Source organism: Anser anser (assembly GCF_964211835.1).
Source record: "Anser anser genome assembly, chromosome: W".
In the NCBI taxonomy this organism is placed as follows: domain Eukaryota; kingdom Metazoa; phylum Chordata; class Aves; order Anseriformes; family Anatidae; genus Anser; species Anser anser.
This window is the reverse complement of record NC_139731.1, coordinates 12255508-12325697: the sequence shown is the minus strand read 5'-3', so window position 1 is coordinate 12325697 and position 70190 is coordinate 12255508. Positions and strand designations below refer to the sequence as shown.

General features: G+C 49.9%; 2 protein-coding genes and 1 long non-coding RNA gene across 4 annotated transcripts in view; 1 reads left to right on the top strand and 2 right to left on the bottom strand.

Moving 5' to 3' along the window:
• The window catches only part of LOC310888757 (ubiquitin-conjugating enzyme E2 R2-like), an 83190-nt gene extending 81801 nt beyond the window's left edge, over positions 1-1389 (bottom strand). Inside the window, exon 1 of the mRNA XM_083815819.1 lies at positions 1156-1389. Within this exon, the coding sequence (XP_083671945.1) occupies positions 1156-1332 (177 nt within the window). The 5' untranslated portion in view covers positions 1333-1389. The remainder of the gene's footprint in view (positions 1-1155) is intronic.
• Positions 1390-18997: 17608 nt separating this feature from the next.
• LOC310888579 lies at positions 18998-29031 on the bottom strand. Of its 2 annotated transcripts, none has more exons than XR_014575946.1 (2): positions 27918-29031; positions 18998-21602 (listed from the first exon to the last, which is right to left on the bottom strand). It is a non-coding gene; the product is annotated as an uncharacterized lncRNA (long non-coding RNA). The 2 variants fall into 2 exon arrangements; XR_014575947.1 differs by having other exon boundaries at positions 18998-21599.
• A 305-nt stretch (positions 29032-29336) lies between these two features.
• On the top strand, positions 29337-68530 carry LOC310888614 (nucleolar protein 6-like). The gene is given in 28 exon segments (XM_083815489.1): positions 29337-30800; positions 30803-30939; positions 31530-31698; positions 32024-32049; positions 32053-32158; positions 32282-32314; positions 32317-32438; positions 32596-32674; positions 32677-32709; positions 33036-33094; positions 33221-33322; positions 33839-33954; positions 34317-34482; positions 34861-34983; positions 35419-35567; positions 36287-36362; positions 40054-40197; positions 43452-43592; positions 43895-44012; positions 44221-44375; positions 44612-44769; positions 46453-46464; positions 46466-46577; positions 46724-46774; positions 46776-46814; positions 51070-51267; positions 59292-59387; positions 59988-68530. Coding segments are annotated over 28 exon segments (2859 nt in total). The 5' UTR covers positions 29337-30772; the 3' UTR covers positions 60099-68530.
• Positions 68531-70190: the final 1660 nt, after the last annotated feature.

Here is a 70190-nt window from a genome sequence, read left to right as displayed (position 1 = left end):
TTCCTGACAAAGTAATAATGGATGTGAGTCTAAGAACATACATATCACACGTACATGAGTAAGCCAGCCAACTCATTACAAAAGGAAAGCCCCGTGCCAAAACCTTCCTTTCCTTCCAAACCATGAGACCAAACTGAACGTGACTCAAACCCATTATTCCCCAAGCTACAGGTTATTTTGGTTTTGTGGGACAGAGTGCTTAAACCTTGGTCCTGAGAGGCACCAAAGATGTACATTAGCCAAGCAAAGAGGTCCTCTGAGCTTTTGTTTGGTTTGACAAAAGCCAAAGGGCTGACTGGCAGGAAAGGGAAGACATCAGAGGTACCACTAACTCAGTAACTCCTGGGAGATACAAGCCAGGAGTAACGTAGTTTTGCCAGAGCACAAGTGGCCACGAAGCACAGAGAGAGATGCCCAGCACAACGCATCTTTTGCTTCACCAAAGCTTTTGTTTATTTTAAGGAAAACATGCCAGCCTTCTTTAAGTCTTGTTCCTTTCAGGTGAGGAGGTGACAGACTTCTTGCTTTCTGTATTTACAAGTGGGAAAATAACAACCACAGAAGTTTTCTTTGGACTAACAGGAAGACAGAGAGCAAGAAAGTGGAAGCAATTATCTACCTTTGCCCGCAAAGCATTACCATAGCCCTTTGAGGGCCATCTTCTTAAGTTTGGGGAGGGAAGGGAGGACAACCAGGGGGACAAAACCCCCCACAACCCAATGCACAGCACTACAGCATCACCAAATTCTAACAAGAAGCGCAGCCGCAGCCTGGCAGGCCAGCACCCCCAGCTACCCTCCAACCAAGGCTCCCCCCACGACCTCACAGGGTGACCATGGCCGGGATGGGGAGGGCCTCACCTCACCACGGAGCCTCTGCTTTAACTAAAACTACAGGGAAGGAGTGAAAAAAAAAAAAAAGGCAGAAAATAAAGGAAGAAAAGGCCGGTAGGCCGCGGCTTCACCCCCAAGCCTCATCCCAACCCCTCGGGGGCGAGGCCCCCGGCCCGAAGGGCTCCCAGCGGCCGCCGGGGTCACGGCCCGGCCCCCCCTAGACCCGGCAGGGGGAGGCCAGGACCTGCCGGCGGCAACAAAGAGGCCGGCGGCAGCGTCGGAGGCCCTGCGGGCGGGCCGAGGCGCGAGGCAGACAGCGTACCTTGAAGTACCCCCCCTCGTAGAGGGTGTTGGGCGGCCCGAAGATCGCCACCTCCCAGTTGTAGAGGTCGGACTCGTCGACCAGGGTGATGCGGAAGCCCTCGACCGGCTCCTCCTGCAGCGACTTCAGCTCCAGCATCAGCGCCTTCTGCGAGCTGCTCATCTGCTGCTGGGCCATGGCGCGGCCCCCGCCGCTGCCGGCCCCCGCCGCTGCCGGCCCCCGCCCCGCCCCGCCCCGCCCCGCCCCACACTACCGGCCACTACTCCTTCCGCCACTTCCTTTTGTGACGGCGCCCGCTCGCCACTGACCTCAGCGCGCCGCGACACACCCCACGCCCCCGGGACACGCCCCGCCCACCGGGTCACGCCCATTCACCCTGTAGCCACGCCCGCCCCTCTTGTAGCCACGCCCTTTCCCTGTGTAGACACTGTAGACACTGGCTTCCGCGGAGACACGCTCGCTCCATGTGTGACCACGCCCACCCCCTTTGTAGCCCCGCCCCCACCCAGTGGAACCACGCCCCAGCCCCGTGGAGATACGCCCCCACCAGAGTTCTTAAAGAAACAGCACCCCCTCCTTTCACCACTGCCCCCCTAGTTATGCCCACCATGTTCTTAGTGGTGGCTTCTGGAGGGTGGAGGACGCAGCCATGTCAGTGTGGTGTTGGGGAAGGATCAGCCACAGCAATGTGTTCCCTGTTCCTGGTGGGCAAATGGTGCTGGGTGACGGCAAGAGCACCACCGGGATAGGGGCAGGGTGGGTGGCCACCATCCTGGCATGGCTTCTCCCTGACGTCCCGGTCCATGGTCCCCCATGGAGCTGCTGCACTGCAGGGCAAGGGTGTAGAGGCTGATGGTCCGGAGGCCATTTTCCTATGGAGGCTGTTGGGCACAGAGGCTGGTGGTCCAAACACAGAGGTGTTATGGGAAATGGCAAGCATCCCATAGCGATCCCCAAACACCCAACGGTGACATCGAAACAGACAGTGCTCCCATAGGCATCAGCGCTGTTTTCACATAGCTCCACAGATGCATGAGGTACCACAGCCAGAAAATGCTTGGGTTCCTTCCTCCCATCCACCCGAGGAGGAAAGAAGCCTCCAGAGTCAAGGCGGTGCCCACCACAGCTCCACACACAGGGCTGTGAACACAAAAGCAAGGTTAAGACCTCAGACGGTGCCTGCGAGCTCATATTCCTTAGCAAGTCTGTATGGAATCAAAGAACAAAGTGATGATCCAGAAGGAGGACAAACAGCACAGCACAACTGCAGATGGCACAAGTCTGGGTCTCGCTTCTGGAAGCGTTAATGCACACACCTGCCTGTCAGCATATGGGGCCACTCAGCTACTTGCAGCATGCCTGGCACAGACGCACGTGTGAGCTGGAAGTCTTTCCTCGGCCAAGACGGGAGAAATAATGAGGAGGTAACACGGCACCGACATGGAAAAGTCGATGCGTATTACCTGATACGGAATTAAAGGGGTTCTAACGGGGATCATTTTAACAGCTAAATGCTATGATGAGTTCTGAATTATTTGTAATGTCCCCCAAAATGTCAGAGTTACTAAAAGGATATTTCTGCTCTCTGTGTACTTACGGTCAAATAAAAATTGTGGATGAATGAAAGTAAAAATCATATAACACCTTGATGTAAATCTATGGCATTGGATTACATGGAGTCTAGGGATGAAATGGTAAAGGACCTTGAGATGCTGCAATAGAGAGAGATTGAGGAGTGTTTACTTTAGAGATGAGATTAATTAAAAAGATCAAAGCAGTCATAGGCACCAAGAACAACAGGGCACTGTCCAGAAAGTGGGAACCGATAATGGGGAATGGTTACTTCACTGGACCGTGGGACTCAGTGCTGCAGGACGTTACTCTGTCCAGGACTAGGTCCTTAATCCATTTCTGCTAGGCATTGCTTTCATCATTCTGCACATGGCAGGGCTACTTCACCTTGCAGTGGCCCAAGCTCCTTGGACAAACAACCTGGAGAAGCTGTGCCTGACCATCCCTCCACTCCTGTGTAGCTTCACCCCTCTCCCTTTCCTCCACCACCACTCACTGCTTTTCCACCCTGAGGACAGCCCTAGGGGTAACCATTAGACCTGTAATCCACCTTTTCCAGACCCATGGACTTTCCTGAATGCATGGGATAGCTGTCACGGATCCAGCAGTGATCTGGGGCAGCCTGTGCTGCAGGTGGACACTGAAGTCCCCTCCTGGTACTGGGAGCCATGTCTCACTCCCCAGACCGTGGCCCTGGGAGGAGGCAGCATGCTTGCCCCATGCACCAGCTGCTACCAGGACAAATTTGCCATTGTTCCTGCGGCAAGCACAGCTTTCTCCCTTCCCTCCTCCTGCCACTACTCCCCTCATACTCCTCCAGCTCTTCCAGCTCTCCCCAAGGAGGCCCCCATCACCTTCTCCAGAAATGCTCTGTAGCTGGCACTGGTGCCTGGTCCTGAGCCTGTAGCTGTAAAACACTCTGGGGTTTGGCAGCTTGACATGCCAGGGGTACAGGCCCTTGCAACATCCCATCTCACCCCAGAAACTGTCCCTGCCAGGACTGGCACAGTTTTGCAGAAAACTGTTTAATTCTGCTCTCACGCCTTCAGCCCGTGGGCTGGACATCTGGATCATGAACACTTCCACATTGCTTGCGTGGCTGAGAAGCTGCTTGTTGGAGGAGCTCTGCAGAGGTTGGGTTGTGTTGTGCTGGGGATATTTTCTGCCAGGAGCTCGGTCCCATATTATTCTTATTTACATCTTGGATTGCTGGATTTAACATTTTGACGATATGGGATCAGGCTGACTGGCAGGACATGTGGGCCAGGAGCCGAGTGCTCCCTTGGTGGCAGGTGCTTCCATCACTGCTGGCTTTGGCCACCCTTCTTAGTGCCTCAACATCCGGGCCACATCTGGAAGGGCTGCAGGCACGGTGCTCTCAGCAGTGAGAGAAAGCTCTTCAGCTCTGCCTGTCATGTCCCATCCATCTGCAACGAGTCTCTGGCTTCATCCCACTTCTTCCCAACCCAACAGCCCCACTCTAACTGCTTCATTACATCTCCCTGCACCCCAAACCCTATCAGCCTCATTCATGCCTCCGTCCCCACCTCCCAAATGACCAGGTTTAATGTTATGGACACTACCGTTCCCAAACGCCTCAGCACACACTTCCAGCTGCCCCTCCACATGCCCTGCTTTCATTGCGGATGAGTCCAGGGAAGCACCCAACCCAGAGGGCCACGCTGTGCCCTTTCCCACTGATGTTACACAACAAGGATTTTCCTGCACTGCTCCGTTAACGCCATGTCCCAGCTTCTGAAGAAACATGGTTTTGCCCAGAGGACAATAAAGGGTTGAACCAAACAGCCAGAACCAAACCCTTTTGGGATTGTGCTTGCCCCTATTCCTGTGGTAATTGAAGGAGCTTTCCTTGCAGCCAGCCTCCAACACAGGCTGAAGCAGCCCAGTGGTGGGAAGGATGGGAGAAACAGAGCTTGTCACCATTCAGGACTTATCTCCACCTACTGCCTGTCTCAAATGTTAATGAAAGAGGTAATCATGCAAGAAAGTAAAGAAAACCCTGGTGTATTCAATAAGGCAGGCTGAAAATTTTCCATCAGGCCTGCTTTTAGAGGGAATACTGATCTTTTTCTCCCAAACCTTTTTTTTTCTCTTTCACAAAAGCATCCACTTTTCACAGAAAATAGAAACCATTGAAGAAACAGCATTGGGAAGCCCGGGCACTGCTCTCCCACAGACAGGCACTGCACGCCTGCACGTGGGGCTCTCTGTGTGGTGTGCTCTGCCACAAACCCTGTGCTTGTTCTCTCTCCATCTCAGTTTTTTGAAGGAACAGCTTTGCTCTTTGGCCTTGGAAAAGGTGAAATAGGGTCTGGTGTAGGGAAGTGTGGCTCCAGGAAGGAAGCCTCAGCAGCAAAGGAGAAGGCTACACGTGCCATTAAGCCAGCTCCCAGATGAAGAGCTGGTCTCTGTAAACTGGACCTCAGATGCCACTGGTACCTTATGTAAATCTGAGATGAAAACTTCTCTTTAAGCCCTTTCTGCTTTGTTCTCATCATCTATTTTTAATATCTCTCTTCCTCTTCTCTTTCCTCCTTCCTGAGCACCTCATTCATGAACGACGACAAACTGAGAGTTAACTCCTCTGCTTAGCAACAGCAGAAGTCTGCCACGGGAGCTTTGGGAATGCGAATACTGCCTCGGTGTCACACTGGAGGGTTACTGCCCCGTGAGCTGGCAGAGAGAGGGGACAAGAGGTGGGAAGAGAAACTCAGAATCAGTGCAGAACACCTGGAGGTCCACCTTGTTGCCTTCCTGCACCAAGGCAGTATCAGCTTGTCCTAAGCAGTCCCAGGCATGTTTCTCCAAGCAGTTCTTCCATATTTGCTCAACCTGCTCCTTCAAACTCCCTGAACTGGAGATCAGCTTGCTTCTAGGTCAGCGTACCTCTGGGCTCACCTCACCTCCCAGTTCGCATTCCTTCTTGTCGCTTTTAGGTCTCCCCCACCCCAACTTATATCGTGTTTCTTCTAATCTAGGCCACTGTAGGTACAAAGAAGACAGCGAGGGGACTAGATTATTTCCTCCATCTCTTCCTGAAGTGCTGTCAGCTGGTGCAGGTCTCCAGCCGTGCTTCACAGACTGGTTTCTCTGTCAAGGAGAAATCAGTCACGGAGGAATATGGGCATTTCTTCTGTTGTTTGCACCTGAAACCTTGGTCCCAGACCAGAGGGCAGCCCAGCATCATGGTGATGGAGCTCAAGACAGGCAGCAAGGCCCCACTGCCAAACAAATATTTCCCTATAAGCTCCCCAAGCATTTAGTGAGGGGAATCAACGTGCAATCATCACCTACATAGGGACTGGGTTTGGAGAGCAGGTCCAAGTGCTCAGGGGAAGTGACTGTGAATCTCTGAGGATAAAAGTCTGTCCACAATTCACCTTTTGGCTCTGTTTCACCTAAAAATGGGGCAAGCGGATCCTCAGGCAGAACTCATCACAGAGATGAAGAGATACTTTCAATAGGCAGTCAGCAGCACCTGGGTTAACAGGAGCCTCATGCATCAAAGTATCCACCAGCAGGGAAATGCAAAGTTCGAAAGATTCAGAACAAAGCAAAAGAAAAACTGAAGGGAAAAGAAGGCCTTCGGTATTTTTTTAACCTATTTGATTTGCCCTTTCTCCTGCTTGTTTAAATTTGAATGGAATAAAGTTGTCTTTTTTCCTTTTTTTTTTCCCTTTCTACTCTAGTTTGTTCTTTTAAAATGGATGAAGTCCATCACAGGGGTTTGATAAAAGAGTGCCATGAAAATGCCTGCTGCTGCTCTCATTCAGCTGATGAATAAATTATAAGCACATTACAATGCTATTTCAGCTGTGATTCCCGGGCCCGGGGGGGTGTGTGTGTGTGTGACGGCTGTGACCTTATGCCTGTCAGATGGTAGTTTGCATTTCCAAAGAGTTTGTGTAACCCACTGTTCGGGTCATCTTACACCTCCTGTTCTGGGCTCAGTGCACAGAGATAACTGAGTCTGTTGGACCTGCTGGCTGTGGAGACAGTCCTCCAGCTGTGGTGGCACGTGTTGTGGTCCACAGAGGTTCCTGATCTGATTTCTGCCCTCCCAGCAGCCATATCAGAGAATCATAGAATATCCCGAGTTGGAAGGGACCCATAAGGATCATCAAGTCCAACTCCTGGCACCGCACAGGTCTACCCAAAAGTTTAGACCATGTGACTAAGTGCACAGTCCCATCGCTTCTTAAATTCAGACAGGCTTGGTGCAGTGACTACTTCCCTGGGGAGCCTGTTCCAGTGGGCGACCACCCTCTCGGTGAAGAACCTCGTCCTGATGTCCAGCCTAAACCTCCCCTGCCTCAGCTTGACTCCATTCCCGCGGGTCCTGTCACTGGTGATTAAAGAGAATAGGTCACCTGCCTCTCCACTCCCCCTCGCGAGGAAGTTGTAGACTGTGATGAGGTCTCCCCTCAGCCTCCTCTTCTCCAGGCTGAACAGGCCCAGTGACCTCAGCCGCTCCTCATATGTCTTCCCTTCTGGGCCCTTCACCATCTTCGTCGCCCTCCTCTGGACACTCTCCAACAGTTTAATGTCCTTTTTGTACTGTGGTGCCCAGAACTGCACACAGTACTCGAGGTGAGGCCGCACCAGCGCAGAGGAGAGCGGGACAATCACTTCCCTCGACCGACTAGCAATGCCGTGCTTGATGCACCCCAGGATACGGTTGGCCCTCCTGGCTGCCAGGGCACACTGCTGGCTCATATTCAACTTGCTGTCAACCACAACCCCCAGATCCCTCTCTGCGGGGCTGCTCTCCAGCGTCTCGTCACCCAGTCTGTATGTATAGCCAGGGTTGCCCCGTCCCAGGTGCAGGACCCGGCACTTGCTTTTGTTAAACTTCATGTGGTTGGTGTTTGCCCAGCTCTCCAATCTGTCCAGATCTCTCTGCAAGGCCTTTCCACCCTCAGCCGAGTCCACAACTCCTCCAAGTTTGGTGTCGTCGGCAAATTTGCTCAATACACCTTCTAGTCCTACATCCAAATCGTTTATAAAAACATTGAAGAGGACTGGCCCTAAAATGGAGCCTTGAGGGACCCCACTAGTGACCATCCGCCAGCCTGATGTGGCCCCATTTACCACAACCCTTTGAGCCCTGCTCGTCAGCCACTTGCTCACCCATCGTATGATGTTTTTGTTTAGCTGTATGCTGAACATGAGGAATGTGATGGTTTACTGATGGGAATGTAACTGAGGTGTCCATGTAGTTCAGTTTCTGTGCTGGGGACTGGCCTTTTAGGTTCCTTGAGGAAGGACTGACCTTTCCTTGAGGGCAGGTGGCCATCAGGCTGTACCTCCTGGCTATCCCTGTCCCTGGGGATGAGTGATCTGGGCTGGGCTGGGAGAGGAGGGAGAGGGGCTGGAACTCATGGGGCAGCTGCTTGGTAGGCTCCTGGGTCTGTCAGACCCCACTTCCACCTTCAGAGCAGCATCAGTCCCATGCCTGTGCCACAGCACAGCAATGCACCCGGTAACCCAGAAATTATGGAAAGGTGTGGGCAGGGTCAGCTCTCTGAGCAGAATGGCATGTCAGGGTCCAGTGCTGACTTCCCTCCAATTAATGACCTCTGGTTTTCTTTGAAGATACCATGGCTTTTGCTTGGCCATCCACTCTCTCATCCACTTGGCCACCTGGAGAACTTGAAGCAGATGGCAGCTGCAGAAGCAGGAGGTGAGAGGGGTGGGTGTGAAGGCACAGAGGGGAAGATGGGGTCATCTTCTGCCAATAGCTCCATGAAAATGCAATGCCAGTCAGGCTTAGCTGAAGATGCACGGTTCAGGTCCTGCCCAGGACTTTTTGGCCTTTTCATGACCATTGTCACAACAAATATGAACAGATTCAGAAGAAGGAAAGCAAACTGCAGCATAAGCACCAAGCCCCAGGTGCAAGCAACAGGCTTGGGTGGCCAAATGTCTGAGAGACTCCCTTGGGCAAGAAGGTCCAGAGACGGATCAGGAGGTGTTCCCCTAGGGAGTCCACCTCCAAATTCCTAAAATGAGATGTTCTTCTAAAAAATGTTTGCAGGGCTCATGTGGCAGATGCAATATCTCACTCGTCTGCATCCATGAGCAGGCTGTGAGCTCTGGAAAACACTGTGGGGGGTGTGAAGCCCTGCTCAGAAGCATTGGGTTGGATAAAGAGGAAGATCATTGCAATGGCCCTGCACACTTCTCACATTTCTCTGTGCGTCCATGCATGGCTGGGAGGAGGCTGAACGTTCCCGCAAGAGCCTGAATCACCACCAAGGTAATTAATGCAAATTTCCCAAACAGGTGAACAAGTCTGGAGAAGCCTCGCTGCCTGGCCTGAACGCACTGAACGGTGCAGTCATCTTCACCCCAGGGCTTGCAGTCCCTTGGAAATTTAGGAAGAGCTTCTAAGGGGTCTGGAAAAGAAATCGACCAGAAAACCACCGGTCTGATCTCACATGGCCTAAACCCTCCAGTGTTGTCCACTTGGGAGAGCAGTGCTCATGTACCCTCCTGGAGATGGGAGGGCCATGAAGGGATGGGAGCCTCATCACAAGCATGTAAGGACAAGGGCTCAGGAGGCAACAGCTGGAGGTTGAACCCTTGGCCCCACCAGCTCCCCTGCATCCCATGTGCCCTACAAACACCTGTCGCTGGTGGCTGTAGGGGATATGGGGTGTCTGTCCCGCATTTTCCACCAGCACCTTGGGCTCTTGCAGACCTTGCGGACACCCCTGTTATATCCCTGCCCTGTTTGTCTGGCTGTGGCTGGGGGGCTGAGCCCTACAAGAGGGTCCCTGGGGGACTGTGTGTGGAGCAGAAGGTGGCTGTGCCCTGTAGGTGATTTGCTACCTCATTCCCCATCTACAGCTGCCCCCAGGGGCAGGTAAATCTCCTCCAGACTCGCTTTCTTGCCAGGGCATTTTCATGAATTACCACCGTGGTTCTCCATCCTGCAGGAAACTCTTTGGCTGCACCAACTCCAAGCTGTCAGTGCATGACGGGTTTTGCACATCCCATGTCTGTGGCCCACCTAGCACCTCTCAGCATCCTTGGGGTCCTCTGCCTGGCCTGCAGGATGGGTTCTTCTCCTTCTGTGAACCTCTGCTGTGGATTCAAGGGCTGGCAGAGTGTGGAGGGAACCAGTGCCAGGCTGCATGCCCAATCTGGGTGCACCAGGGCTGGTCCCCTCCACATAAGCACCCTCCTTTTAAAGGTGGAGAAGGCTCCGATGCTGCCAAAACCATCAGCTGAATGGCAGGCTGAGGATTTTATCTCAGACAGCTTTATTTTATCTTTGCATGGGTGTCCCGAGGGTGCGGAGGAGGGAGCCAACTCAAGCCTTTGCATCCAGACCCTCATTTCCGCAGCCCAGCTGCTACAAGCCCCAACGCCCTTGTTCTTGCCTCTGACGGAGGCTGGGAAGCAGGTGAGAGAGGCCGATGTGTTCCCTCACGCCGCAGGGGAGGCGTTCAGCTGGCTGAGCTGGCTGCAGCCCAGCCCTGGCTGGTCTGCGCTGTCCTTGTCTCCGAGAGCATTGAGGGGCCTTTCCTTGCTCTCACCCTGGGGAAAATAAAACACCTCTGAATGTACTTGCTGGCTGGTGGGAGGGACCCAAAAAAAGGCAAGCGTTAGCTGTTTCCCTCTTGGATGAGAGGAGCGAGGGGGGCAAGCAGCGGTGCGTGGAGCGAAGGTTGGCAAACTGAGTGGGGAGAAACTGCATCGGGCAGGGGCTGCAAAGCAGGAACCACGTGGAGCGGTGAGCATCTCACAAGGACCAAATCCCTCCTGTTGTGAAGAAGCAGCAAAAACACTGCAAAGGGCACACAACTTGGGTAAAACCTTTTCTCCATCGCAAATGTGCTCTTCTCTTGGCATCCATCTTTAATAGAGTTCCCTCTCTTTTTTTTTTTCTTCTTTCTAAGTGCAATGCTGGTGAGCATTGCCAGGGCACTCAGTTCCTTCCCTTGGCAGCACAACACGTGCTCAGCTTCAGAAAAGCAGAGATTTCCCTAGAGTGAGACGTATTTTCATTTACCTGATCAATTATGAGCAATAGAAATTAGAAGGGAGAGTTTGGTAACATCGTGCCTTGCTTGTCCTCTAACGGGATAAAGCTGTTTCTTCCAGAGCCATCTCCAGCTGAGCTTGACGTGGTTATAAGGCATTTTGCTCTTTTTGTCTTCATATACGTGAAAATATTGTCCCATTCATTCTCCTGTTTGCTTCTGCCGCCTATCCTCCATTTCATTTACCCTCATCAACATCATGTCTTTCCTATATGTATAAAATATGTATACATACATGCTTCTCTCATATCCACTTGCTGGCTAAAAATTCGTGGTAGCTGTCAAAGAGTGATACAAGAGCACAATGAAAATACCTTCCTATTTCTCTTAATATTCTGATGATTAATAAATAATAGTAATAAAAAAAACCAGAGTAATACTTTATCTAGGGTTCTCTGAGCCCAAGATACAGGAATAAATATCACCTGTGACACTCCCAGCACTTCTCATTCTCAGAGATGTTTCCAGAGGTTCAGCAATGCAGAAGCCAACGAGAGGCTTCTCATGGATTGGCTGCTTCCTGGGTGCCAGGCTGGCAATGTGGGCAGCAGCATTTTATTGACATTGGAGGTGGCTACAGACAGAGACCAGAAACCTTGAGGCTTTCTGCCAGAGTCTGGGGCAGCCCTAGGTGGGCTATAGCTGCTTGGGCACATATTTATTGCTCTGAACACTTCCTTTTCTTTCCTGTGAGGGTGCTCAACCACTGCAAGGCTGATGCCCTGTGCCTCTCACTGGGCAAGAGGCATTTGGATAATGCCTTCATCTGCAGGCTTCGACGTCTGCTTAGCCCTCAAGTGTTCAGGCACTTGCACTCAATTGTCTTGGTAGGTCCCTGCCAACTGAACTATTCTATTTGATTTGATTCGATTCTATCATGTTCTGCATCACAGGAATGAGAGGGGAGATTTGGAAATTCCCACCGACAGGTCTTGTGCTGGTCTCCTTCTGCTCTCACCTTATCTCATGGCCTTCAGGCTCAGTGTGTCTGCAGCTGGTGCTCTATCAAGGCCCTGCACCGAGCGATTTCCCCCCATCGCCCTATCTCCGGAGCCTGCCCGAGCGGCTCCCATGGGCGCTATCTCCTCTCCCCACCCGCTGGGTGCCTCTGGGAGATGCTTGCACAGTTCTGCAGCCAGATCATGTCCTGGGCTGCCCTGTGATCCTGGCCCTACTGCTGGGGCTTTGCTGGTGCAAAAGTACATCCCTCATCCCTCTCTTTGCTCTTCCAGCTCTTCACCCCTTACAGAGCATCTCTCTGTGTGCCCTGTTTATTTGGAAAGGCTTCCCTTGGTCATCCCCATGGGCTCTGTGCCCCATCCAGCCGTGCTGGACTGAGCTCCAGGGCCAGATTCATGCAAGTGAATAACAAACTTATCAGGACCGACGTGGTGTTTGAGTATTGGGCAACTGGGACCGCTTCACTGCCTGCAGTTATCTGATCCCGGCTCCTCTTACAGTACAGAGAGGCATTTGCAATGGCAAGCGGGGAGAGAAGGGAATCACAACCAGCCCCAAAACAATCACCTTCCTTTTCTTGTCTATAGAAATGGTCCATCAAGCCCAGTACCACTCTTCATGAAAGTCCACCCTTGGACAACCACGGAAGGATGTCAGAAGATGCGATACTTCCCCAGAATAGTTCCCTGTCCTCCGACAATTTTCTGTGACTCAGAGTCCCTGAGTCAGAGGTGTCTTTGTATGTAATAGTCTTCAGCAGATTTTTCTCCCATTAATTTATTTGGTTATTTTTGAAGTTGAGTAAATTTTAAGCATTTGCAACATCCTGTGGCACACAGCTTCCCAGTCTAATGGCCTGTTTGGGTGCAAAATCATTTCCTTTGGTTTGTTTTGATCCTGCCACCTGGTAGTTTTTTTGATGCCCTTATCCTCACGTTGGAGGAGATGATGACCAGTCCTTTTCTACCCAAGTGCTTTCCGCCCTTCATTATTTTACAGGCTCTACCATAACGTTTCCCATGCACATTTTTGGGGGACAGGAGAGTCCCATCCCGCGCAGCTGTCCCTTCTATGGATGCTGAGACCTTAAGCTGTTATGATCACCTGAAGACGACTTCCCTTTGGTCCTCATCCCTTTCATGACAAGCACCACAAGTCTCAGGTGCACCTCCAAAAATTGTCTAAAAGACAAAACAAAAGAAAATGCCCCAAAATGAGATGTCACCACCAAGGTGACTTCAAATTCTCCCCTGTCTGTATTTTCTCCCTTGGGTGCTACTGCTGTCCTAACCTAGACTGCAGGACTGGGGGAACCCATCTCTTTGTGTTTGCTTGCACACAGAGGGGACACAAAAAACCCTTGAGTGACAGCAGAGCACACAGAACAGTGGCACTTTGTGTCCTGGGGGCTTTAGGGTTTCTGTGGGGAACCTGAGCGAGAGCCCAGGACAAGAGCCTCCACACCCACAGGACTTTTGCCAGCTGTTTCTGCAGAGGCAGAGCTTTCATGCCTGGTCTCTGCTAGCACCCTCTTGTGTGGACTCTCCAGTGGCTAGTAATGAGTTTGGTCCGACTTTGGTCTTTCTCCTCCCAGTTAAGCTGCCTGATCCCACAAAGCATCTCCGAAATGCCAGCATCTGGGGGTGAAGCTGCCCCCATTGGTTCAAAGCTAGGAGTGAGGAGGGATCTGGCAGCGACAGGCAGCGTGGTTGCATCATCTCTGTTTCTGTGGGAAGCGAGAGCAGAATGGGAACTGTGAGGGAGCTGCCTGACCGCCCGTGCCAGCCCCGGATCAGCTCTCCTGCACCCTGGTAAACCCTGACACTGCTCTGCCTCAGTTTCCCCATCGGGTGAGCAAAGAGAATGGACCCCAGTGGTCTTGAAGGGTCATTGGGAGCTGGGACAAAGACAAAAAGAGCCAGAGCGGTTAAATCTGAGCTAGGCATGCCTTCCGCTATGCAAGTCATCATCATCACCCTCACCCTGCCAATGTTTTCCCTTCTTGCCCAGGTGATCCCTTTGCCCTGGCACCGTTCGCTCCATCTCAGCCCCGTTTGCCCTTCCCGGCTCTGTGACAGCCAGCGCCACATGAAGTGAGGGAAGGATGGAGGGATGGAGGGGGCACCAGGTGCCTTGGCACTGGGAGGTTTAAGCCATGGATAAATAAATGCCACATTTACATGTTCCTGGCTCTCTCCACTACATTTAGTCTCAGGAGCTGCCTTGGAGATTGATTTTTTTTTTTTTAATGGAGCAATATTCTGCTGGAGGGGGGAGATTGCCGAGGGCTGTTTTCATGGGATCGTGGCAAACAAACCATCACTGATAATGCATTGCACTAATGCGAGAGGTCCGAGCTTCACAGGTCCTTCCCTTCCCTTGGTGTCCCTGGTGTGATTTTTGGAGGCTGCAGGTTGTTTCTTAAGATCAGAAAAAAAAAAAAAAAGAAAGGAAAGGAAAGGAAAGGAAAGGAAAGGAAAGGAAAGGAAAGGAAAGGAAAGGAAAGGAAAGGAAAGGAAAGGAAAGGAAAGGAAAGGAAAGGAAAGGAAAGGAAAGGAAAGGAAAGGAAAGGAAAGGAAAGGAAAGGAAAGGAAAGGAAAGGAAAGAAAAGAAAAGAAAAGAAAAGAGAAGAAAAGAAAAGAAAAGAAAAGAAAAGAAAAGAAAAGAAAAGAAAAGAAAAGAAAAGAAAAGAAAAGAAAAGAAAAGAAAAGAAAAGAAAAGAAAAGAAAAGAAAAGAAAAAAGAAAAGAAAAGGGTTCTCCTCCCTGTTGCTATGTGTAAAGCCCACAGCAACAGCAGGGAAATCAGGCAGACTCACTCTTTAGCCTGTCACAAAAAGCAAGCCAAAAGCAAGCAGAAAATAAAAACAAGGACGCAAAATCATCTACGCAAAAAGCAAACCGGCAATTTAAAAGGAGGCAGACGCTGCTAGTGTGCTATGAAACGTGTGAGCTTCCCATCAGCTCTCTGTACAATTCAGGTCACCCAAGTTTTGCAATAAAGCTGTCAGAGCTGCTGGCTTCGAGCAGTCACAACCAGTACATATGGATTATTTAAGTCCTCTCTGATTTTATGACCTTTTAGGGGATTTTTTTTGTTTGTAAGTGGAGCATGTAACACACTCTCCCAGAGCACAACCCACTCGGGAGGGCTCTGGATGTTGTGGGATCCTGGACCCTGGTGCTGGGGACCTTGTACAGCTCCAGCACTGCTGATGCTGAGATTTGCAAAGCGTGTGCTCCAGCAGAGCGGGCAGGTGAGGCTTCACGAAGCAGGTCACCATCCTGCCATGCCACGTGTGACCGCTGGTGCTGGTGAGATGCAGCAGGGGACCAGCACCCCATCCTCCCTATAGGGACCTGAGCCCTTCAGCCTGTCATTTGAAGGGGACCCGGGGTTGGGCACTTGAAACGACTTTAGAAAAGCACTTGAAATTACTTTAGAAGAAAAGAGGCCTGTTTAATCCTACAGTGAACTGCAGCTTCTGCTGCACTGAGACAGACCCCAAGACCCCACCTCTCCCCAGGAGAGGAAGCAAGGTCCTTGGGTGGCCAGACCATGGCTTTCTGTGGCCATGGCATGGCCAAGGGGTTCAGGGGCTGGATGCAAAGCTCTGGTGGGGAGTGCCCTGGGCAGGAGCTGGCTTTGCCTGTGGGAAGCGTGGGACATCTGCGGGTGATGCTGCCCCCAGGTCCCAGCCCATCCAGTGTTGGCGGGGGCCCCATCCCCTTTCTTGGTGTCACCTCTATGTACCTGCATACTGGTGGCAGGAAAACATGAGCACTTGGGTCCCCTTGAAAGAAAAACTTAGGAACCATGGCCACAAATGACCTTTTTGTTTTGCAAAGCATAAAGGGATGGTAGGCAACACCAGCCCCCTTTTATCTCCTGCAAATCCCCCTTTTTGGACACCAGAGATCCCTGGTGTGGTTCAGTGCTGCCACTGCCCTCCTCGCACCCCAGGGGAAAGTCACCGTGAGAGGACAGCCCTGCTCCACCAGCACAGGTGAACCCAGTGAGAAACAGGCGGAAACAGACATAACCCAAATAGGCAGGGGGGAAAACTCAGCCCCAGTTATTGGTCCCACCAGCACTGTTATTCCACGGGAGATATTTCTGGTACCTCCTGCTTATCCTGGCGTGTGGCAGGAGGCTGTGTGCCCCTGTGCAATTTCTATCTGGGTAGAACAAAGAGATGGGCTGTGGTTGCCCTGGGAAGGGCTGGCGGCCACAGACCTTCTGGGATTTGGGGTAGGACACAGCGTCAGGTATTTGGGTGACTTGGCTGAGAACAGGTGATGATAGCCAGGGGCTGTGTCATGGCTTCTTTAGTGCAATTTAGCTGTTTTTAAGGAAGTATGCATGTTGTTTGGGGGAGTTCTGTCATTTGTAAGATGCCATGCTGACTACGGCGTCCGGACAGCTGGTGGCGATGAAGGATTTCCCCAGGGGCATGCTGATGCTAGCTCTCCATCCACCTGCACCTCCTAGGAAAGCATCAGCTCAGGGACACCACACCAAGGAAACTGCCAGGCTCCAGGGGATGGAGCCAGGGAACGGATCCCTCCCATTCCTGGGTGTGGGGCCGGGGCATGGCCAGACACAGGATCCTGTGGCTTTTTGGGCAAGTGGGAGGTGGTGGTGGAAGGCGAGCAGTGCCTGTGAGGGCGGGCACAGGGAGTGGCATGCTGTGAAGTAATTTTTGATGATTATTATTAGTATTAGCATTTAAGAATGGGGCCTAATTAATGACTTGCTAGGTGCTGAAATACTTTGTTAAATAGCCTCTTGCAGGAAAGGCGTCACCGGCACTGCTGCAGGGCTGGCCGGGTCACCCCGGGACAGCACGTATGTACGTATACGTAAGTGTATACGTGTGCGTGTGTGTATGTATGTGCATGTGTAGGTGTGTGCCTCCAAAGGGAGGCTGTTTTGGGGCGGGTGTTACAAGGGGATGCTGAGGTGCTTTCACCAGTGACACCCGTGGGCATCCCGGTCACCCACCCAGAGCTGCTGCTCGCTCCCTGGTGGCAGTCCCTCGTCCCCTGTCGCTCTCAAGCAGCACAGGGATGTGACCTTGTGGGCAGTGATGATCAAACGAGTTTTACCAGCCTTCCTAAAAATCCCGAGCAGGGCTGTAATTACCCTCAACCTGAATCAGAGGGGGCCCGACCCCACAGGTATGCCCATAGCAGCTAGAGATGTCAGGCAGTGAATCATGGCACAGTGGGGTCAGGACACAGTGAACTGGAAATTTGGGAGAGGAACTGAGCTGGACCAGGGGACCCTGGCGTTTCAGGGCACTGGTGGAGATGGAACTGCTCTGCTTCCCTGAGAGCCTGAGCCGGATGCAGCAAAGGCAGGTGGATAATCAGGCGCCCAAGTGAATATACACACGGGTGAGAGCATGCTCGAGTAAGTGTTGCTCGGGTTAGTGTGTGCTCAGGTGAGCACAATGGGCTGAGTGGCACCCATATGTGCGGCACCCATGCGGGTGAGCACTCGAAGAGCTGGAAATAGAAATAAAATTATCCGAATCCCAAATCTGTGACCTCCCACTAGGGGATGCACATGGGATGGGCCTTTAAATACCCTGACAACCTGAATCTAGCTGGACCTGAGGTTTGGAGCTGTTTCTGCAAAGGCACCATCTTAAAGGGAATATTTCTCCTGCTCCAGTAACCCACTTGTAGGCTTCAACCAGCTGCCCTTGCTTACCCCAGCCTTGCAGGAGTTTCCCTATGCAACCTGGGCTCTGCAGTTTTGTCTTGTGCACTCTGCAGGTTACATGCGGGATGCCCACCCTGACAAATTGTGAAGTAGTGCTCCCCTGGCTGCTCTGAGCTTGTCCTACCCGGGAGCACACTGGCAATGCTGCCTGTGGCCTGGCTCCTTTGGGAAACAAAGCTATTTTCTGGGTGTGTTGAAAACTTCAGGCATAGTATTTTTGCAGTAACTCAGTTTGGTCAGAAATCCTCGTGCCAGAAGCCATGCACAGCTCCTGCTGAACCACCTGAGGCATCACTTGGTAGGACAGGGCTGTTACACCCAACCATGGAGAGCCCGTCCATGTGGACAGAGCAAACCATCTCTGCTGTCTGCCAGGCAGATCAGAGGGGGGCCCTAGATCACTCCTCGGCCTTGTTTTTGGGGCTGTTTGGGGACCAAGCTGCTTGGGTGCAAATGTTACGGTGCCTCTGATTCGTGGAAGAACTCTATAACTCAAAGCAAATGAGTCATAAAGTAGGTATGTGGTTTATTTCGGCGCCGGGCGCATGCGGGATAGCTCCCAAAGGCATGCGCACCTTGCTTTGGTTATATGCAGTAAAGAGTTACATATGCATGAAGTTTCCCAATACGCCTATGCATATGCATAACCTATCCCCGCTTTGTATTAAAATTAGCTCCAATAAGTCATTTCCATAAACTCCTCCCATCTGCGCCTGCGCAGTGCCTTCTGGTGGTGGTCATTGGGGGGTCATGGGGATGAAGTCCAATAACTCCTCTTCATCACCACTAGTTGACCCCCTGCCTTTGTACAGACTCAGCTGCTCCTTGGCTCTTGTCCAAACCACAAGGTCGGTCTCAGCTGGTTTTTGAGACAGCTTCCTCATTTTTGTCAGGAAACATCTTCTGTGAGGGGCCCCGAGACTCCTTGTTTCGGTTAATTTGCACAGTAGTAAGCAAAGACACCCAGCAATATCTATTTTAAAGCGGTTAAGCAAGCCCCCATTCTTCCTGGCTTTCATAATTACGATTGTTTTATTTAGAAATCATTAATACGATTAAGCAAGCCCCCATTCTTCTATCCCTGGCTTCACCTCCTGCTCCAGGCTGGGTTGAAAGCTGCTGTGGGCTGACTTTTGCAAGGAGGAGTTGGCCATTTTGCCTGGAAGCTAGGAAATGACGGAGAGCTGCAAACACTGTCCTGAGCACATTAGCAGGATGTACTGGAGCAAAAAAACAATTATGTGAGAAAAACACCAAAAATCCTGTTGTGAGAGAATTTTGGAGATAAGCAAAGCCCCTGGGGGATGCAAACAGAGGGCTGGAGCCAACCTGGGGCTGCCCCCATCCCATGATGACCCGTGGTATTAGGACTGCTGCAGTGATGTGACTGGGCATGGTTTGTTGCAAACTGTATGTAAGCTCGTGAAAATTGTAGGGCATGTAGGGGCTCTCCTCATTTACAGGTTGAACATGATACTGTTATAAATGACTGAGTCCCAAATAGGATTACAATCAAAGTTTACAATTTATTAAATGAATAGAGGCAAGCAAACAGCGCTGGGTGCGCCGGGAGTCTCTGCTCCACCAGGACGCACACCTGTTACGTAAGGCAGCTGGTTTTTATGCTCCTAGGCTAATACATATTCATTACTACTTCTAGAAGAGGCAGGGTTATTATAATTGGTTTCCCGAATCCGAAGTCCTCCCAGGTGCGCCTGCTTATCAGTCTCTGTTAGTTTCTCGGGGGCCGCTCGGACGGGGAGGCTCATATTCTTCCTCCTTATCTAGTGGTCTCTTGGCCGGCTGTCAGAAGTTACTGCACGTCCGTGCAAAGTCAGCAGTTTTTCTCTGAAGAAATCCCTTTGTTCTCTTCTCGCCTAAACCCAGGCCTCAATGTTAACCCTTCAAAACCCCTTAGTGGCACGAATTGCTGGACCATTCCTTACAATTCCTCCCTTTTTTTTTTTTTTAGTATCATCAATTCGTGTCTCTTCTTCAGCTTTTGTTAGTAGCAGTTGGATTTCATCAGTCAGTTCTCGGGGTGTCCATTTCTTAAGCATCATTATCGACACATCACCTTTTCTCTCCCAAAGTCATCACAAATTGGGTGCTATTTATTATCCGCCGTATCAACAACGTAAAGCAAGGTATCATACAAGGTATAAACAATAATGTCATTACACCACATAAAAATAAAAATAGCATTCTTTTAACCCATGGTCCACCGGGCAACCATGAAAAGAAATCCCAATCCATACCCTTCCAAGTTTGTACTGGGACGTGGGCTAGCTTTTTAATTTCTTTTGTTATCTGCTTAACCACTTTTCCATTATCATCAATTTGTAAACAACAATTAGAATCGTTCAGTTTTCCACACACTCCCCCTTCTTCTGCTAGTAAATAGTCTAAGACCATTCTACGTTGAAAGATAGCATTCCTCATCTGAGTGGATTGATCAGCCAGAAGATCCAAGGTCGTCGCTGTTTGATTGGTTACAACTTCGAGGATAGCTTGCGACCTAATTATTCGGTTCAAATTATAAATAGGTTCTCGGGCTCCTGATACCAACTCATTCGGGTTCCAGGTAGCTGGCCCATAATGCTGTATGATTCTTTCAGGAGGCCATTCATCCTTTCCCCATTTTTGGGCACTATCCCCGGATAAGGAAGTATCAATAGATCGTTTTACTCTGTTCAGGTCATCATATAATCTTATTCCTAAATGATTTCCTTGTGTTTGTGACAATAAAAAGAACAAGGGTCTTATGTACCCCACATAGCATATTCCCGACCAGTTTCCGGGTAGCCTCTTGTAAGCATGTTTGCCACACACCCAATAATGTCCCTTTAGGGCCCACGTCCCGTTTGGAAAAGGACCATCCCATCCATCTTTACCCTTTGGGGCGTGATAATACAGAGTGTCCTTGTTACCGAGTGGTCCTGTTACAATGTCTGCCCCGTTTGTACTCGTATATGCACGCTTCCAAGCTCCCACGTTGGGTTTCCACTTACAGTCACAATTCAGTTCTCTTTGGCGACCTGTCATATTATAAGCCTTTTTCGCCGTCCAATCTTGAGAGTGTGGGAAGCGCCTTCAATCATGGGGTTGGGCCCGCTTTCAGAGCTTGTGTTACCATTCAGCCCTTCAGGGTGATCCAGCTCCTGGAAAAACTAATCACAATTTTATTATGGGTTTAAAAGGTTCTCATGTTATTTTTCTCAGGACAACCTGATCTTGGTGTGGGAGAAGTCCGGTCGAGGCACTCTCACTCAGCGGTCAATACCCATAGGGGTTGCCTCCCTCGGTAGACCATACACGCCGCAGTGGAGGGTCCTACCCCGGTCTTGCCTTCTCCCTTTCCTCCCTTCAGCCTTGTCCTCTTTATCCAGTGCCCTTAATTCATGCAGAACCTCATTGCTGGGATATCAGTTCCTCTTTAGTCTCCGTTTCAGTTCCCCAGGAGTGGACTCAACCCTCCAGGCTTCGGCAGTTATTGGTCCTTTTATTCTGGATGCGTGGGTCCAACCCCTTTCTGCTGTTCTCACAGCTGTTTCAGTAGTAAGTAAAACAAGGTACAGTCCCTCCCATCGGGGGTTCAATGATTCTTCTCTCCAGGTTTTTATTAAGACCTTGTCTCCTGGTTGTATTTTATGAATAGCAAATCCTAAAGGTGGTGTCTGAGTCATCATCCCAATTTCTCTTAGCTCCTGTAATCTCCTTCCAATGGTAATTATGTATTTCTGGATACTATGATCCTCAACTACATTGTTCCCTAGGGGCATCCCTTGAGAATAAGGCATACCATATAACATTTCATATGATGATAATCCAGTCTCACTGTGTGGTTTAGTTCTTATGTTTAAAAGTGCCAATGGTAAGCATTTCGTCCAGGGCAGCTGTGTCTCGATCATTAACTTAGCCAATTGTTGTTTTATTGTTTGATTCATCCTTTCTACTTTCCCTGAGCTTTGTGGGTGCCACGGAGTGTGGTATTCCCACTGAATACCTTTCAAGGGGTACATCCTTCAAATCTTTGTGGCTGGCGTATGTTCGATTATTTCCACACAATTGTGTTCCAACGGTCCTTCTTCTGGAACGGTTCCTAGAAATACTGCTGGATATAACAGGTTAGTCGTTTTCAAGGTTATGTCATCTTGTTCAGTTAGGATTGCCTGATATTTCATCATCCGGCTGGGTGATAACCAGTGCCCCCCCCACTTTGTTCCAAAACGGTTGTTACCATATGTGGTCCAAAAACTTCAATACGTTTTCCCATTTGAAGGCAAATAATTTTCTACTATCTTTATCAAGAGGTATGCAAAAGAAGGCATCCTTTAAATCTATCACGGTAAACCATTTATATTTCCCTTTCACAGATGTTAACAATGTGTAAGGATTAGCTACTACCGGGTGAATATCCTTTGTTATTTCATGTATTGCTCTAAGATCTTGTACAAATCTATACTCGCCATTGGGCTTCTCTACTGGAAAAATTGGAGTATTGTATTCCGATTTACATTCTTCCAGAATCTGATATTTGAGAAATTTGTCAATAATTTTCACCATTCCCGTGCCTAGCTTCTATCTTAAGCGGATATTGTTTGATTCAAACAGGTTTGGCTCCTTCCTTTAATTCCACCTTTACCAGTTGTGCCAGTTTCGACTTCCCTGGTACATCTGTTTCCCGTACTGTTGCTATAACTGCATTTTCTACTTCTCTTGGAATATTAACAAAGGGTTTATCTTTGATCATTAGGATTTGGCCTACTTTGGACTCAGGTACCTTCATTATTAATTCTCCATCCTCAAAGGTTATTGTTGCATCTAATTTGGCTAATAAATCCCGTCCCAAGAGTGGCATCGGGCATTCTGGTACATACTAAAATTCATGGGTTAGTTCCTTACCCCCAAAACGCAAATCAAGGGGTTGTAAGAATGACCATTCCTCCTCTTTCCCTGTGGCTCCAATTATTGTAGTTGTCTTAGTTCCTAATCGTCCTTTTAAACTATTTAACACTGAATATGTTGCTCCTATTACATTTACAGCCTAATTAACACAGAGAAAGAAGCTCCCATAACCAACAAAAAATTCAAGCCTCTGTCTTCGTTTCCTAGCTTTATTTCAACTAGTGGACCTGCTAGGGTAGATGCCCCAGGTCCCCATCATTCCTGACTGTTGTAAGTTTGTCCTGCAGCCTAAGACAATTTCTTTCTGATATCAGGGGCCGATTGCCCTGGAAAGAGGCTAGCCAGTTGCCTCTCTCTCTCTTTTTTTTTTTCTTTTTTTTTTTAAGCCAGGTCCATTTTTTTTTTTTTTTCATTGCATTTCAAAGTTGGTCCAGAAATTCAAAAATTCCATAAATTCCATAGGGGTTTCTTTTGGACCTTGTTGGAACAGATTCTCAATTCCCAATAGCCAATTTAACCAGATTTTGGTATTTACATAATTTCCGGGGTGATTAGGGTCTCAGTGAGGGGGTCGGTCAGGGGAATGCAATCGTTGACAGTTCCCTGAGCGGTCCCATTGGCAATCTGAGCTCACACAGGAACTCAGGTTGTTTCAAGAGTTAGCTGCTTTTCTGTTTCCACGACAACTCTCTCGGACCCATCACGGTCCCCCTGCCCCAGAGGGCTCACACCGCGATTTAGAGATCTCAGCCTCGGGTTGAGGCGGAACTATTAACATTCCTACATCCTCTTTCCCTGCTCATTCAACTTCAAACAGCTCTGTTAAATACTACATGCCACACAACCTTTAACACCTCCAACACCCCTTTTAACACTTCCTTTATCTTTCTCCAGCCTGTACTTTTCTAATGCCAACACCAAAGGCTCAGTCAGGGGCCAACTTAATTCCAAACCTTTTCCCTGCAACATGCTGAAACAACATTTTATTTGTTAACATTTATTAACAATTATCTACACTAATGCACGCAGCATGGGTAACAAACAGGAGGAGCTGGAAGCCATTGTGCAGCAGGCAGGCTACGACTTGGTTGCCATCACGGAGACGTGGTGGGACTGCTCCCACGACTGGAGTGCTGCAATGCCTGGCTATCGGCTCTTCAGGAGGGACAGGCAGCACAGAAGGGGTGGTGGCGTGGCTCTCTACATTAGAGAATCTTTCGATGTTGTAGAACTCCAGGCTGGGAATGATAAGGTTGAATCCCTGTGGGTTAGGATCCGCGGGAAGGCCGGCAAGGCTAGCATCCTGGTGGGGGTCTGTTATAGACCGCCGAACCAGGATGAGGAGACGGATGAGGAGTTTTATAGGCAACTGACAGAAGTTGCAAAATCGTCGGCGCTTGTCCTCGTGGGGGACTTCAACTTCCCGGACATATCCTGGAAACACAACACGGCACAGAGAAAGCAGTCTAGGAGGTTTCTGGAGAGCGTGGGAGATAGCTTCCTGACGCAGCTGGTCAGTGAACCTACCAGGGGTGGTGCCCCGCTAGACCTTCTCTTCACAAACAGAGAAGGACTGGTGGGAGATGTGGTGGTCGGAAGCTGTCTGGGGCAGAGTGACCACGAAATGGTAGAGTTCTCTATTCTTGGCGAGGCCAGGAAGGGGACCAGTAAAACTGCTGTCTTGGACTTCCGGAGGGCTGACTTTGAGCTGCTCAGGACACTGGTTGGCCGAGTCCCTTGGGAGGCGGTTCTGAAGGGCAGAGGAGTCCAGGAAGGCTGGGCGCTCCTCAAGAAGGAAATCGTGATGGCACAGGAGCGGTCCGTCCCCACGTGCCCAAAGATGAGCCGGCGTGGAAGAAGACCGGCCTGGCTCAACAGAGAGTTGCGGCTGGAGCTTAGCAGAAAAAAGAGGGTTTATAATCTTTGGAAAAAAGGGCGGGCCACTGAGGAGGACTACAAGGATGTAGCGAGGCTGTGCAGGGAGAAAATTAGAAAGGCCAAAGCTCATCTGGAGCTCAATCTGGCTACTGCCGTTAAAGACAACAAAAAATCCTTTTACAAATACATCAACGCGAAACGGAGGACTAGGGAGAATCTCCATCCTTTACTGGATGCGAGGGGAAACCTAGTTACTAAGGATGAGGAAAAGGCTGAGGTGCTTAATGCCGCCTTTGCCTCAGTCTTTAGCGGCAATACCGGTTGTTCTCCGGACACCCAGTGCCCTGAGCTGGTGGAAGGGGATGGGGAGCTGGATGTGGCCTTCGCTATCCATGAGGAAATGGTTGGCGACCTGCTACGGAGCTTGGATGTGCGCAAGTCGATGGGGCCGGATGGGATCCACCCGAGGGTACTGAGAGAACTGGCGGAGGAGCTGGCCGAGCCGCTTTCCATCATTTATCGGCAGTCCTGGCTATCGGGGGAGGTCCCGGTTGACTGGCGGCTAGCCAATGTGACGCCTATCTATAAGAAGGGCCGCAGGGCAGACCCGGGGAACTATAGGCCTGTCAGTTTGACCTCAGTGCCGGGGAAGCTCATGGAGCAGATTATCTTGAGGGTCATCACGCGGCACTTGCAGGGCAAGCAGGCGATCAGGCCCAGTCAGCATGGGTTTATGAAAGGCAGGTCCTGCTTGACGAACCTGATCTCCTTCTATGACCAAGTGACGCGCTTGGTGGATGAGGGAAAGGCTGTGGACGTGGTCTACCTTGACCTCAGTAAGGCTTTTGACACCGTTCCCCACAACATTCTCCTCAAGAAACTGGCTGCTCGGGGCTTGGACTGGCGTACGCTTCGCTGGGTTAGAAACTGGCTGGATGGCCGGGCCCAGAGAGTTGTGGTGAATGGAGTCAAATCTGGCTGGAGGCCGGTCACTAGTGGAGTCCCCCAGGGCTCGGTACTGGGGCCGGTCCTCTTTAATATCTTTATTGATGATCTGGATGAGGGCGTCCAGTGCACCCTCAGTAAGTTTGCAGATGACACCAAGCTAAGTGCGTGTGTCGATCTGCTCGAGGGCAGGAAGGCTCTGCAGGAGGATCTGCATAGGCTGGAGCGATGGGCTGAGGTCAACTGCATGAAGTTCAACAAGGCCAAGTGCCGGGTCCTGCACCTGGGCTGCAACAACCCCAAGCAGAGCTACAGGCTGGGAGATGAGTGGCTTGAAAGCTGCCTGGCCGAGAAGGACCTGGGAGTATTGGTGGATAGTCGGCTGAATATGAGCCAGCAGTGTGCCCAGGTGGCCAAGAAGGCCAACGGCATCCTGGCCTGTATAAGAAGCAGTGTGGCCAGCAGGTCGAGGGAAGTGATTGTGCCCCTGTACTCGGCTCTGGTGAGGCCGCACCTCGAGTACTGTGTTCAGTTTTGGGCCCCTCGCTACAGGAAGGACATGGACGTGCTCGAGCGAGTCCAGAGAAGGGCGACCAAGCTGGTGAGGGGTCTGGAAAACAAGTCTTACGAGGAGCGGCTGAGGGAGCTGGGCTTGTTCAGCCTGGAGAAGAGGAGGCTCAGGGGCGACCTCATCGCTCTCTACAGTTACCTGAAAGGAGGCTGTAGAGAGGTGGGGGTTGGTCTATTCTCCCACGTGCCTGGTGACAGGACGAGGGGGAATGGGCTAAAGTTGCGACAGGGGAGTTTTAGGTTGGATGTTAGGAAGTACTTCTTTACCGAAAGGGTTATTAAGCATTGGAACGGGCTGCCCAGGGAGGTGGTGGAGTCACCATCCCTGGAGGTCTTTAAAAGACGTTTAGATGTAGAGCTTGGGGATATGGTTTAGTGGAGTACTTAGTGTTAGGTCGGAGGTTGGACTCGATGATCTTGAGGTCTCTTCCAACCTAGAAAAATCTGTGAATCTGTGAATCTGTGAAACATATCACTATACAACATTTCATCCTATTTTCCTTCTCTCCTCAAAAACATTAATTGCAAGACACTGTTATAGTCGATTGATCCATAAAGTGGCCATTTAGCTTATATAGTGGCCACCATTGATTGCAATACTTAGTGAAAGTCCTCTTGCTTTCTGTGCCCCCATTTCTAACAATATCCTTCCAATGTGCCAATATGCACCCAAGGAGGCTTTTTTTTTTTTTTTAGGACGTCTTTGTTTTGGATTTTACTCATTTCCTTGATTTCCCATTCCCTTTTATTTATTTATATTAGTTACTGTCCCTTGTTTCAATTTCCACGCAAACCTTTTTATTGCAGGTTTTTACTATCTTTTCCTAATCTTCTTCCCAAATGTCCCAATTCTCTGGGATTAAACTCTTCTTTCCACATACAAACTTTACTATTTCAGATTATTAATGAGCCCCATTCCAATCATAAATCCGCAGGACTTCGGAAAAACACCTGAAGCACTCAGCCTTCTGTCTTCTAGACAAACAATAACACCTTTTCCACAAAATTTACATTTCAATAAGACCGAATTTCAAGCCAAATGCTAATTTTTCTCATGCACTTTGTTAGTAAGCCCCCACAAAACAAGGAATCACTCCTGTGTATCCGTCAAGATGGGGGTTTAAAAGGTATTGAGGCCTAAATAAATTCGCTCTCCCCCTTCTTACCAAATTCCCAGAGCTCAGGCCCGAACCACCAAAGAAGTGACTCTCCGTTCTACCACTTTGATAATCAGTCAGCCCCGCTCCCCCGATACTTGGGAAACTGACCAAACACCACCGCGAATATACCCAAACTTCTAAACTGTTACTTAGATAAGGCTCCCACCTTCCTCCTTGACACAGTCAAAACATTTAAGAACAAAACAGGATTACAAGATGCACCACCGGGGGTGGATTGTTAGGATATAGAGGTGGTGGGTTATCCAATGGCTCCCATTCATCATCTTTTTCTTTTTCCTTTTTTTTTATTTTTTATTTTTTTGTTCTCTTCTTCGTCAAACTTCTCGTCTGCTTTTAGTGTAAATATTGAGGCTGGAAAAGGACGTGAAGTCCTGATCCATAATCCTGCATAATCACTTTCCTCCTGGCTAAAAGGTTCCTTTGAATTAACATGTATATTTAAGGCCTGGCAAACCCAGTCTTTGAAGGATCCGAAAACGGGCCAAAAGACATGTGGTCTTAAAGGCTCCTTTGGCCATTCTGTCATACAATACTGGACCATTTTTAATTTACTTTTTTCCTTTTCTGGGGCCCCTATCGTTCCAATTTCTAATCATTATCCCTAATGGACTTTCTGGTGGTATGTCTGGTAATTTGCTCCCTTTTCTCTGGTCCCGGGTCTTCCATTTTGTCTGACCCATCTAGGAATTTTACTGTGGCAATTCCTACAGCCCTTGGTTGCCTTAGTGAGAGTGTCTTGCAGGGGGTTTAGGACCTATCACCCACCCACGAATCCTAGAGGAATCGCTTCGGTCCTTCACCGGCCAAGTCCCTCGCGGGAGATTGGAACCGCGGTTAGAAGACCTCCACAATCGCTTCGGAACTACGTTCCGTCTCAGTCACACTCTCACACACACACAGGCAACCGAATCCCACCCAACCGAACGGTATACGCCTTAAATACTTACGACTCCGTCGTCTTCGTTCGGATCTTCGCGCGCAGAATTACGGGCAAAATATAGTGCTGCAGCCGGCAAAGGGAGCTCATAAAAAAAATCTAAATCTTTGCTTGCCCTTATTCAGGTTCAAGATGGCGTTAGCCCCGACCTGACTCGAACAGGAGCCACCAAATGGTGGGGGCACCCCTCCTAGATCAAGTCAGAATTCAGGAACCAAGACCATCCCGGACGAGCCCCCAATTGTTATAAATGACTGAGTCCCAAATAGGATTACAATCAAAGTTTACAATTTATTAAACGAATAGAGGCAAGCAAACAGCGCTGGGTGTGCCGGGAGTCTCTGCTCCACCGGGACGCACACCTGTTACGTAAGGCGGCTGGTTTTTATGCTCCTAGGCTAATACATATTCATTACTACTTCTAGAAGAGGCAGGGTTATTATAATTGGTTTCCCGAATCCGAAGTCCTCCCAGGTGCGCCTGCTTATCAGTCTCTGTTAGTCTCTCGGGGGCCGCTCGGACGGGGATGCTCATATTCTTCCTCCTTATCTGGTGGTCTCTTGGCCGGCTGTCAGAAGTTACTGCACGTCCGTGCAAAGTCAGCAGTTTTTCTCTGAAGAAATCCCTTTGTTCTCTTCTCGCCTAAACCCAGGCCTCAATGTTAACCCTTCACACCCCTTAGTGGCACGAATTGCTGGACTATTCCTTACAAAATTTCGGAGGTTGGACTCGATGATCTTGAGGTCTCTTCCAACCTAGAGAAATCTGTGAATCTGTGAATACTTAGTGACATGGTTTAGTGGTGATATTGGGCATAGGGAGATGGTTGGACCAGATGATCCTGGAGGCCTTTTCTAACCTTTCTGATTCTGTTATTCTATAGTTTGACTCTGTGGTTCCCCTAGCTGAGTGGCTGTGGTGTCTCATTACGAGACCACGAAATTCCCACAGCTCTGCCCTCAGCCCCGTTCCCTCTGCAGCCACCCCACTCTGTGACACCCCAAGCACACACCCCACAGCGCCAGCCCTGCCCGAGGCCTGGAGCACAGAGCCACACGGCCCCGCAGGCTGGGTGCTGCCTGTGTCAAGGTGAAACCCCCAAACGTCCCCATTTTGCACCCCCCTCAGCCGTGCCGCCAAGCGCGCACAACCACCAACCCCCCCCCCCCCCCCCCCCCCGGCACGACCTGCCGCAAAGCAATGAAGAGCTACCCCTCCCTCTCAAACAAACTTGCCGGGGGCGGGGTGGGAGGAGGAGGCGACCAATCGGGAGCCCGAAGAGGTGCGTGCGGGCCAATGGGCGGGCGGTAGGCGGCCGCTAAGCGGGGTGGGCTGCGCCGTGGCGGACGGCAGGGAGAAGGGAGAAGGGAGAAGGGGGAAGGGGGAAGGGGGAAGGGGGAAGGGGGAAGGGGGAAGGGGGAAGGGGGAAGGGGGCCGGGGGCCGGGGGCCGGGGGCCGGGGGCGTTTTCTTCTCGCAGGGGTTTAAGGAGCCGGCAGAAGCAGTGGTAGGTGGAACAGGGTTCGCAGCTCCTAGGCAGAAAGAGGCTGGCTCTGGTGGGGAGGCTGAGCAGGGCCGAGCAGCGAGGAACTGAACCGCTTTAACGAGACAGAGGATCTTTTTCACTCCAGCCTGCTCCGCCTGCAGGTGAGCCCCACCTGTGCTTAAGGCCCGGGGGGGATTTTTGGGGCAGTGTCAGGCTGTGAGCAGGCTGCGGAGCTCTCCTGGTGTGTCCCTTGTGGGAGCTGGGTTGGGGGACAATGAGCATGGTGTAGGGACAAAGCGTAGGCTTCATGAGACTTACAGTGTGTTCTTGGGATCTCAGCTGTAGTTGTTATTGCCACCCCGGGCTTTTTGCTTCATTTATTGCTTTAAAATTGAAAGTTTCTAGCAGATGGTTGCAGTGTGTTGGAAGTATGAGTGCTGCATCTTGCTGTGCGGTGATCTATTGTTTATCAGGGTTGGTGGTAACGCCACCATGTGTACCTGGCTGTTGCAAATCTTCTGAGTGGGACAGGAGGGTTTTTGTGTTCTAGGGAAACAAGCAGCCTGTCTTAGGAGGGGGTGCTAACTAAATAGCACCTGGTGGCCCTCACATCTGTGGGTTTTACCAGGAGCAGCTCTGATTTCCTGACCACTTGTTAGTTTTGGTAGCAGGATCTCTAGGATCTCATTCACGATGTGAACCTGCAAGGTTGCTTCCTGGAGCTGGCACTTTGTCATGCAAAAACCTCTCTGAGAGCAAAGCCTATGGGTGTCATACCAGTTTTTTCATGGCTGGAACTCACACAGAAGTCAATGGAACAGAGCTGAATTCCATCAAGCACTTCACAGGAGAGGGCAGGAGCTCCTGCAGAGGACTGACAGTTTTCTCAGCTCTGAGATAAGTTTTTGCAGAGACCCAGGCATTGCCCAGCTCACTTGGTGTCTTTACCTGGCTTGCCATCAGTGGTGCAGTTCTAGTATTGTAGCTGCTTTTCACGGTCCCCTTTCCCCTGCAGACTGAAGAACTTCTGAAGGAGATGAAGAAGATTGATGCCTTCCTCCATGAAATTAACGGCCTGCTGAGTGCCATTCCAGAGACCTCAGGAAGTGACATAGGTCCCAGGGGGCTGGAGGAGGCAGCGAGGCCCCTGTGTGGAGCAGGCTCTGCTGATGACAGAGCCAGTTCCCCATGGGAACCTCCCTTAGGGACAGAAAAAATACTGCCTTGCTTTATGTTGGAGGGGGTCTTGAAGTTCTGGCTGTGGGTGCCTGCCAGCTCAGGGCAGCGCTGTGTGGGAGGAGGGGTCTTGTTCTGTGCCCATCTGCTCTTGGTGATGCTTAAAGCCTTTATTTCTCCTGCCTGTCCCTAGCTCACCAACCAGATGTGGCTCCCTGGGGATATGAAGGTGCCGCTCTGCAGGTGCCTTTTGGTGTGAAGGGCAAGTTCCGCTTCCTGCCCCCGGCCCAGCTGAGCGTGGTGGGCAGCTACCTGCTGGGCACCTGCATTAAGCCTGAGATCAACGTGGATGTGGCCATGACGGTGCCATGGGTGAGTCTGGCTGTGCCTGAGCTGAGCCCCATCTTCTCCTGTCCCCTGTGGTCCTGTTCCTGTCCTCAATTCCAGACACAAACACACAGTGTGGCAACTTCTGTGAGGAGCTGGGGAGTGAGACTTCAGTGCTGATGTTGGTTCAGGGATTTCAGTGGCTTTGGTTTTAGCTCCTTGTGATGGTCTTCATGCCCCCTGCCTGGGCTGAACCTCCTCTATGTTGCTGGGAAAGTAGAATGTTGTCTGGCTTTGAATGCCATTGCACTTCTGCCCCTACTGCCAAGTCTGTGTTAGAGGGAGGCTGATGTTTGCAGGCTGTTACTGGCCTAGAGCTGCCTCCTCTTGTTGTTCAGTGTGGCTCTGATGGGCTTTGGGAAGATACAGTGTCCTGTTAGGCTGCATAGTTCCGCTCTGTGATCTTAAAGCCTGGTGAATCAGCAAGGTGGTGTTCCTCAGTTCCTCGCTGACCTGGAGCTCTCTCGGGCCGTAGCTGTGTGTTGGAGATGGGGGGAGCTGTGGGTGTGGTGCCTTGGGCTTAACCAGGCTCTGCCCGCAGGAGAGCTGAGATTCCCCTGTCCCTCTCCTTGCAGGAAGTCTTCCAGGACAAAGACAACCTGAACCAGCGCTACCACCGCAAGAGAGCTCTGTATCTGGCCCACATTGCCCACCACTTCTCCAAGGAGAGGCTCTTTGGCAGCGTGAAGTTTGCCTACATGAACAGCAACCATCTCAAGCCCATCCTGCTCCTCAGGCCCCAAGGTAGAGCTTGCCCCTTCCTCCAGCAGAGGGATCAGTTTGGGGCTGTCCTTGCAATTGGTGATACATGTTGGAGCTTTGCTCCCAGTTCTCCCTCCCCTCATCCCTCACCCATCCTCGTCCTTGAGGTCTCTTCCCCTCCTAGGGTTTTTGAGCCTTCCTCTGCAGCTTGTCTAGGCTCCCCAGCCTTGCTGGCTTGCCCACCCTCTGGGCACCTCAGGGAGCAAAGCAGACCCTACAGAAACATGGCTCTGTCTGGCACTGCCCTTCTTGTCCAACCTCCTCACCCCTGTTTCCCGTTATCATCTTCCCCCTTTGGTGCTTACAGGCAAGGACGAGAAGCTGGTTACTGTTTGACTTCACACCTGTCCTGCCCCAGGTTTCTTCAAGCCAAGCCACTTCCAAACAAGCAAGAACAACATCCGGACAGCCTGGTTCATGGAGCAGAGCGCCCCCAAAGAAGGTAGGGCCTGGGCTGGGGGAACACGAGGCTGCTTGTTTCACCTGGAGCTGGGCTTGCTGCAGCCCTTTTCTGCGAGTGGGAGGTTTGTGGTTGGATCCAACATGTTACCCTCTCCTGGCACAGGAGCCCCTGAGCCACCCACCCCACACTACAACAACTCTGCGACACGGTGCTGCTGTCCCACCTGTTCTTCTTGTCCACCGCCTCCACCGACTTCCTGGGTATGAAGGATGATGTTGCCCTTCTCAAAGTGTGGCTGAACCAGAGGCAGCTCAGCAAGGTAAGGGCTGGGCTGGGTTTTGTTCATGTGGCCAACGTGCCTTTGGCCTGTTCTCCATTCCTGGGGTGGAAGGGGGATGACTTGTCCCCACTGGGTGGTGTGCTTGGCTTGTGGTGCCTCACCGAGCTCTTGTTGACTCGGCCGCTTGTTTCCACAGGGCTTGGGGTGCTTCAGTGGCTTCTTGGTCTCCATGCTGGTTGTGTACCTGCTGATGAAACACAAGATCATCAGGGTGATGAGCAGGTACTGAGAAATGTCCTGCAGTTCCTGGGTGAGTTTCCAGGGGCCTCTCTGGGCAGGGGGAGCCCGGTGTCAGCAGAGTCTCTGCATGAAGTCTGAACAGAGTAGAGGAAAGTGGGGGGGGGGGGGGGGGGGTATGGCTCTTCTCCCTCTGTTGCTGAGCCCCTGTGGGCAGGATGGACAGGAGGGGATGTGGTAGCAGAGCATGCTGGAGAGGGGAGGGTAGATCCTAGCACCTTGTTGTGGCCTTGTTTGACATAACTGAGAACACAGTGGCATTGGCAAATGGCTATACCACCCTCACCAGTGGGGAGACACAGGTGGCAGCATGACTTGTTCCTTGCTGTTTGCCCACAGCCACCACTGACCTGAGCGTGATGGGGATCAGCCTCATGAAGGATGTGGATGCCTCCCTGGTGAGCAACAGCAGTGCCACCAGCACAGCCAGGGCAGGGAAGTGCATGCTGTAGAATGGCAGCGAGGTGGTGGTTGGTGCTCTGGTGTCTGTGCTGTGGCTCTGAGGGCTGTCTCTGCTCTTCCAGCCTGCCCTGGCTGACTTCCACCAGGCATTTGAAGTGGTCTTTGTGGATCCCTCTGGGCTGGTGAGCCTCTGTGCGGATATGACTGCTAGCAAATACCACCAGGTACCGGCAGGTTGTCAGGGCATCCTAGGATGCTGCCTTAGGAGAGAGCTGAGGCACACAGAGTGGTTGGGTGTCTCAGAAGGCTGTTGGATGTGGGGAGTGGGTTCAGTTCTGCGTTTCAAGCTTTTAATGCCTCTCCTTGGCTCTGAATTTTAGGAGTTAATTTTAAGACTCGGATTTACCTATTGCATTTGGATGGTGGAAGAAAGTTGTTTTCCTGTGTGTGGGTACCTTCAGGTGAAGCCGAACAGCTGTTTAGCAGGAAAAAAAAAAAAACGTTTTGGAACAAAAAAACCTACTTTGGCAGGGACATCAAGGAGGGGTGTCTAGCCAGCAGCATAGTGTGCAGTCAAGTGACCAGCAGATGAGGGTGGAGGCTGTCTCACCTTGGGGTCTGCTGGGGACCATAGAGCTGGGGTAGCTGGGGTTCACTGGGGGACACTGGTGACAGCTGTTGGAGGGATTTGCTTTCCTCCTCCCCTCCTGTTCATGCTCCTGCATTGTCTCCTCGCTCAGGTCCAGTCGGAAGCCAAGCGCTCCATGGAAATTCTGGATGACAGGATGGTGGATGGCTTCCAGGTGCTGCTCATGACCCCGAAGCCCATGCTCAGAACCTTTGACCACGTCTTCCAGTGAGTCTCCTCGTGCCGGTGGGGTGGTGCTGAGGGAGCCTCTTCAGGGAGGAGCGGGCTGCTTCTGGTTTCTGACCAGGGTGGATTTGGACCTGTCTAGCGGGAGATGGCCCTGCTAGCTCTGGGATAGATGTTGGTGCATCTTCCATTTGGCCCTTCCACTTTCACTGCCTAGATTGCTACCCTACCCTACTCCTGGGAAGCTGTGCTTTGGCCTGAGATGCCAAAGTGCAGTGTTTCTTGTAGCCCCCACCCTGTGCAGGGACCCTCTGCTCCTTCACTTTACCCATCCTCTAGCATCTCTCTCGCAGAAGGGATTTGGTGAAGGAGGCAGAGGTGGGTGACTGGCTATTCTCCTGTAGCCGGAAGCATGTCTCCAAGCTGCAAAGTGCCTGCAAGAAGATAGAGCTGATGGATCGCGGTGGGAACTACATGGCTGCAGCCCTTCCCTTCATCGTCTCGCTGCTGGCCCATGGGCTGGCTGGAAGAGCGCTGCTCGTGGCACACTCCTTGCCTCAGACCCCTGAGGTAACACAGTGGGCAGTGACACTACATCCTTTGCTGCTTGTGGGGTCTTGTACATCCCTCGTGGCACTGCTGGGTGCAGGGAGAGCATTTTTACTCACAGGGGAGGAGGTGGGCTTGTCCCCTTTGTGTGAGAACGTAGGACCTGGGGCATGAAGTGTGGCTGGGAGGCTTGGTCTAGGCGGAAGTCGTGGCCCAACACTAGGGCAAGGTGAAGGCAACCAGCTTTCTCACCAGGAGACCTGTTAAGACCTTTCCTGTCTGTGCCTATCTGGGCACCTGAGAGCATGTCCTGCGTAGCAGGAAGCTTACCTACCCTGGCAGACATTGCTCCAGCAATGTCATCTCTCCACGTGCTTCATATTTCGTGTTTCCTCTCAGTGGCCAATTGATGCTGAACCCCCAAAGCACAAGGATGTCGGGCCCCTGACGTTTGGGCTCCTGTTTGTTCCTGAGTTTGCTGCCAGCACACCAGAGAAGGGACCGCAAGCTGATCGCCCTGAGGTGAGGGGAGTTCTTGTGTGGGGTGGCAGTGGGTGGGGGACACTGGTGGTTTTGGGGATGCCATACGTGATGCTGGGTGCCTGCTGTGGACAAACCATTATGGGTCAAGGATGAGGGGACTGCTGAGCTGCTGGTGCTGGCTGTGAGATGTTGATAACATGATATCCTGGCCCCTGGGATGCCCCTTGGTCTGGGAAGGGTGATGGCCAAGCAGGGATGAGTGGGAAGGGACTGGGATGTGGAAGAAGCAGTGGGAGACCTGAGCTTGTTGTTCCACTCATCCTGGGGCTTCCATTTGGTTAAGGGAACCGAGGAGTGGAGCAGACCTGGTGCCCTGCTGTGGCTGCAGGTGGTGCTGGCAGACATGGGACCGCTTTGGCCAGTCCCCGTGGTGGCCCATGCCCACGGCCTGTCTTGGCCAATGTCTCCCTTCAGGCCGTGGACTTCCGGAACTTCTGGGGGGAGAAGTCTGAGCTGCGGCGGTTCCAGGATGGCACCATATGCGAGGCAGTGGTGTGGGAGGCCAGCACTGTCTGTCAAAAACGCCTCATCCCTGAGCAGATTGTCAGGCACCTGCTGAGGCTGTAAGTAGCACCGAGCAGCAGCAGGGGCTGGGCGACGTGTGGCTGTGTGGGGGGCCGCTGCTGTTCTCCCTGGTCTCTGCCACGTCTGTGGTAATCCTGTCATCAGACGTGTGCTTTGGGGGAAGCTGTGGGTCACTTGAGCTCAGTGAAATGTGGAAGTCATTTCAGCGTTGTGGTCTGGATACTGATGGCTGCTTCCTAGGAGAAGATGCAAGGAGTCAGTGACGTCCTGCCTTCGTGTCCCAACATCCCTCTGAATGTTTGTTGTTGGCAGAGCTGCAAGGTCTCAATGGCTTCTCCTCCCTGGACATTTCATGACATTGTATGACACCAACACCCTGGGGTAGTTAACGAGGTTGGGTCTCCCAAGAGCACTTGCTGTCGATTTTCAGACCTGCTAAAAATGAGACCCTCTTGCATAGGAAAAAGGGATTGTCTGGGCCTCTTGTCCTGACTCAAGGAGAGGTTTTGCAAGGAAAGGCTGCATTGGCAGCTTTACCTTTGGATCCTGTGAGGCTGCACAAGTTGCTGTGCTGCTTTGAGTTGATAATTTGGGTACAGGAGGAACACAAAGATACAGGTGTCTTCACCATGGCCTTCCTGTACAGAGGGATTCCGTGGCCTTGGACTGACCCTTGCCTGTGGGCACAGCCAGCAGTGTCAGGGTGGGTGGGGTGAGGTGCCCCAGCTCCAATGCTCTGTTGTCTCCCTTCATATAGGCATGTTGATATTCCTGAGTCGTCTATCTGCTACACAGGAGCGCTGCTGGACTCCGTGATCAAGAGTGGGAAAGAGGTACTATTGCTCCCCAAATGCAGGGAGCGTTTCCTTCTTTTAGGGAAGGGAGGTATGGGAAGAGCTGTAGGGAGGTCAGCTCAGCTGTGTGGACCTGAGGCACCTGGGTCCTTCTCAGGATATGGAACCAAGTGTAAGGAAAATGCCTGTCCTCAGGTGCCCAGACAGGCAGTGTGTCCATCTGTAGAGTCCTTCCTGCGAATGAAAAGCATAGCTGCTGAAGTGCTCTTGCTCTGGCAAGCTTCCACACCTCGTTCTCCCCTGCAAGCATCCCTCTGGCCTCCTCTCTGCTTGTGTGCACTACATCCACATCATCTAAGGATACATTGTGGTCCTGCTGTGCTCTGTCTGCACCTTTTCACCTCCTGCATCCTTCAGGGCACTGGCCAGGCACTCCTGTGCCTTCATCCTGCAGATCTACCTGGGAAATCCAGAAGATAGATCTTTCCTGTCCTCGTGCTAAGTCCTGATCATGCACACCTAGTGCTCCCTAGTGCTGCAGCTGATTGTGGCACCTGAAACAAAGAAATATCACTTTGAGACAGAAGAAGATGGGTCTTGTAGGCTGGGAAATGTTTCCACCTGTACTTCTCTCTAGCTTGTGAAAGCTTAAAGCCTGGAGATGAGCTATGGGCACTTTGGCATTGCTTTGCTGATGTATGTAAACAATAAGGTTCCATTTTTGGAGGAGGAATCACATCATGCTCCCTACAATCCTAATATTGCACCGGAGGCAGTTGCAGGTGCTCCAGGAGGGGAGACAGGGACTGCAATTGACGCTGTCCCTGGAGAAGTCCTGCCCCCCGGCAGGAGCGGAGGTGGGGGGGGGGTCCTGGTGGGGCCTCAGGGCCGTGCAGGGCTGATGCGGGGCCGGTGCCAGTCCCCCCTTACCAGCAGAGAGGTTAGGAGTTTTAAGAAGGAAATGAAGTCTTTAATTGAGGGCCTAGCAGTACAGTCAAATTCATTTCTAAGCCCTAATTTGTATTCCTGGGGGGGAAACGTCAATCTTGAGTATGTTATTCACTAGAGAAGAATGTTTAAGAGGGGAATGATTTGGCAGGCAGCTATGCAAGAATGGGAAAGAAACAAATGGTATTCACAGCGTACCAGGTAGTGAGGCAGAGGGTTGGAGAAAGGGAGTTTCAGGAGGAGTCGGGCCCAGGATGGAAAGGAGAGGAAGAGAGATGAAGGAATGGCAGACAAGGAAAGCTACCTGTGTTGCAGCCTAAATCCTAGCAGGGACAGGCTTTGAGAAGATGTTTTAAGTGTGGCCAGGCCGGCCACTTCAAATAGGAATATCCGGAGTGGAAGAAGGAGGAGAGATGGCTGTTATAAATTCAGAATAGGGGAGTCAGGGCTTCTCAGAAAGCTAGTTCCCTGATAAATGAAACAGTGTACCTCAAGGGCTCCTCAAGTGTACCTCAGTGGGGATCACTCTACAATTATCGTTACAAGCAAAACAGACTTAGCATAGGAAGATTAATGAAATTTATTACCTATTGCTGACGGGCTGGAGCAGTGAGAAACAGAGAAACAAGCTGGGGGCACCTTCCCCCATCCACTCTCTTCCACCTCTTCCCTGCTCTGGGTGGTGGTGGTGGGGGGGGGGGGGGGGGGGGGGGGGCGGGAGTGGGGGCTGCTGTCAGTCTGTGGTGCTTCGTTTCCACTGCTCCTTCACGGTCACTCTCCCCCCTGTTTTGGTGTGGGGTGCCGACCTTCCTGGGCTGTTCCTGAATGGGCTGCAGCGTGGAGATGTGCTCTGCTGTGGTACACCGTAGGCTGTGGGGGTCTGCCTTCCCCACCAGGGGCCTCTCTGTGGGCCGCGGGGGGGCTTCGGCTCCGGCACCTGGAGCACCTCTGCACTGCACTCCCCCTCCTCTGCACTGACCTTGGTGTCTGCAGGGAGGTTTCTCACTCCTCACTCTCCCAGCTGCTGTTGTGCAGCAGTTTTTTTCCTTTTCTTGGATGTGCTCTCACAGAGCCACAAACTGCATTGCTCGGGGCTTGGCTCTGGGCCGTGGTGGGCCCCTTTGGGGCCGGCTGAAACTGGCCCTTATCTAACATGGGGCAGCTGCTGGAATCTTCTCACAGGGGCTACCACCGCAGCACTCTCTGCTACCAGAACCTTGCCATGTGAACCCGATACACAGGGGCAGCTAGGTCATTACTGGTCTGTAAAGTATCAGGGCTTAAATTAACTAATGAAACCCTAAATGTGATGGGGGTAGAAGGGGCTGGGATAACAGTGCCACTTCTTGGAGACACCAAGCTGAGACTAGGGGATAAAATGATCTCTGGGCAATTATTGTATGTACCCGAGGCAGGGACTAACTTGTTGGGAAGGGATTTGATGATGAAATTGGGCATTCAAATAGTAAATTGTTAAGCTGGAATAACAGTATTATTAACGAGGCATTCTCAGACCCTGAGAGCAAAGATATATTCACCTCTGACTGGAAAGACTCTGAAGTGGGGGCGGAAGCAACAATACAGATGGACAGTTTTACCTCAGGGGTTTACAGGGCCACCGATTTATTTGGGCAAGTTCTAGAACAGATTTTGGAGCAATTCCAACCTCCCGAGGAGGAATTCCTGTTACAAAATGTGGATGATCGTTTATTGTCAGCACAGGAGAAAACAGTTGTGAAGGAAGCCACTAACAAGCTATTCGACTTTCTGGGAAAGCAGGGCTTGAAAGGACTGGAAAATAAATTAAAACTTGTAGAAAGAGAAGTCAAGTATTTAGGGCATCTAGTGTCTGAGGGGGGATGAAGAATAAATCCAGAGGGGATTCAGGGAATTGTTGAGCTACCCCTACCCAAAACTAAAAAGAAGTAAAAGTTTTAAGAGAGAGAGGTTTTTAAGGAATGAGGAGTCACAAAGTCCAAAGGAAAACAGATCTTCCCTGAGGGAAGAGAAATGCTGAATAAAGTGCTAATGAGGCAAATATTAACTGTTTTACATCAAGAGGGTCATTGGGGAATTCAAGCAACGTGTGATGCTGTGCTATGGAAATATGTATGTGTAGGAATACATATATACTCTGGCTGAACAAGTATGCAGGAGTTGTGTAGTATGTCAAAAGGTAAATAGGAAAATTATCTGCAGTCAGCCCAAAGGGGGGTGAGAACCAGGAATTCAACGCTTCCAAAGTGTACAGGTGGATTTTACAGAACTCCTCAGAGTAGGTAGATGTAAATACTTATTAGTCTTGGTCGATCATTTGTCAGGGTGGGTGGAAGCTTTCCCTTCAGTACCTGCTACTGCGAACATAGTAACTAAAGTAATTCTAGAACAAATAACTCCCAGGTATGGAATTGTTGAAAATATTGACTCTGATCAAGGAAATCACTTTGTCAGAAATATTGCAAGGGCTAATGTGGACTCTAGGAATTAAGTGGAAATTTCACACTCCTTGGCTTCCTTCCTCTTCTGGAAGGGTGGAGAGGATCAGACAGTAAGCAGCAATTGACTAAGTTCTGGAAACTCAGCTTCCCCAAACAAAGTGCTTACCTTTGGCACTTCTCCGAATTCAAACTGCACCAAGAAAAGATGTGGGAGTTTCACCATATGAAATATTATTTGGATTGCTGTACATGGACAAAGGGAATGGATTATCTCAGTTTGAGACAAAAGACGCATTTCTTAAGAACTATATACTGAGGCTGTCGTCCTCTTTGTCCTCTCTCAGGACCTGTGGATCATTAGCTCAAACCCCACCCTTGGAAGCCCTGATCTATCTATTCCGAGCAGGAGATTGTGTTTTGATGCAAACATGGAGAGAATCAAAGCTGCAACCTCAGTGGGACGGATTCTTCCAGGTGCTCCTGACTACTGAGATGACAGTAAGAACGGCTGAGAAAGGGTGGACTCATTCCTGGGTAAAAGCATCAGTTAATCTTGATACCAGAGAGACTGCATTAACAAAGCCTTTTAAGGTTAAAACTGTTGAAATTATCTATTGTAAACCTTTAACTTCTCCTTAGAGGAATTCTTAATGAATTAATGAGTAAAAGGGATTGAATTACACAGAACTGGAGTGTTTCCAGGGAACACTCCCTGGAAGTGGGAGAAAGGGGGGTATTCAATCCCCACCAGAAGAGTCCTTATTAGTTTGTGATTTTTGTTTTTCTTAATTATTATTTCTTAACTATTATAGGTGTGTGTGTGTGTGTATATATATATATATATAAAAGTGATGTATTTTAAGTTTCTCTTAGTAATACCTGTTCTCAATGGATTGGTGGTAGGATAGAGGGAAAAATCAGCATTTCCAGTTAATCCAGAACATCTCTCGAGTCCTGTCTCGAAATAATTGTTGGATTTGCACCCAGATGCCTAGAAAGACTGAAAAGGCCTTGCCCCTGATTGCTATTTCCAGCAGCAACTGTGTCTGGATTCTCTAGATTTCTAAATACGACAGATCATACTCAGTCCTGGGAAGGAATAGGTTTTGAAGTTGAGCTCCCTACACATAGTCCTGGCTACAATATACTGTGTTATCAAAGGTGCCTTTTAAACAACATTGATAGAAACTCAGGGGACAATAGTACTGACCCTGGGTGTATTAATATTATCCATGAAGTAGGGAATAATCCATACTGTACCGAATATGGTAGCCATGGGAATGCTAATATACATAATGCTCACCAGGTACAACATGAGAATCCTGTAACCGGATGGCCTGTCCCAAATGGCAAGGAATGGTACTGGCTATATGGCAATAAAGCCAGGAAGGTGTTGCCCCTAGGATGGAAGGGAGATTGCACCCTAGAGACAATAATTCCAAATGTAACTATTATTGAAGACCCACAAAGCCAAAGCCCCCTTGAGACCACATGCAGAATTAAGCGGACTCCAGATAATCCTCTAGTAAAAAGAAACAGGGCATTTCATGGTTTTGCAAGGTGGTTTGTACCTTGGTTAGAGGTGAGTGAATTAGAAAAAGCTATTGTAAATATCTCAGCTATAATTGAAGAACTAGAAAATAAGTTAGATTAGTTTGCGGAAGTAGTACTCTAGAATTGAATAGTATTAGATTTATTAATAACCTCACAAGGAGGAGCGTGCACTGTAATTAATAGTAGTTGCTGTATATGTGTAGATCAAATGGGATGAATTTGACTGATCTCAAAAAAAATTGGGGGGGGAACAAGATCCTACATAGAGTAGCTCAAGGTGATACTTCCTGGGCATTCAAAAATATTTGGGAGAAACTGATTTCGTGATTACCTGAATAGAATTGGCTCAAACAACCATTTGTTGGTATTGTAACAATAATGGCATTGTATATCTGTCATCGCCCGTGACATCCGATGAAGAATATTGCACCTTAATGTTGGAAAAACTCAAGAGTGCGGTATGTGAAGAGGTGCAAAACCAACAACAGGAGTAAGAAAAGAAGAGGGGGGAATTGTGAGAAACAAAGTTGTGCTTTTGCAGTAGAGAACTAATTTTCTGCATTCCAAGGTAGTTGTGTAGTCATAACAAGGAGAAATGCTAAGTAGATAAGTGGACAGTAGAAGGCCTCACTGTTCCAAAATAAGGTAGAAGACTGAGAAAAACAGGATGAGCAGTGTGAGAACAGTAAAACAAAGATCACAAGTTCTCAAAACATAAGAAAGGAGAAATTAAAGGGTTGAAAAAAAAAAAGAAAAATTGTACATATATGGTATAGAGGAGCGTCGAGTAGCTTGTGAACCTGTAGTACTCAGCCAATGAGGAAACAGGGGAGGTGATCAGGTGTCGGGTAATAGGGAATAAAAGGTTATGAGTTGTTTACTAAAATGCACTCCTGCTTGCAGGACGCCCGCCATTGCAATCGCGAATAAAATAGCTTCACAGAAGATCCTGTCTGAAGAAAATTGAGATTTTTCTCACAAGGAGGAAATTTTCTTTCTTCTCCTTAACTCTTAAGGGGAACAGATATGACTGAAGGAGTCTCTTGTACGGGGACCATTCCTAAGTCCAGCTTGGCCATGTGAAATTAGACTCAGCTGCAGTGTGGGCAGAGCCACCTGTCAGTTTGGACAAAATGATAGTTTTGACAGCTTGCTGTGTCAAGGCAGCAAAATTTCTGCACCATGTCCCTACAAGCTAGCCTGGGACGAGCAGGGGTGATAAATCCAGGGGTGAGAGGATGCACTTTTCAGATCCTGAAAGCCTTTTAGGAGTCTGATTGTAACCAGTCCTTGAGGAACCAAGTAGAAATTTGCTCTTGCGTGCAGGGCTGTGGGTAGGGGCATCTCTGCTCTTCCAGCTGCTCATGTGCAGGCAGCTTGGCGAGCCTGGGGTGGTCGAGGGATGTGGTGGATGAGGGGAGATGGATGCAGCTAGCTCTAGGGATAGGCAGCTTCCCCTGGGCCAGGGTTTGTCACTTGTGGTGTGTCCTGCAGAGGGTGCTGCTGCTCTGCCGTAAAGCCTGGGCAGGCTAAATGCATGCAACTTGATTCAGCTGTGTCTGAACTGAGCTGTTTGGCATCAGTGATGTCTCTTTCTCATTTCAAGCTCTTCTGTGCTTCAGGTTGGTGGAAGCTGCAAGGACAGCAGCAATTCTTCTTTCAGTGCTTATACGCATTCCCCAGGGTTCTTGAGATGCTCTGGATGTTTTCTGTCCTTGCTTTTGTCATGCTTCGCAGCTCTGCCTTGGTTAAGGGTGTAGTCAGAGCAGCTTTCTGTTAATTGCTGCTTCTGCTGATGTTGCAATAACCAGACGAGAGGTGGCAGCAGAGCTCTTGCCTTGCCAACATGATCTCTTTACCCCCAAATCACTCCTAGCTTCTCCCTTTCTAGGCAGAAAGTTGGCAGTAGAGCTCCTGTGCAAGGCAGTAAGGCAGCAACAGGAAATCATTTCACCTCTCTCTTGAAATGCATCTAGGATGCCTGCAGCTGCTGGGGAGTTGCAGACAGATTTACTTGTCTTCACTCATTTACCTTTTTGCCTTGCTGAGCACCTGTGCCAGGTGCTGCTCTCTGGGACAAAAGTCCCAGCTCCTTGGCCTCAGTGCTAGCTGCAAGTGAGGCAGGGTGGGCGTCTGTGCCATGGAAGTGGGAGAGGCAACTGCAGAGGTGCTCTCCATGTGTCCACAGGAATTGGGGACAGGTGAGGAGGCCGTGGTCAGTATTGTCTGCTCCTACGATGACCTGAGCCACAAGCTGTGGAACCTGGAGGGGCTGCCACTGACGGTGACAGCTGTGCAGGGCGTCCACCCGGCCCTCCGGTACACTGACGTGAGTGTCCCTGGGCACGGCCTGCATAGGGGTGGTTTGCAAGGTGTTTGGGGGAGTTGGATTTTGAGAGCTGACCCTGTTGGGTTTTGGGGTGAAGAGGGACAGAGAATTAGTCGTCCTTTTGTAGCCACTGAGAGCCCTCGGGGTGGTGCAGTGTCTCCTCTGCTGTCCCACCCCTAGGGCTGAGCACGCAAGTTGCTAAGCATTTTGTGTTGGGGGCAGGAGGTCTGGGGGCCAGGGTGTGCAGTGCCACGGGGTTTCTGCTCCCTGTTCTCAGTGACCTGGTGGCTGCTCTCTCGCAGGTCTTCTCTCCTATGCCCATGAAGCCAATTTATTCCTTCCATACCCAAATCAGGGCCAAGCACTTGCTGCTTCCTTCGGAGGAGAAGCCCTGCCCAGCCTACATTGCCCCTCTGAAAAGTAAGTGGGGAGAGATGTGAGCAGGAGATGATTTGGTGAGGGAAGCAACGATGCTGACTTTGTCACTGCTGCATTTGTGTCCTGTAAGCGGGACCAGAGCTCCAGCTCCTCCTGCTCCCCTGCCATAACCTCTAGTCCCAACCACCCCCAGCGAGCACCCCGTCCCTGCGTGGGGCTCACTGGCCTCCTGTTGTCCCTTTGCATCCAGTCATTTGCCACATGGAAGGTAGCAGCCGCTGGCCACAGGACAAGGAAGCCATCAAGCGCATCAAGGCAGCTTTCCACCTCCAGCTGGCCGAGCTCCTCCAGCAGCAGCACCAGCTGATCTGCAGGTCTGCGGTCACCTACATGGACATGTACAAGGTAAGGGGGCGTGGGGGCTTCCTCCAGAGCTGCGGGCTGAGGGTGACATGGTACCGGGGGATGTCAAGGGGGGTTATGGAGGTGATCACAACCAGGATTTGGGTACTAGGCCCAGCGAGAAGCATGGGAAGATTGCACGGATGCCGGGCTGCTGTTGTGTTCCTGGGGTGTAGCATAGCACAGCAGCCTGGTTTTATTGTTGCTAAGCCTGACTTGTGCTTCCACCCCCGTCTCAGGATGGCTATGTTTTCCATCTCCAAGTTGCCTACCACCAAGAGCCCCTGATCTTGAAGGAAGTGGTCACCCCGGAAGGGATGCTGAAGTACCAGGACACGGAGGAGTCTCTGGAGCTGGAGACGTTGCATTGGCCCTATCTAACCAGCTCCCTGCACGGGTATGTGAGGCAGAGGGCGTGGGACAGACAGAATGGGGCCAGGAGCCTGTGTGGAGATGCCCTTTGATGGAGGGTGGTGGTATGGTGAGGAGCTTGCTGTGGGAAGTAGTTTTTCCCCCCTCCTGGTGAGGGGGGAGCTGGTTGTCACATCAAAGGTCACCAACATGGGGAGACAAACACTAAAGAGCAGTATGATTAGAGGGGAACGTGTAGCAGGATTTCCACTTTGTTCCCTCTAAAATCTCAACACCCACAGAGTGCTCTGTGCTTGTGGTGCTGGACACATGTTTCTAGCAGGTGTTTATCCTTCTCTCCTGCTGAATGTGAAAAGGCTGGTTTGGGTCCTGGGATGTATCTGTTGAACACTCACAGATATGTCTGCCTTCTTGCAGGCTCCAGCAGCAGCTCCTGCTGGCTGGCCAAATGCTGGGTAGGCTGGCAGGCTCATGGAGGGAGCAGCTGTTTCTGTGGGTTTCAGCACTCCCCCAACTTTCTCTTTTTTGGGAGTTTGGGAGAATGGGTTTTGGAAACTGATATATTTTTTTGCACTCCAGATTTTTCTAATGAATAAAATGGGAAGTCTTTTTGGCCAAAGAGCTCTTTTTTCCACTTAAAAAGCAAAGCAGAAGACTCTTCAGGTGCAAACTCCTTTCATTAGCTTCTGATGTGAGCTCCCAGCCCTTGTTAGTCCCAGCACCTTGAGCTGTGTCTAGGCCCATATGAGAGCACCTGGATGAGTTCAGAGCCAAGGTCCACCCAGCCCCGCATCCTGTCTCTAAAATTTCTCATCAGCAGATGCAGAGGGAAGTGCAAGTGCAGAGCTGATGCTCCTCTTGCTTCTCTCCCAGCCACTTGCAGCATTTGCTGGTGCTCGCCTCTCTGCTGCGGAGGCCTGTCCTTGAGGGCTTGGTGAGTGCTACCCACTGCTTTCCCTACAGAGCTGGTGGTGGGGCTCAACCCCAGGATCATCCGGCTCTGTATGGCAGCAGAGCAGGGCCGAGGCGTGGTGGGAAGGGACAAAAGACAGCTGTGCTGCTGGGCTCACCACCTCTAAACCTTCTTGGGCTGCAGCCACCCTCATAGCATGCCCTGGTTCTGTATGCGGAGGGATTGTGTGTTCCACAGCCTCTGGCCTGCTCTCGGGCTGGCATATTTTGCAAGCTAGCAGTGTGCTGAGAGCTGGGGAGATGCAAGCAGTTGTGTATCAGCACCCTTTCTGTTTAGCAGATGAGAAAAAAGAGCAAATATCCTGCCCCTAGTCTAAAATGTGCTGGGAAGTACCCAGGCTGGGGTTGCAAGGAAGAAAAGGTTTATTGCAAACTCTTATGGAGAATTAAATGTTGTGGGAGCTTGTTTTATGACAGGTCTATCTGGTGGTGTGGCTGTGGGGGAGGAAAGGTGATCTGGAGAGTTCTTCTCTTCAGTGGCCTCCTGTCTCTATGTGAATGGCTGTAGTTTTGCCCTCATGCTTCTACACGTTCTCCGTGGTCCACAGCACATCCCTCTGCAGCTTGTTTTGTAAGGTCTGCAGGGCGCTGAGGTCTGGCTGCATGGGATCAGAGGGTGGGAAAGGTTAAAAGCGTGTTCCACTGCCCTTTTCTGGACTGTGATACATGGGCAAGGAGGCTGGTGGAGGGCTGTGGGTGCAGCAGAGCATCTCACCCAGCTGCCTGCCCTCTGTAGATGCCGAGTGCACAGGGATCAAGAACAAGTTCATGGCCGCTCGCTCTCGCCTCCCTGTCACATTCATCACCACCCCCAAAGACCAGTGGAGCTCGGTGTGGACCCGAGAGCGACCCTCGGCACAGGTGAGCTGGGGCTCCCCATCCATGCCTCGTGGTGCCTGGGGTATTTCCCTGCTCCCGGTGTTGGGGGGAGCTCCACCAGCCCTATGGGTGACTGGGGTTCCCCCTGCATCCAGGAGTTTCACCCTCCAGCTCTTTTTCTTCCCCAGATCCTGCAGCGCCTTCTCGTGCTGGCCTCAGAGTCTCTCCGAGCCCTGGAGGGAGCAGCTCATGGACCTGCTTGGCAGACAGGACGTGAAGGTAATTACTTGGGGCCCCACACGAGGGTTTTTTGGGTTCTGGCAAAGCAGATGGGAGAGGAGCTGGACATGGAGGAGCTCCAGCCATCATCATATGGGCTGGAGACTGTCCCCTCCAGTCCTGCCCCTGTGCGCAGGCATGCGTGCATGACCTGAGCTCCCAAACTCCTGCCCAGTTGCAATTTAATAAATCTTGTCTCTCCTTGCCTCCTGCAGTGGGGGAACGGCTCATCCTGGCTCCCAGCCTGCCTTGGGGCTTTGCAAAACATCATTTGCTTCTCCCTAGCCTTCACCCTTCTAGTTTAACCTGAGCTGAGCTCAGCAACAGGTGCTGTTGCAGGACTTCTTCCGATGGCATTTAGGTTTGGGGAGCCTATTGTGGGACAGAGGAAGAGGAAGATGATAACAGGCAGAACAGCCGGTAACTACTCTTCCTTTCTGTGTCATGGCCAGGCCAAATCCAGCTTGAAAAGGATCCAGGATGTTGTGTGATAGGGTGATTATTGGCTGTCCTCAGTGTGAATCTGCAGCTGCCTGCCACTTAGCTCCCGGCTGGGATGGGTGGGACCTCCTGCTCCTGCACAGCAGGGACAGGGACCTCGGGATACTGTCTGTCCTGGGGGAGACAGCCTGTACCTGAGCTGGATGCTGAGAAGGGTCAGGGCTGAGGCTGCAGCGATGGGCTGCAGCCTTGGTGGTGATGTTTCCCCTGGTGATTGAGAGGGGAAGCTGCAGGGCTGGTTTATTTCAGGCTTGTGTTCATCCTTATGTTGCTTTCCACCCAGATTTGCCTGGACCCTCTCGTTGTTCCTTTGTGTTCTTTCCCTGGAATTAGCATTATGGCCTTAGTATTATGGCCAGCTGTGATATTCTGGCAGCCCTTGTGTATCTTTATGGGCTCTAATGTCCATTTTGGTCACGTTCCCAGGACAGGGGTGGGTGTCTCTGAGCAGCCCCTTGGGGGGAAGCCCTTGCTAGTAGCTTCTTGTTCCTTGCCTTATTATTTATTACTGAAGGAAACAAACCTGCTGGCTCCTGATGCCTTTTAAAAGATGGCTTTATCTGCAGCACTCCCTGTACTATGAAAAATGTGAGTGTTGTTAAATGAGGGAAGAAAAGAGGTTTTTGGCCTGGCTGGGAAGTAGACGTGTCCAGTGTAGTGTTTCCAGTTCAATAGTGAGTATGAGGCCACTAGTGATGCTGTGGCCCATGTCCAGCCACAAGAGTGACACTTTTAGGTTTATTTCCTTCTGTGTAGGATGTCAGCAGGGTGTCCTTAACCCTAGTGTATGTAGGGATCTGCTTTTGGCCAAGGGGGGGCTTGAGGGAAAAGGTTTTATGGGGGCTGAGAGCTGGGGTGGCTTAAGGTCAGTTCCTGGCTCTACCACTGGCTCATGCTTTCACTCTGGCCACATCACTTAATCATGCTGTGATAGGAGGCTGCTCGCTCTCTTCTTGAGCTGCAAACTGTCTGTGTGAAGTGAATCAAATGAGAAACCCCACAAAGCTCCCTCCCTCCTTCACCTGCCAGCTTGGCTGTAGGGGAGTGTCCTGGGAAGCACAGGGACACTTATTCCATCTTTTCCTTCCTAGCTGCAGCCCCTGCGTATAGAGTTCCTTATTCCAAACAGTAGGCTTTTAACATCAGGCTTCATGCCTAGTTAAACTGCTCAGGGTAAAATAATGCAGGCTTCTCTGGGAGTCGAGTGCTGTTGTCGATGGAGGGAGCTGCAGCCCTTTCAGCTCCCTCTGTAGATCCTCTGTAGCTGCTGGGCCCTCTGTGTCAGGAAAGGGGGCTGGCCTGTGGTGAGCAGAGCTTCAGCCATAGCCTGTGAAGAAGGAAATAAACTTATTAAAAAAAGGCAAAATTTCCTGGTCTTACAGTAATGTCCAACAGCACCTCTAAGTGACTTTGGCTTCTGCACTTGAGTCTGAGACTGAACCCAGGGTGGTGGAGGTTTTGGTAGGATGCCAGCAGCTGCTTCAGGAAGGCTTTATGCTTCAGGAAGGCTTTATTTTAGTTTGAGCAGAGGAGAAAGGCCATACACATCTTATCCCTCTTCATTTTCTGAGATTTTTTTTTTTTCTGGCCAGGTTAAAACATCCTTTACTCAAATAGATGAGGGAGATCTAGGCACATTTACCTGCCCTTTGAAGGGAGGTATGTCGGCCTCTGAGGGGAGCTTGTTCTGGCGTGCCAAGTCCGAACTTAGCCAGCTGAAGCTGAGACAACTTGAAAAGCCAAGCAGTGATTAGATATGACAGTCACATTTCGGAGGGGCTTTTTCTTTCCTGTTTAGGCAGTGAAAAAAGGGCTTATTGACATGGCTTTCACTTCTGCTGTGTTTTTTTTGCTAGAAGTATTACAGAGGTGAGATCTACTTGAGGTGGGGCAGTGTCTGCTACAGGGCTGTAAAATGATTTTTTTTCTTTGCTGATCTCACTGCTTTGTTGTGTGAATGCTTCCAGGCCAGCTGAAAACAGCACGTTCACTCAAGTAGCCCTTACTTGAGGAGTCATGTGGTGAAACAAAGCAGTGCTGTCATTTGCTTGGAGGCTGGGAAAAGGCCTTGGAAAAGGTCTCAGGGAGCATTAATTCCCTGGCTCAGACTCACCCCAGCCACCTGCTGCTTGTCAAGTGTCTTGGGCTCAATTGAGTTGAGAAATAGAAACAACCCAGAGGTAGGGAGAGGTGTCACTGCAACCTCTGGTCAGGCCCAAACCCTTATTTTGGGTGGCAGCTTGGCCAAGTTTACCTTAGGCTGGGGTTAGGCTGTGCTAGGGTGGGCCTGAGCTGCCCCGGGGCTGGGCTTTGCTTGGGGCTGGATGTCTGAGCCCTGGTGTGAGGGGGCGAGGAAGAGGAGGAGGAGGGCTTGGCTGTATGGGTGAGAAGTGCCCGGTGTGCTGCAGTTGTAATGGGGACCTGTGATCAAAACTGCAGGTTTGAGGTGAGCCGGAGGGCTCTAGCTCCCAAAAGGAGCTGTTGCATGTCCATAGCATCCTCTTAACTCCTCAACTTGACCTCCCTGGTCCTTCTTCCAACCCAGTTCCTCTTGTTCATTGCAGCAGGATTCTTTCCCGTCCATCTGGCCTCTATAGCTGTCCTTCATTTTCCTTAGGGATAAACTTGGGTCAGTGTTTCCTGAGCTGCTAACCTTTTTGTAAGCAAAATGTGGGGCTGGGAGGAGGGGAGAAAACTTTCCAAGGCAACTTGGAGTTGCTTCTCACATGTCTACCAGTGTGCTCCAAGGCTGCTTTTTTTTTCTTCACCTTTTATATTTGGGTCACTTGGGGATGTGCCTGTTCTCACGTGGATGCAGAGAGGGGTTTGTGAGCTCCATGTCTGTGCTGTCACAGGGATACAATAAGCCACAGGCTTCATCTGGGTGGGAAGGTTGCTCTGGATAGATTAGAGCTGGGATTTGATGCTGGTCACTGACTTTATTCGTGTGTGTTCCCTGACCTGGCTATAAGTCAGCTCCAAGCAGTGGGTTTTCTGACAGTGCTGTGCTGAGCAGTGTCCAGTGGCTCTGTGTCCCCATGTAATTTACTCCACAAAAATGTACAACAGGCAGTTTTAAGTTTTCCATTTTAATACAACTGCATCCAGAGTGTTAGATCCTTCCTGCCCAAATATTTGTGTCTGGGATTCTCTTCCACTAATGGGGCCTGTTCTCATCCTCTGCTCGCTGGAAGATGCTGCTGCCATTTGGGACAATCTCTTGGACAGACGGGACTGTCCTGCTGTCCTGCAGCTCCTTGTGTCCCCTGGGGTTTCCTTTGATTCTCTCCTTCCCGGGGTCTGTGATCGTAGCTGGAGGGAACCACCTTGCCCCCCAGAAAGCTCTTCTCTAGGGATTGTCTCTTAGTCACAGGGATACCAGTTAGCTTTTTCTGCAGACCTGGGAACCCAGTGGGGTAGAAAAGGCAGCCCTTCAGGCTGGGTGTCTGGTGTGGGTAGGGAGCAGCTCCCTTGGCAGAGGGCTTAGCTCACTGGATACTTGCGCTGCAGCAATCAGGTGTATCCTTCCTGGTGCCCTTTTCTGGTGCAGGGAGCATGTAGCCTATCCACCAGGAGATGGCCACAGGTGCTGCCACCTTGTTCTTGACAATGTCCTGGTTGCATCTTTGATTTTACTGCATTAAGGAGAAGAGGATGAAATACAAACAATGACTTGGGAAATCTGTCTCATCTCTCCTGATTGCCTGTGCCCTATATTAAATAGCACCAGTCTTGTTTTTTTTTTTCCATGCAGATTGTCTTCTGCCCTCCTTTGGACATCTACGATGTCCTCATCCACCTGAACTCCAACCAGATTCCTCGGCACCTGGAGAGCGTGGACTGGCCAGTGAAGTCATTTTCCCGGGGGGTGGTGAAGAACAGCGCAGGAGTGAATGTCCTCTTTCCTGTGGTGGATTATGACCTTGTACAGTGCTACCTCCAGGAGCTGAGAGTAAGCATAGTCCTTTGGGGAGCTACAGGGGGTTGTCTGTCATTAATTCAGGTCATTAAGTGCCTGCTGTTGCAGGTGAGGGTAGATTGAGATTTTCAGGAAGAAATTCCATACTCAGGGGTTGGTGAGGCACTGGCACAGGCTGCCCAGAGAAGCTGCTGTAAGGCCAACACATGCATGCACCATTGAGGCCAAATACTGGTCACAGATTTGTTTCTCTGGGGCTGGTTACTCACGCAATGGCAGGAGAAGTTAGTAAAGGGGCTAAATGGAAAACATCAGTATCCAAAAGTCATCAGCCCAGTGCTCTTCCACGGTGTGGTCATGTCGAAGTCTCAGCAAGCTAGAGTGAAACATAAGGAGCTGGGTGGCAGTGGGATCCATGTGACATCTGGGCAGCAGATGTGCAGCCTCTGCCTTTTTGGGGCTTTCTAGCTGTGCTTGCAGTAGCTGAATAAATGTTAATGTGTGGAGATGAGGGGCAGAGATGCCCTTTCATCAAAAACTGGCTTGACTCTCAAGTGATCTCCTGCCTGCAGAGGTGTTGTGAGCAGTACTAGAAAGCAGTATTAGAACACAGGAGCCAGGAGCTTGCTCTGGAAAGAAGGTGCTGTGCAGATCTCTGGTCCTGTTCCCCACTCAGAGCTGATCCAGCTTGGACATTAGAGGAGGTTGCATAGAGCCCAGTCCTGTTGAATGCTGATATCTCCAGGGATGGAGACTTCCCACATTTTTCCGCTTTTGTCTCGATGTTTGATCACTGCTATAGTGAAAGTTTATTTCCTAATACCTGAATGGCATTTCCCTTGTTGCAACGTGCGTTGATTGCTCAGTCTACCACAGCAACTGTGCTGGGGCAGCTTGCTGGAAGGCAGGTCCTCAATTCAAAGATACCTCGAGTAAGACATCAAAATCCTCCCCCAGTTCTACTGTAAGTGGCGCACTGCTTGTTTGCCTGGAAGGATGGGGAGGAGAGGGAAAGGAGGTGCCCAGTGCAGAGTGGGAGGCCTCCTGCTTCTGAGAAGGAAAGTGGTTGAGAAGCTGCAAGTCCCCCAGGCAGATTGCAGAGACCATTGGGAGACTTCTTGGGGTCCAGGATGTGTGAGACAGAGGGGGAGGAATACCCTGCACGAGGAAGCCCAGTGACTGGGAACAACTTAGTATTTCAGTCTCTCTGCTGGTGTCTGGATCTGAGATGGAATATCAGGGCAGGCTCCTCTTCATTCTCTAAATGATTAGAGTTTGACCTGCCACTATGAAACCTGGACACAAGGCATATCCCTGGGTAGGAAATGGAGTTTAAGCCTGAAATCTTTCTCTAACCCATACTGGAAGGGAGGATTAGAGCTGAATGGAGTCTTTCAGCAGCTGCCAAGATGCTGGAGATGTCTGTGCATGGGGCCAGAGTTGCTGCACCTCCAGAGAGGTCAGGGCTGAGCGACTCTTGTGGAGACCTGGAAAGAGGCTGACTTCTTACTCGAAGGGGAGTTGGAGACCCCTGGAAGAGCCAGTGGGGAAAGCAGGCTCCCTGGGGAGGCTGTTAACAGACCTGCAGCAAATCTGGCAGTGTAATGAGGCACTTGTCAGGAAACTCATCAGGGTGTGTTGCAGTTAAAGCACTTCTTTGTGCTTCTAGTCAACTTGCTGTCTTCAAAGAGATGTCAGCAGTGGCTCCAGAAGGAAAGAGTGCAGTTCTTTCCTGGAAAGCAGTTTTAATTATCCTAAGAAGTTGACTTGATCCATTCAGTTACGACATCCAAAGTGTCTGAATTTCTACTGCCTGTTTTCTCTAATACAGGTAACAATAGACTTGGAATAGGGTTTGGTTTGGGTTACAAATTATAGCTGGCCCTAAATCCAATATACCAACATCCCAGTGAAGAAACACGGGTACGTGCAAAGGTCACCTTGCCTTGTTGGAAGCAGTGTAACGCTCCCAGAGAGAATCATGCTGTTGGTGTCTCTCTTTGGTCTGAGGGTGCTTGGGAGGATGCAGAGCCAGGAGTTGATGACAGGTTTCTCAGAAGAGCAAGCTTTGGAGTAGAGAGCCTGAAATCTGCTTCGGCAGCCTTTTCTGGGGGACGTTTCCTCCTGTTGAAGGCTCTGAGGTAGGTATGGCTGTGTTTTACCCCATGGCCATTGTGTGGGAGGTGTCCTGCAGTACCAGTGCACTTGGCTCTTGCAGCTTCCAGGTCAGTAACAGGCAGATCTGAAAGGACTGACAAATATCTCTGGGTAAACAAGCATTTTTTCTGGGAAAGGTAACAGGTAAGAGGTAACAGCTGCATGTGAAAGAGTTGTTACTGGGCACCTTTGCTCTCGGATTGCTCAGCAATACCAGAAGGCTTCAAAAGCAGACTTTGCACTGCATGGACACCAACAAGCAGGTGATGCAGAGCTGTCGGTAGAATCTACCCCATCAGAAATCACCCAGCCTTGTGTCTTGGGGTCCTGATGCAAGGCTTTTGCTGTGCTTTCACCTGGCTTCAGTTGGTAGCTTCTCCAGCATCCTTTTGTTCTCCCTACCCTGTTTTTTACTGTTCAGAGCAGCGTTCCATTCAACTCCTTGTCCTGGAGGCTGGGAGCCCTGGGGCTGATCTGAATGCAGCAAGATGTTGGTACCGGAAAGGAGTGTGGCAGCAGCAAATTCTTACAGAAGATTTTTGGATGAGAATGCCTTTGGACACAGAAGTGGCTGGCTTTGACTCAGAGTAATTTGCTCTGCCTTAATAGCACAAACCACAGAATCGAGCAACAGGGTTGTAGCCGTGGTGGTTTCCCAGCAACAGAGGGAGACATCTGCCATGCAGTGATGCTGTGGGATTTTGTTCTCTTTTATGGGTGGAAAAGAAATACCTTTTAACGTGGCAAGGTCAGATTTTTAAGCGTCTGGGCATGTTATTGAGCTGAGAGGGACAAGGAGTAGTCAATGACCTTGGCCCAGTAACCAGGACACCCACTTCTGTCCTGCCCAACCTGTTTGCACCGAGAAATACCCTGTTCTCAAATCAAAGGGGTAGGCAAGGCAGGAGTGCTCTGGAGCTGGAGGATTGCTGCACACCTTCCCCCAGTAGGAGAAAATAAAAGGAGGGGAGGTGCTAAGCCCTGACTGCTTTAACTTTTCCTGTTTCAAGGAGATGTGCTACAGGAACTGGTCTGATTGAGTTGATCTGGTGCCTGAGAGGCTCTGGGTAAAGATAGAAGCCTGGTCATGGCATTCAGACAGTGAATTCTTAAATTCCAGGACAGATTTGATGGAAAAGGCCTGTTCTGGGAGTTGGTCCAGATGAAAAGGCTTTGCAGACAGATGCTTTTGAAGGAAAGCAGGTGCCAGACAACCCACAGAGAGGCTCCCCAGTGCCTACTGTCCCAAACACCTTGGTGAACAATCCCTGCGTCAGGTCCTTGGGGATTCTCCAGCAAGACTAAATCAAGTTTTTAAGTGATTCAACCAAGGTTCCCTTTGGATCCCCATCGTGACCGCAGGTTTGTCGTGGCTGCCATTGAGCAGCGCCTGCAGTTCTGCTCCCTTTGCTGGGGATGTGGCATAAAGGGTCAGTCAGCACAGCTCTTGCTCCAGGGTGGCTTGGGTGTCTGCTCTTTAAGGGAAAGTCTTTCCGCCTGCATCCAGTGAGCCCTGTGGCTATGCTTATGTCCATCTGCATCCATTCAGCAGCTCAGGAAGCCCAAAGACTCTGGATGTCTTGCAAAAGTCTAGAACTGTTCCTTCATGGAAGGGAAAGTTGAATGAGTTAGTCCTTGTGTCTATAATGGTTGTTAAGACTTTTTTTTTTACAAGGTCTTTGGTCTTACTGGATATGAAGCACTCTGAGACTTAGCTTTCTCTGGTTGCATGTGTCTGTTACAGAGCTCATGTCATCTTGTACAGAGGAGATCTTTCCTGTGTGGATGAGCAGGAGTATGTTTCCTGCTTTACTGTAAACATCCCTTCCTCTAAAGCAATGTCTTGTACTTCTTGCACCTTTGGACAAGACCTACCTGGAGGACTTACAGCCCTTTCCTTTCTTCCTCCCACAGTATAGGAATGTGTGTCTTGCTAGTGCATGTTGAGAAGGAATTAATGATACTAAAAGTTCTTGTCTCTTACAGCATACAAGTTGTGGTTATGGGATGTAGCTGGAACTGGTGAAATCTTTTTCAGGTCAGACAGCTCCCTTCCTGCTTTGACTGACTGGCCTAACTCCTCCTACAGCATCTTTCAGAAGAAACAAAGACAAAATGGAAAAGCTTTGGTTTTTGTGACACAGAGGAAACATTCCTGACTGGATCTCTACAGAGGTGGCAGGAAATTCCCTGCCTTTACAGCTGCGGAGCAGCTCCGTGACCCTTACCACAGTGCCCAGGGTCAGGGTGTGTGTATGCACACGGGTACACCGGTGTGTATCAAAGCATCTGTTCCTCGTGCTGCTTGGCTGAGCTCAGAGGGTGCTTTTGGTTGGACTTACTCTGTGTTGGGAATGCTTTCCTCCTCCCATAGGAAGGGACTTTTGCTTGGTGGACCAGTGGATGAGGCATGTTTACTAATACAGCCAGGAGATTGTGGGTGTAGGGTTTTGGTGGTGATGTGTGTGTTTTTTGTGGTTTTTTTTTTTGTTGTTGTTTTCCCCCCCCCCCACACTTGCCACTAACCTGAACCCCCAGGAGGGGGATGCTCGTGTGGCTCTGGTGAGGCGCTAGGAGGTAGAACAGCGTGGATAGGTTGGAAAAAAAACATCTTACCAGGGAAATCCCAAACCTAATGCTCAGGTTTCTTTTCTCTTTTAAAACTCCTGTGATACAGAAGTAACCCCAGCCGTTTGTTTTTTTTGGCAGTACTCCTTCCTGTGTGTTTGTGGGCTCCATGTGTATCATATACCGTGGGTATTGGGGCCAGGTTGTGGTAGCATGACAAAGACTTAAAAGCATTAACCATGCCTGTAGTTTGTTGGAAGTATGTAGCTTTTAACAGTTTTATACTGTCAGGTTCCTCATTGAGAGCACTTAAATATTTGCTCAGTGGTTAGAACGTTTCAAGTGGCCAGTGTGTTCGTCAACTGCATCATGCTATGAAAAGCTGCTAGGCCTATCTCAGAGACCTCCCCAAATGGCTCCTAATTTTGTAGCAGAAGTGGTGCAATGAGAGCCTGATCTTCAGGTGTAAGCAAGCACAGTGGAAAAGCTGGTGGATAAATGATTAGGCAAAAAAAAACAACCCACCCCTAAACAACAATAATGTAGTTGCTTAACTAGCAAGTGCTTACCTCATAGCTAAATCCATGCTTCAGCCCCAGCTGCTTAATCCAGTAATCCTGTTTTAGATGAGGGTATTGTTTTACTTACCGCCTTTCTGCATCCCTTCAGTCCTACCCAGGTGGCTCCCTACAGACCTTGGGCTAATCTTCTCCCAGGCACTTGTTGCCCTTTGGCTGAATGATGAGGCCCCTGTGGGTCACAGCCTGCAGATCCCTTGTACAAACTGGGAACCAGGTGTAGGGTTTGGTGGTCAGGATCCCTCTGAGCAGGGAGAGCTTTCCCTGGGTCTTTAAAGCTGACTTGCAACCAAAGATATGGCAGCTTGAGAAGGGAGTAGGGGTTCAGTGGTGGTCCCCACCTTTATCCATTTTTCTCATAAACTTTCCCTTGCGGGAGGTGTTTGCAAGCTGAGACAAGCCCAGTGGCACAGGGCATAGAGTATGGGATGTGGAAAGGGAGGTGAACTGTTTGCTTTTACTTCCCAAGCCTCTGTACAAACAGAAGCGCAGTGACTAATGCACCAGACCCTCTTAATGCTGCAGTTTCCCAAGAGCTGGACGTGCATCTCTGCAGCTTGGGAAAGCCGGCCTGAAGCACTGTCATGTGGACCTTGCTGGGAGCAGCACAGGAGCAGAAGCTCGCCCTTCGCTGGGGTTTTGAATCGGATGTTGTGGTTTTAATGTCAGCTATCTGCTCCCTCCTGGATGTACAAAAGGTGCTGGGTATCAGGCAGATCAGTGACTTTATTGGGAAATGAGCTGAGTCTGGGAGGGTTCCTTTCCTGCAAATGCTCCTGGTTCCTGTCCAATGTAAAAATACTTCTAGGGTGCATCACATGGCACTCAAGACCTCACCCCGTAGACTAACGAGGCCTTTTCAGGTTGTAACATGCTCTGGTCCCCTTTGATTCAGAGAGCTGTGCATTGGCAGTCATCATGCCATGTGCTTTGCCCTTGGCAGGAAGGAAGGAAAGCTCAGCAACTTGCTTTTTGGCACAACTAGGAGTTTTTCTTGTTGATCGGGCTCTGAGCATTGTCCATTGCTCTCAGCTGAGAAGCACCAGGGTAGGTTGCTGCCTCCTCAGTGTATTTCTAGAAAGTGGCCAAAATATCTTGAAAAACCAGGTAATTCCCTGACCAGCCTTGCCCCCTTGAAGGTCCCATGCAGTGGGATGAGCTGGCAGGTCTCCAGACCTTCCCAGCTTGCTGGCCTAATCGTGTTGCCCTCTGTGCTGCTTCAAATCTGAACTCATAAATCTGGTTGTGAAGGTTGCAGACAACGCTGCTCCTCCCTGCTTATCGGCTCCTTACACTTAAAATGCCACCCCTCCCTTTGGGATCAGTGGTAATACCAACTCAGTCCACCTTTTCCTCCTCCTACCGCAATTCTGCCGTGTCCATGTTTGGTGCCTTCCAAACTTGCCTTTTTTTATTTATGCGTGTCATCATAAAAACCTCATGATACAATGATGCCAGAGGAGACCTTTTTTTTGTAAGAGCATGACAGAGATGAAGCTGGGGAAACTAGGGGAACGCGGTTGCTGTGGTCCTGTTGACCATCAGAAGGATGAAGAGGGAACAGAGTTCTGTGTTTCTTGCAATAGGTTACTCCAAAACTAGCAAGGCCATGTGCAGACGCTTGCCATGCACTGGTGTTGCAGGGGTGTCTTTGCTCAGCCCATTAAGCGTGTGCATTGCCTGATGCAAGTCTGCACCGTGATGAACGGGTATCAGGGAGCAGCTTCTTGGCTGCTTGCTCAGCTGCCCTTGGGATGTGTATCTAGGTACCAGCATGTTGGGTGCTGAGCTTTTGGGACAGACCTTTGGGTTTGAAGTTGCTTGTGTGCAGTGTTGTTTACTTCTGCTGCAGTGCTCATCCCCTGCCTTCTTGCAGCGCTGGGAATCCAGCTCATGTGGGCTTGGGGGAAGCCAGGCTGTGGGCTTCAGTCAGCTCTTCTTGCAAGCTCCTTTTGAGCTCTCCTGCCCAGCACTGTCCAGAGAGGTCACTCGTTGACATAGCTGCTGAAACATAGGGGCAAGGAGAGCAGATTACTTCAGTGCCTCCATCAAACATTTATTTACACCTCATAGGACTTTGTGTAACTTGAGATTTCTGCTAAGTGTCCTTTTGGGATGCTGGGTATTGACAGCTCATGTGGTGTTTGTCCAAGAAGGAGCTTTGATGCTCTGGTTGCACAAGATTGCAGAGCTCTAGATGCTGACCTTCAGGAAGGCCTTTGACTGAGGTTTGTCTTTGCTGCCTTGTAGCAAAACTTTCTGTGGAAGGATCGCCTGCTGGGCAGGACCTGTCTCTTGCCATGTGCTGCACTGTGCAGTCTTGGATGCAGCTGCTGGACCCTGGGTTGGGGCAGCTTGATGGTGCTAGGTTGAGCTACTAAGGGGACCATGGTGAGGAATACCCTCAGTGGGTTTTCACCCAACGGATCCAACTTCCTAGATCTGGTTGTGTTCTCTGGGTGCTCTTGCAGGCTTGTGGGGGGTGATGACATGTTTCTGCTCTCTGTGACAGCTGGAGGTAGCTAGCAATCAGATCTGCATGCAGAACTGAGGCTCTGCACATCAAGGCTGAAGGAGAAGAGGCAGCAGGAGGCACTCAGGACTTGTCCTTATGCTGCTTTCCTTCTTGGAAATGCACTGGGCGTGTTGCAGGTTTGGTCTGTGCTTGTGCAGAGCTACTGTGTGTCACTGGAAGGGATGGGCTCTGGCTCTGCCTCTGGGCTGTCTGGCACAACCTCTTTGTTTTCTCCCCAGGATGCCTTCAGTGATCTCGCCTTGTTCTTTTATGACAAGCATGGTGGCGAAGTGATTGTAGTGTTGTGGAAACCTTTAAGTTTTCAGCCTTTTAAGGTGAGTTTTTGACTCTGCTTGGGGAGTGGCCGAGGCGATCGGCTCCGGGGCAGGCGCGTTCTGCAGCGGAGCGGGGGATCGGGACAGGCAGGGCTTTTTTTCCGACATCGAGGCAGCTCGAGGGAACCGCCGGGACCCGGCAGCCCCCGCGAGGGAGGCGGACGAGGCGTAGGTGGAGCCAGCAGCGCCCCCTACCTGGCTGTACGAAGGCAGCTCCCGGTGGCACGTCAGGACGGGCAGGCAGGGTGTGGCACGTCAGTCAGGGCCTGTCAGTCAGTCTGGGAATGTCTGTGTGAACTTCCGTGTTCCCTGAAGATAACCCAAGCTGTGTGGTGCCAGCATCGCAAACACACACTTGTTTGTGCAGGTTGTTATGAAACATGGTCACTTTGGGCTTCATCTTCCAAAGATGAAGGAATCAGGAGGTGTGGAGAGAATTTCCCACTTGGAAGTAAAAATGTAAATAAAAAACGATGTGACTCACTGCAGATGGGATAGAGGTTGTCAGTGAGCTGCCTGCTGTGGTGGTCAGGTCTCTGTGGAGTGGTGGAAGTAAGCAATGTTTTGAATAATTCCAATGCTGTTTTTTTTTCCTCATAGATGTCATTGTGGATTTCTAGCTGCCTTTCTAAGAGGAGTGACCATTGTACAGCTGTCATACCCAGCCTTGTCAGCTCTTTGCTCACCATTTTCATTAGAGAAGGAATATGATTTAAGGAGGGTGGTGCAGGGTTTAGTACGGATGCAAGAACCATCTTCTGTACAAAGAGGGGAAAGGCAGACAAACAGTTGGGAAGACTGCAGCTGTGTATAGAGAAGGCTTTGCAGGTGGCTATGGTAATTATCAGCTGACCATAAGTCAACAGAGTCATGGTGTTGCAAAAAAGAAAGGAAAAATTAAACATCCCTGGGATATATAAACAGCAGCATTGCTTGTAGGACACCTGAAATAGTTCCAACAATCCATTATTGTAAACAATGCCTACGCTGCAGTAATGTGACCAGCTCTGGGCACTGCCCTTCAGGAAAGATATGTGCCAGTGGGAGAGTGTCCAGGGGAATGCAACTGAAGTGGTTGGAGGGTGGGAAACATGATGCATGGAAAAAGACTGAAGAAACAGATTGTTTAGTCTAGAGCAGAGATTTTTTGATCTGTGGTCTATTGTCCTCTGGTCTGTTTTTAAACGGTCTGGGAGAGGTGACTAAAAGTACATTTCTATGTGCTATAGAGCTGTCTGCAGATATAATGTCTCCAAAAAAAAGTCTGCACTTGCAAGAGAACTTATTTAGGGTCCAACACTGAAGTGAGAGACAGCAAACTATTGCGGTTGCAGAGAAGACTGAAAGGGGCCCGGTGCCAGTTTTTGAATGTGTGAATTACAATTGAAGGAAGAAGTTCTCTCAGAGGTGCAGAAAGTTAGGAGAGTGCACTGTAGCAATGGAGATGTAGGGAGCAAAATCTTAAGGACAGTAGGATTGTGAAGTGCTGGAATGCATCATCTGGGCAGGCTGAAGATTCCCAGTATGGGAATATCAAATAACAGGATAGATAAACATCTGTCTGCAGTCACAAGGATAGGGCTTGACCCCTCTTGGCTCCCTCAAGGTCACCTTACACCCCAATCCTCTGTTTTCATAAGTAGTGCTAATTTATGGTCTCCGATATTCAATCTATTCATAAACACTCTTGAGAAGGAAGTGAGCAATGATCCAGTTGTCACTTAACTGCTCACTTCCTTTTCTGGATTAGCAAAAGTATATTGAGCAACACTGATCCACTAATCTAACCCCCAGTATTGACTAATTGCTAGGCAGATCTCCCCAAATCTATTTTTCTATAATTCTGCATCACAAGACTGGCATATTGGTTCCGAGAAAATCTGGCTTCAGAAAATCTTTTTTACAGTCTCAGATCTGAGGCTAACTTTTCACAGTGCTGACAAACAAACATTTTGAACATCATCCACCTCTCTGATCTGTGCTGTCTTGAATTTTACCTGGTAGATGTCAGACAAAATGTGATTCCAAGAAGGGCAGACAGAAACCTTGGCTGTGATGCTTCTGCTGTTGCTTGCCAAAGACAAGTTCCCTTGAGGGGGGAGAAAAAAAAAAAACAACTTGCTGTAGCTTAAAGAAAGCAAAAGATGCAGTTATTCGCAGTATCTGTATTTGCTAGTGAGGAAAGCTATTTGAAAGCCAGTAAAAGCATTCTTGTTCATGTAGCTTTGTTACAGAGGTAGCACCTCTTGCAAAAGACTTTACCAAGAGGCAGGAGAAAGAGTGGAAGAACTGATGGATCTGGAAGGTGGCTTGAGGACAGAGTATTGAATGGGGATGAGACAGGTGAGGTGAGACACTTGCACTTCACAAGGGCAGATTCAAGACCTCTGTAATTACAGTGCAAGGGCGGGAGCTTGCTTTCTTTGCTCTTTTGATTCTATCCCAGTTCCATTCACTGCATTTCCTTTGCAGTTTTAAAAGCTTCTTGTCTCTCCAGTCCTTGACTGCTGTGTCTGAAAGGCTTTGAGAAGCTGAAGCACAATTTAGAATTGGGGTAGTCATTATGTCTTTAGCATGCGATAACTTATTGCCCTCCATTAACTTCACAGCACTGGTGCAAGTGGATCTCACCTCAATGTGGACACCACCCAAGGCACTTCCACGTGCTGTTTTTTCTTAACAGACTCTCCTTTCTGATCCATGGAGATGGGATTTCCACTCCAGAAGGTTTCATGGGTATCTTTGCCCAAGACTTAGGGGGCACATGATCAAAGGTAAAGTTATTTTGTAGGGTGATTTATTGTTAAAGTAGATAGAAAGCAAAGTGTTTCCTACTGGCTGCAATCTCTTTGGAATGACTCTGCAGAAAGGCTCTGCAGGGTTTACAGCTCTGAGCAGGCTCACCTTCTTGCCCAAATTAGTAGAAGAGCTGCTGCATGGTGTCATCAGCAGATACGAGGGTTCACAGACAGCAGTAACACTTCCTTGCTGGAGAATCCTTGTGGGCATGTCAAGGATAACAAACTCTTAGGTTCGATGGACAAGCACAAGTGCTATTAATCAACCCTATGAAATCAAAGAAGTTCTCCTAGCCTATTACTGAGGAAAAAGTTATCTAAAGTCTTCTTTTGCGATAATAAACCTCAGTAACCACCCAAAGCAGTCAAATCCTACTGGTTTCCTTTCTCATGGAAACTTTGTTTGTTTCACCTCCAGGAAAACATGTCCCAAACAATCAGGAATTTAACAAGAATATACTGAAATAGCTGGAATGTCTAAAAAAAAAAAAAAAAAAAAACAAAAAACACCTTAACATATAAAAAGGTGTCAGGATGATTCTTGGGAAGTGGCTTAAAAGCTTTGCCCCACCTATACTGCAGAAGTCTCTGATATGTCATTTTGCTGAGTCTGACAGTTGTGCTATGAGATAAACTTTTATTTCTGTTGTTCCTCCTGCAAGTGTTGTTTGCAGAGGGTGTGATGAGCCCCTAGGGAGTGTGAGCGACCAGGAGTGCGGAGAACAGGATGGACAGGCAGGGCGCGCCACGTCAGTCAGGACGTGGCGCAGCAGTTCGCGGGCAGGGCGCGCTCAGACAGGACAGAGCATCCCGCCCCACTCAGGAGAACAGCTCGTCTACCGGCTGTCTACCTATGGCTAAACTGCCATGGTCTCCACTAGGCAGAAAGCTCTTTCTAGAAAGTCTGTGGTGACCCAGACTGACTGCCCGCTCAAAAATGCGGCAGTTCAGGTCTCTGGGTGCAGGGAGTGCCTGGGCCTGTTGCTGCCATCTGAGGGTGGCAGAGGCACCATGTGTGTGAGGTGTGAGCAGGTGGATGACCTGGTCAGCCTGGTGGCAGAGCTCAGGGAGGAGGTGGAGAGGTTAAGCACCATCAGGGAGTGTGAGCGGGAGATAGACTGGTGGAGCAACTCCCTGCTAGGCCTGAAAGAAAGGCACTGGGGTGAGACACCCCAAACAGTGGTGGACCCTCTGCCCTGTCACTGTCAGGTAGAGGGAGGGTACCTAGGAGATGAGGAGGAATGGAAACAGGCCCTTGCTTGGTGTCACAGGCAACCCCCCCCCACCGGCCCCACCTTCCCAGGTGCCCTTACACAACAGGTTTGAGGCCCTGGAGCTTGAGAGACCGGTGGGTGAGGGCGAGGTAGAAAGTCTACCCAGGAGGATGCCTAGGGCGAGGAAGCCGACTCCACGCCTCAGGACTGCCTCCACCAAGAAAGATAGAAGGGTGATCGTTGTAGGTGACTCCCTTCTCAGGGGAACAGAGGGCCCTATATGTCAGTCTGACCCTACCCGTAGGGAGGTCTGCTGCCTCCCTGGGGCCTGAGTCGGGGATGTTGCCAGAAACCTTCCTAACCTGGTTTGCCCCTCTGATTACTATCTTGTGTTGATAGTCTAGGCTGGCAGTGATGAAATTGCTGAGAGAAGCCTGAAGGCTATCAAACAGGACTTTAGGGGACGGGGATGGTTAGTAGATGGAGTGGGAGTACAGGTGGTGTTTTCGTCCATCCCTACAGTGGCAGGGAGGGGTACAGAGAGGACCTGGAAAGCCCACCTGATTAACACGTGGCTCAGAGGCTGGTGCCAACACAGAAATCTTTTTTTTTTTTTGACCATGGGGCTTGATAGCTGCAGCTGGGTCCCACCTATCTCTAAGGGGAAAATGAGAATGGATCCTAGCCCAGGAGCTGGCAGGGCTCATTGAGAGCGCTTTAAACTAGGTAAGAAGGGGGACAGGGATGAAATGAGGCTCATTAGACATGAGCCTGGGGGAATGATGTCAGGGCTGGGGGAGAGGGCAACGGCCCAACTGAAGTGCATCTACCCTACTGCACGGAGCATGGGTAACAAATAGGAGGAGCTGGAAGCCATCGTGCAGCAGGCAGGCTATGACTTGGATGCTATCACGGAAACGTGGTGGGACCACTCTCATGACTGGAGTGCTGCAATGTCTGGCTATAGGCTCTTCAGAAGGGACAGGCAGCACAGAAGGGGTGGTGGTGTGGCTCTCTATATTAGAGAGTGTTTTGATGTTGAGGAACTCGAGGCTGGGAATGATAAGGTTGAGTCCCGATGGGTTAGGATCAGCTAGAAGGCCAACAAGGCAAGCATCCTGGTGGGGGTCTGTTATAGACCACCGAACCAGGATGAGGAGACAGATGAGGAGTTCTACAGGCAGCTGGCAGAAGTTGCGAAATCGTCAGCGCTTGTTCTCATGGGGGACTTCAACTTCCCAGACATATCCTGGAAATACCATACAGCTCAAAGGAAGCAGTCAGTATGACTTCAGTACCAGGGAAGCTCATGGAGCAGATTATCTCGAGTGTCATCACTCGGCACTTGTGGGGCAAGCAGGCAGTCAGGCCCAGTCAGCATGGGTTTATGAAAGGCAGGTCCTGCTTGACGAACCTGATCTCCTTCTATGACAAAGTGACGCGCTTGGTGGATGAGGGAAAGGCTGTGGATGTGGTCTACCTTGACTTCAGTAAGGCTTTTGACACCGTTTCCCACAGCATTCTCCTCAAGAAACTGGCTGCTCGTGGCTTGGACTGGTGTACGCTTCGTTGGGTTAAAAACTGGCTGGATGGCCGGGCCCAAAGAGTTGTGGTGAATGGAGTCAAATCCAGTTGGAGGCCGCTCACTGGTGGAGTCCCCCAGGGCTCAGTACTGGGGCCAGTCCTCTTTAATATCTTTATCGATGACCTGGATGAGGGGATCAAGTGCACCCTCAGTAAGTTTGTAGACGACACCAAGTTAGGTGCGTGTGTCGATCTGCTCGAGGGCAGGAAGGCTCTGCAGGAGGATCTGGATAGGCTGGACCGATGGGCTGAGGCCAACTGTATGAAGTTCAACAAGGCCAAGTGCCGGGTCCTGCACCTGGGGCACAACAACCCCAAGCAGAGCTACAGGCTGGGAGATGAGTGGTTGGAAAGCTGCCTGGCAGAGAAGGACCTGGGAGTATTGGTTGATAGTCGGCTGAATATGAGCCAGCAGTGTGCTCAGGTGGCCAAGAAGGCCAACAGCATCCTGGCTTGTGTAAGAAGCAGTGTGGCCAGCAGGTCTAGGGAGGTGATTGTCCCCCTGTACTCAGCTCTGGTGAGGCCGCACCTCGAGTACTGTGTTCACTTTTGGGCCCCTCGCTACAAGAAGGACATGGAGGTGCTCGAGAGAGTCCAGAGAAGGGCAATGAAGCTGGTCAGGGGTCTGGAGAACAAGGCTTAAGAGGAGCGGCTGAGGGAGCTGGGATTGTTCAGCCTGGAGAAGAGGAGGCTCAGGGGCGACCTTATCGCTCTCTACAGGTACCTTAAAGGAGGCTGTAGAGAGGTGGGGGTTGGTCTATTCTCCCACGTGCCTGGTGACAGGACGAGGGGGAATGGGCTGAAGTTGTGCCAGGGGAGGTTTAGGTTGGATATTAGGAAGAACTTCTTTACTGAAAGGGTTGTTAGGCATTGGAATGGGCTGCCCAGGGAGGTGGTTGAGTCACCATCCCTGGAGGCCTTTAAGAGACGTTTAGATGTAGAGCTTAGTGATATGGTTTATTGGAGGGCTTGTTGGTGTTAGGTCAGAGGTTGGACTAGGTGATCTTGGAGGTCTCTTCCAACCTAGATGATTCTGTGATTCTGAGTGCTGAGGGATGAGGATAGAGGACACACTTCCATGCTCAGTTCAGAGGGTTTTTTTTACAGTTACTTCTTTCCGAAGACCTATAGAAGAAAAAATGCAATTCTTTTATAGTTGTCTGGATTTGACGCAAGATGGTATGTTCCCTCAGTGTCCTCACAATGATTCAGTGTTCTCATGATTTTAACTTGTTGAAATTTTCAGTTCATGGCTTTGTGGACTCTTTCATTTGCAGAAACAGTCTTCGTTTCTATTTCTTCTCAAGTAGAGAAATTATCTGAATGGATTTCAGTTTGGTAACATGTCATTCTAGATTTTTAGGGTCTTAGAGGAGTGGAAATTTTACTCCAGATAAATTGGTTCAACATTATTACTTGTACAGAATTTTTCCAACATGCGTATAGTCTTTTTAATGTCATTAATTCTTGAAGTAAGTATTGACACTGAATTCCTTCTTAAAAAATCCACCATCTTTCGTTCCTAACATCCTTCATATCTTTCTGAATTTTCTAAGGAAGGTGTCTATATGCTGCCAGACAAATAATTTCCTGATTCTTTCAAATACTTTGTATTCTGGCAGTGATCATGCTAACAATTGTTTTTCTAGGGAGTTTGCCATATGCAACATAAACACTCCCAGATTTGGATAACCTAGCAATGAAAGGCTAATTACATTAAGGTATTTGCATCAGGTGAAAAAAAATCCGCACTAAAGTTCTTCAAAAAGTTTTGTTGTCACAATCAGTTAATGAATAACCAAGGCTAGTTAGAGTTCTGAATGAGAAAGATAACCACTATCTGTGGAGAATTTTCCAGTCACTTACAGGTTGAGATATTTGGGTGCTAGAAAGTGCCTCTCGAAAAACATAGTTTTCATACAAAATCACAGTGCCTTTTTTCCTTACTTAAATTAGTGTCTTTCTCCAACTGTGGCGTAATGACCACATGGACACCAGGGTTCTTTTAAGATCAGTAAGTGCTGCTACTTTATTGATGACATAACTTCAACTCTCTCCTATTGAGGACAGGCTCCCTTCTTATACCATCCCCTCTACAGCAGTACTTTTCCACTAACTATTCATTGGTCAAACAACTCTGCCCAGCAACCGCAAACACCCAGCAACTTCCATGCCTTAAGGGCTGGAGAACAAGCAGGCATCTCCTGAATCACCCTTCTTTGTTCCCTCTAAACTCTTTACATTCCTGATGGGCTCATTGTTAAGAGTCCGATGTTATCACCAACCATGGGACTTGTCGACCCCCATGGCCACACTCCCACATCCAACTAGTGTCTTTTTCAAGGAGAATGTAGGCTTGTGTTTTTCTGACACAGCTAATGGCTCTAATAACAACCTCCTACATCTTTGCTCCCAGCCAGCAAGACACATAATTTTTCTTGTACAATAGGATCTCATTGAAAAACATATCTTACAAAGCTTGCTTTCTTTATGTAGATGTTGTGTCTATATTAAATCTGATGTCTTGTATGTGTAGGTGTTGCCTTCCCATAAGAAGACATTGTTTCCTTGTCTTTTGGACCAAAGGGTCCCTGGTTTTTAAAACCTGCTATGAAAAGCAGCTTTATAAGTTGCATGTAAAGATTGTTTATTTGGCTTGTGACCAAATCCAGGTGAATGTCTCCATCTTTCTTTGCTTTTGCATGCAAATTAATACATGCTCCAGCTCCATGTCTCAGCTAGGAGGTGGCAATTAACTGAGGGCTTCCTAAAGCCACCTGGGGTCAATTGGGTTTCTCTGTCCAGCCCAGTACAAAGTAGCTTGAATTTCTCATGATTTCCAAAATACCCCACCAATACAAAAGCAGTAGGATTTTAAGCCTCTCCTAGACATGCCCTGGTTTGCACACACCTCTGAGCTGGGGTAAAGACTGGTCTCAGGAGGCTCAGTAACGACGAGTCTTAGCATCAGAGACCCAGGGAGTATCAGGTCCTTGTTATAAGTGAGACCATACAAATTTCTTGGTCTATCAGAAATATTTTATTAATTAAGTAAGCAGGCACAAGCAAAACAGCGCCGGGCGGCTGGGGAGTCTCCGCTCCACCACAGCACGCAACTTTCCCTTTTCAGTGTCGCCGTTTTATAGCATCCAAGTTTCGGCTTGTCAGGACTTGTTGAACCTTCTGAAGCTGCGCAGTTCGTTGTTGGGGGTCGTTGTTTTTCTTTCAATGATCATGCGTTGTGCTCGTGTTCAAGGGGGAGGGTAGTGAAGCGGGAAACAGTATTTCACAGAGTCTTTGTTTTACCAAGGATGTTTATCCAACACCCCCTCCCCACTATCTACTTGCTTAGTCTTCCCCCTTAACAAGGTCGTAAATTGCAAAACCTTATCTTCTCAGCAGATTCTCTGAATTCCTTTTAAAGACAATGAACAAACACCCGCTAATTTATCACAATCCCTCCTTTTTCTTTTTCTAACATATTTTGTTCATTGATGAATTTTTGAAGCACTTGTTTGCTCAATATTAAAGTTTCTGCGTCATCCTCCTCCTGTTCAAGAGATTCATATTTCGCACGCACAAGCATAAGGTGAGCTGCCTCTAATCGTTTTTTTTCTGATATAGATTGCTTGATACGGGCCAAATCCTCATCTACAGCAATGCGTAGAGAGGTAAATTCTTGGCTTTCTTTTACCAGAGAGGTAATTACAGTTCTGGCTCCTGCAGCCCCCAGAATCATCAGAGTGGCTAAAGTAACAGCCGTAATAGGCTCTCTCTTCCTTAAGTGTTTTTTTTTGCAGTGTTCCTCACTTCCTTAACTGTTTTTTTTTGCCATAGCATGTTGGATGTACATATACTCCTCAGAATGGTAAAGAATCCTAGGTATAATTACTACCTGTACACAAAAATCATGAGACGAGTTGAACAATTTCAAAGCTAAGCATGGAGTTACCCCCAGAGACGAACATACCCATCTGGTGTTATCTGCTGGTATTAACCATTTTTCTTTGTCTAATTGTGTAACATTTTCTGTAATATTGCATAGATGGAACTTCTCACCAGGGACCGTGCCTACGCACCTGCCATTCCCAGTTACTTCCGTTAACGTTATTCCTACATCCCTTCCCCAATGGCATTGTGGGGGATCGGTTTCGTTTGAACGGGTGGTTTCTCCCAGATCCCCCAATGGTGTCGTAATATGAGGGCCTTATATCAAGACATAACCAGCAAGGTCTAGGCACGTCTGGATTTGGTTGATTCAACAACTGATAACTAGCATTCATGATTCTCCATATGTTATTCCCGGTAACCCCTTCATTTCTAATCCCGTACTCCGGGTTTACTGATTTATTAGCAACCTCCAGTGGTTTAGGGCTATTAGGAGTTAGCATTCTAAAAGCATGTAGGCTGAATCCTCAAAACACTCCCCGACAGTTTCTGATTTGGTCCCACCTGTTGGGGACTCTTAGTCTCTTCCTTCTTAATATTGATGATGCCTCCCCTATCAGTCCCCCAGCAGTAGTTATCTGCTGAACAACATGGTGATCTTCCCATCTAATCAGGCTCCATTTAAAAGGTTTGTGAGGGTGCGCAGACCCAGGAACAGTGTAAACAATCGTACCCATTACTATGTATCGCAAAAAAAATGGCTAGGGCCCATTTTCCAGAGTTCTTTACCTGGCCACGTAATTCCCCACCGTTTCACTCTCTGCCTCGCTTGTCAGTTTGGTTGCAGCAAACTACAAGGTGCAGGTTCTTCTCGGCAGCAGCAGTGTTCTTCAGGGGAGTTTCTCAGGTAACCGCGACCTTTTTCTGATCAAACAGGGTCCCCTCTCCTCCTTTTTTTTTTTTTTACGATACATAGACAGTTAGACCATACTTATTGAGTTTGTTTCAATGTGAGCTTTAAGTCATCAGGGCCTGCGACCGCTTCCCATTTGCTTTTCTGGATCGGTCCTTTCACGCGACTGGCATGCGTTCACCCCTTCTCAGCCGTCCGGATAGCCGTCTCTGTGATAAGTAAAACAACATAGGGGCCTCCCCACCGCGGTGTTAAAGACGTTTCTTTCCATGTCTTAATTAGAACCCTATCTCCAGGTTGTATCCTATGGATTGCTATATCTAGCCACCAAGCCTTTCGCTTGCAACTCCCTCCGTCGGTTCATAAGCTGTATTAAATAAGGTTTTAATTGGATATCCTGTACCTG